The following is a 71,784-nucleotide window of genomic DNA, read 5'->3' as shown; positions in this document are numbered from 1 at the left end:
GCGTTTTGCAAAGGCAGCCTGAACTGACTCGCACAGTTGGCTTTCATTCTAATTAGATAACAATTTGTTGAGCTGATTTTAATTGAGCACTTATTACGTGTCAGGCGCTTTCTCATTTAACCTTACATGTCTAATCTCTCAGTTCTCATAACCACCTTCGGAGACTGGTCGAGCAGCTTGCTGAGGTTCCTGTGGCCTAGCAGTGCCAGGATTAGAACCGCAGCTTCACATTGTGGCCTCCTAGGATTGTGCAGGGTGTGCCTCTGTGACCCTTCACGATGACTCCGATGAGAGGCCATGTCTTTGACTCCAGATTCTGGAGCATATAAATTCTATATCTGGGGTGATGTCTCATATTTTCTCTCCAGTGGTACTTAGCAAGTGCTACGCGCACAGGCAGCAATTAAAAATCATTTTTGGTTGGCTAATTTTTCCCAAATAGATCTCCCAATCAAAGAGAGTGAATGTCTCCATGCACTCCGGTTCCCCAGGGGGCGTCCCCTGAGTAGTTTGCCTTTGGGGGTGGGGGTGGGGGTTGCTTTTGAGTGCCGAGGTGTAGGGCCTACCCGTGAACTGTGAGCTGAGGCACAGAAGCATCAGGTCTTTAGAATGGTCGGATAGTAAACCTTTGCACATCCGAACCTTCCATTCTTTTATTCTCTCAGTGAATAAAACTGAGTCTTTGTGAGAATGGTCCTTCTGGAAGCTTCTCTACGTGTCGTGTCGGTGATATAAGTAGTTCTTGTTTTCTTCCTCCTTCGCTTGCTTTCCTTCTCTCGTATAAACTAAATTTAAGAGATCAGAGAGTACATTAACCCATTTTTTTTTTTTTTGCCTCAGCCTTTGTTATTCAGAGAGAAATTTACTTCACTCCTCAGGACCCAGATGGCTTTGCTAATAATTAATTAACCCCTTTCCTCTCAGAAGTTGATGGGTTTGTGCTTCTGAAGAAAAAAAAGATGAGCCATGTGACATTTAACTTAGGTTCAGGGTGTTGGCGTTATAGCTTGTAAACTTCCAATACCACATGTCAACAAATGGCATATATTCCTTATCAGCATGTTTATAATTTGTACCCCACTACCTTTTAATAAAAATTACTGTAATATATATGACCTGTTACAATAAGGCTGTTAAAGTAAAAATTGAAAATAGGCAAACCCTATAGAGAGGGGGGAAAGCAAATATTCCAAATTCTTTAGCTGATGGGTTTGCTGTGATTGAGTGCCCAGACAGCCAAGGCAAAACTGGAAACGTAGCTGGTTACATAATTCTGCTTCTCTGGTAAAAAGCCGATTTAGGAGAGAGTTGTAATTCTCTAATGCCAGTTCCTAAATAGACTACATTGTGGGGCTCTTTCTCCAAGGGATATAAAACCACATAATTTACAACATGTACAGCCACCTCAGCTACAGTTTAAGAAGTGATTGAGGCTTTTGCTCATGCTGATAGTTTTGGCCTTATCTTTCTTTGTCTCTGGAGAACTCCTGTTCATCCTTTAGACGCTGACAAGGGTCACCTCCTCCAAGAAGTCTTCCATGATGCTCTCTTCCAGGCGGGGCTGAGTCTCTCCTCAGTGGAATCATAATGCTGCGGGCATATTTTTATCTCTCCGCCTCCGTCCTGCCTACATTGTCTCTCACAACTAGGCTAGATGTTCCTAGGACGCATGCTGAATATTTTGGTAGGTATATGGCTATTGCTTGTTGATCTAGGTTAGCAAAACATTTCTAGGTGGATGAAACCAGTTTCTGCCTGTGCAAGCCATCAGCTGATTTTCAGTGTCTGCTTGTCTCTGACACAGAAAGTTGTAGATGTCATTGTAATTGTTGGGAGTGCGGTTGTCAGATGTGGGCTCAGGAGACCTGGTTCTTCTACCAAGTGGAGGTGTGACTTGAGCATTTCACGGGCTCAGTGAGCATGTCGCACCAGGTCAGAGAGCACCGATGTGGAATTCACCTCCGGTCCCACGTTCCGCACCCACGGTGGGCAGCCCTCATCAGCCCCAGCCCTCCCCCGTGAGCAGGGTCAGGCTCCTTCGATCGTCGTTCCCAGAAGCCACTGTCAAACCACTGGAGTTGGTGTCAGAGAAGAAACCTCTTTAAATTCTGTGGTTATCTTTGGAATTTTCAGTTCTCGTGATTTTAGAAAAGTCTCTGGTTTTCCTCTGTCATCACTGTAATAGGCTGAAGAGTGGATCCCCAAAATTCATGTCCCCCCGGAACCTCAGAATGTGACTTCACTTGGAGATATGTTTCTTTGCAGACATAAGTGGTTAGGATGAGGTCATGACTCGTGTCCCTATGATAAGAGGGTGTAGACACACAAGGAAGGGTGCTTTGTGACCATAGAGGCAGAGATCGCAGTGATGCAGCTACAAGCCAAGGAGCCACCAGACCTAGGAGGAGGTAAGGAAGGGTATTCTCCAGAGCCTTCCGAGGTAGTGACACCTGTCAGCTCCTTGATTTCAGACTTCTGGCCTGTGAGAAAGTGTTTTTTGTTTTAATACACCAAGTGCGTGGTCATTTGTTACAGCAGCTCTAAGAAACCAGTATGCTAACCTCTTATTTTTATGTAAAAACCATCCCAGTGTGTTTACTTTCTCTAATGCTAGTACATCCCTCCTCATGTTAGAAAGATGTCTTTTTGCCATGCTGTTGTACGATGGAAAAAAACAGACATTTCTCTGACTGTTCATAAAAATGTAGACATTAATAAAAAGCCCCTTTTCCCAATTAATAGATGAAAGCATATGAATTACTTTATATTTTTGTGGGACATATGTTTAGTTCAGGCTCCCTGAGGTCTTATTCAAATTATCAAAAACCTGGCCTCTGCAGTGTAATTCACAGATGGTACTGGCTCTAGCCAAAAAAAGAAAAAGGCAGGGGGGGAAAAGCCCATCCTGTTCAAAACACAAAACTGCTCGAGTGCTCTGAGCAATAGGGTGTCGTGGGAACAGAGTTGGACTGGGCCTGCCCCCCATTTCTCCCATGCTGGACTTAGCAGGATACCCTCTTTCTAGGAGGGGGAGCCTTTCCACTGTCCTTTTTCTTGTCCTGTTCAGTGTGACCTGCGAGCTTTTGTCTGTTTTTTCCCTGCCTCAGATGCTACCCTGTCACGTGTTTCCCTAAGTTGCTTAATGATCTCACCACTCTGCAAAGCGGGTGATTATTGTCCCATTTCATAGACCAGAAAACCGAGACTGGGAGAGACACGTAGGGAACCTTTCACAGGTCACAGTTAGTAAGCAGCAGAGCAGAATCTGAAGCCCACATCTGCCTGCCTACCTCTGGGTGATTGTGGGAGGGGTTAGGGACGGCGGATTGAGCAAGCTGGGGTGGACATTTATGAGTTTGGCGAGGAAGCCGGAGGAATAGGAGAACGCTAGGGCACCGGGCAGGGTCCGAAAGCTGAGGAGGGAGCCGTGCTGAGAAGGGCTTAACTCTCAGGCCTGGAAGGCAGGATGCTTTGTCTACACTGGGGAGCTGTTGAAGGCCTGGAGCGTGGAGAGGAGTGGAATGTGACAGGAGTGGCCTTTGGGATAGTTACGCCTGGCAGCGGGAAGCAGAGTGGTGGTTTAGAGTCCAGGAGAGGCTGAGAGTTTGGCCGGGGTAACGAGGGCTGAGCTAAGCTGGCAGTGGGAGGAAAGGCCAAGGTGATATCAGACCTGTATTCCTGGGGGTGGAATCCACAGGCTGTGATGACAGCTGGGGCCGTGGGGTGAGCAGATGAGGGAGAAGACTGTGAGTCGAGGTATAGGAGAGGGTGGTGACATGCACTGTGACAAGCAGTAGGAGGAGAGGGTGTGTTTGGGGGGCGGGGAGACGGTGACGGATTCTGATCTGGCCACAGTGGACTCCACGCACTGAAGAGTCATCTAGACAGGATGAGCAGTTGACAGCCCGGTGTGTGGGCCACCGTGTGCGGGCCAGGCGCAGCCTCAGAGAGTCTAAAGGATCAAGCAAAGGGCCTGGGGCTGGCTTTACCTTCATTTACACAAAGGTCTCAAAGCCCTTCCCACACAGCACACACTGGGGACAGCTGGACTTGGCAGTCCTCTGCAGAGCCAGGATGCCGGGGGCGTGAAGTTAGTTGGGGGTGGCTTTTATGATCATGCCACCAGATGTTGTGGGGAGGCTTTTTATAAAATTAAGGACAAATCTATAATCCACGTGGTTTTGTAGGCGGAAGCCTTGGTCCGAGCCATAATCCTCTGGGAGTCGCTTCAGGAATACAGGGCGTCAGTAGTCTACAGTAGAGAATTATTATTCCCATTCGTCACTAGTATTTGCACACGACACTTCTGTTACCTTGCTGGTGTCTTTGCAACGATTCTTTGAGCAGGTGGCTTTTCTCCTGTGGTCACTGGGCTTGATTTTAGACTTAACCTACAGAGCCTTGGGCATCTCTGGGCTGGTTTTGCTTCTATTGCAGCTGGTGAGCCTCTTCACAGGCAATTCCGAAGATGATTCCCAGGACTGTCTGTGCTCCTTGGGCCAGCGACGTCATCGCCTCCAATTTTATAGGAAGAAGGGCCGGGGCACCTGGTGTGGGGCCTCAGCACTGAGTGAGGAGCAGGTGATCGCCCTACTTGTGGGCGGGGCCTGTAAGGGGCGTGGTTTGAGTGGGCACTCTGGGAAGGTCAGGTGCATGGCGGCGCGGATTTGGCAACGCCGAGTCCTTTCTGAGACCTTCTTCTTTTGACATGAACGTGGATGAGGAGGTGAGACTTGACTAAGTCCTTCGCTGTCTCTGGAAAGTAGGACCGTAATGAGGATGAGGCTGGGAAGAAAGTGATGTGGCCATTTGTGGGTGTCGGAGAAAGTGCCGTCCTGCATTCGAATTGAGTTTGCATTTAGAGATTCCTCTTTCCTCTTTTTGAGGGATTCACGATAAACTTATAGAGTTTATCGTGCTTTGGAGCAGAGGTTCTTAACTGGAGGTGATTTTGTCCCCTGAGGGGACACTGGGACATGTCTGGGGACTTGGTTGTCACAACTTGGAGGAAGGATCCTACTGGCATCTAGGAGGGACTCTGCTAAACTTCCTGTGACACTTGGGGCCAGCCCCACAGCAATGAGTGACCCTGCCTCAAATGCTAGTAGGGCAGAGCTTGAGAAACTGTGTGCTAGAGTTCCAGCAAAATCTTTTCATCCTCACCTGTCTGCTGGGGAGGCCTCAGAGGTCTTGCCACAGCCATCTGGTCCAGCCAGGGCAGGTCTCTGAGTGAAGATCAAGGCAGAGAGAGGCCCGTGTGGAGACTGGGGCCAGGCCACCAGCCCTGTGCTGTCAGCAAGCTCTGTCCATCTGAGTTTAGGTTCTTTAAATGTCAAGTGAGGAGAGCCGACCAGATCTCTTAAGACCCTTTCCAGCTCTCACTTCCTGAGATTCCAGAGCTGGCCTAGCCTCATAATAACCTGGGCATGATTCAAGTAATGTAGGAAAAGCGATTGGATGAGATACCATTTTCTTTGCCTTTCTTATTCGTTTTTATTTGCATTTTTTGTTTGTTTCTGAAAGGTAAAAAATGAATAATATTAAATACATATTTAAAGTGTCCCTTTATTTTAATAAATATGAGCCATGGCAAACATGAGAATGTTTCTTTTATTTCAAGAAGAAATGACTTTAGTATATCTGACACATTTCTGCTCAGTGATGAAAATTCGATATCTGATCACTTACAGCAGACAGCCGTGTGCCTTTTAAGTGTCTCTCCCAGGATACACCCAGGCTGCAGGGATCTCCCCAGACATCTCTGGCTCTGAGAGAAGGCGTCCTGGGAGTGTGCAAGAGCCCGCGATTCCAGGATGTCTGGGTATTCCCCAGCTGATGCAGCAGACGTTAAGTCATCCTGAATAGCTGTCTCAATTCCCACCCCTCGCCGCATACACGCACGCACATGCACTATCCTGGGAGCACTTGATGTTCTGTATCAGTGAATGGATAATGTATGTGCACAAGGTAGCAAAAGCTGTTTCTCCACTTGGATTAGAGCAGTCTTCCTCCATCTCCTGGACATCTTCCCTTTTCATTTGCTGAGGACTGCCATAAGTATCACAGATGGGGAGCTTGAACAACAATTTTCTTCTCCCAGTTTTGAGACTGGAAGTCTGAGGTCGAGGTGTTGGCAGGATTGGTTTCTTCCGAGGCCTTTCTTCTTGGCTTGTAGATGGCCGTCTTCTCCCTGTGTGTTCACAGTCTTCCCTCTGGGAGTGTCTGTGTCCAAATTTCCTGTACTTACAAGGACACTGTAGATTAGAACCTACCCTAGTGATGACCTCAGTTTAGCTTAATTACCTCTGTAAACACCTATCTCCAAATACAGTCACATTCTGAGGTGCTTGGGGTTAGGACATCAATATGTGAATTTGTGGGGGTGGGGGACCCAATTCAGCCCAGTACAGCTGTGAAGATGTGTGTTGTGCTGGTCCTCTCTGGGATAGACTTAACAGATGTGATAACATCACTCTGCTTTCTTTTCCCCCTCCTTTTCACATTTTAATTATGAAAAAATTCAGACCTATAGAAAAGTTGTAAGAATAGTACAGTGAACCCCTGTGTACCCTACTACCGGGTAGTAACTCTACTGCCTAGAATTAACAATTGTTAATGTGTTATATTGGCTTCATCTTTCCGTGTAGACTGTATGAACCAACAGTGTGATAGGCATTGTGTTGCTTCACCCTTTAAAACATCGGCACGAATCTCTTAGGAATAAAGACATTCTCTTATATAATCACAACACTATTATCACAGCAAGAAAATGTGAAATAAAATGTCTCACAGCATCAGATATGTAGTCCATAGTTAGATTTCTCCAGTTGTCCCGCAAAGTTGTTAATAACTTTTTTTTTTAAACCAGGATCTAGTGAAGGTATAGGTATTGCAACTGGGTTTTTATATCTCTTTAGTCTTTTCAGCCTGGAATGATTCCCCCCACCCCACACCTTTTTTTTTTTCCTGAAAAAATCAAGGCCCATTGTTTTAGGGGATGTCTCACCTCCTGATTTTGGCTTATTATTTCCTAGTGTTGTTGTTCAACTTGTCTGTGTGTCCCCTAGAAGTCAGATCCAAATGCTTGTTGTAGTCAAGCTTGTTTAAACAGTTGCCAGGTAATGCTGAGTGCTTCTTAAACCATCAGCTCTCAGCTCTCACCAGGTGGTCCCACTGCCAGTGATGCGAAGCTTGAACACTGGCCTAGGCTGGCGATGCCAGATCTCTGCACTGGATGGTATGTAATTCCCTTTGCAATCAACCCGCATTCTACGGGGAGATGATTTGGCATGATGTGCCTATCGATTGGTGATCCTTGCCCGAATTATTTCACTGGGGGTTTGCAAAATGGGGATTTTTCTAATTTCATCATTAGTTGGCATTACAGTTCCAACTGTAATGACCAAATTGTGGAGAAAAGGTTTGCTGTAGTAGTCACCTGTAATGGTGGCATGTAAATCTCTCTGTGACTGTCCCTATGGACTCATAGGTTTTTATTTAGTCAGTGTTTTATAATCAATTACAGTCATCGTTTTGATGTTCAAAGTATCCCACGTTTGGCCAGCGAGGCCCTTTTTAAACTGCCTTTTATGTCCTTGGAACATGCCCCTTTTAGTCTTCAAGTACTTCCTTGCTCTCTTGCCTAGAAATGTCCTAGGCTCGTCTTAGACATTCCATTTTCAGACGAGGTCATCCATTTCTCCAGAAAGCTCTGATTCTTGTTAGTGGAGAATGGTGTATATAAACCGAACCTGGACACTTAGGTGTGCTCATTGTGGCCAGGGTGTTATTTTTAGAGTTTTCAGTGGACAGAACTAAAGAAAAGTAGAATCATGAATTTATTGATATTTCTGAATCATATTTAACATCACTGGGTTTTTTTCCCCTGAAAATCTTTGATTTTTATAGCTCTTTGCTTGGCCTCCTATTTCTGTTAACGCTGCTAACACATTCACTTTTTGCTTTATTCTACCATATATAAAATAGTTTCAAAATTCTGTCATCTGTTACTATTAATAATATTCTGATTAAAGCATAGTATTTTTTTTTTTTGTAGTTCATTTCGTCCGTAGGATGTACATCCCACTAGAATGTACAGTCAATATTAAGTTCAGAAGCCATGTGAAAGAATTCTTTTCCCTGTGAGGTCATGTTGCCAACTGCATCATCTAGTTAGGTTATTTTGTTTGCTTTAACGTTTTATTTTAAATTTATGGCTTGCTCTTTTTTTCCTTTAAATAAACTTTATTGATGCATAATTTAATACATTTATAATAAATGTACCCATTGAAGGTGTTTTGATTAATATGTATAGACCTATGTAACCAAAAGCCGTAGTGGAGACCGGAATATTTTCGTCACTGCAGAATGTTTCCTTTATTCCTTTGAGTCCGTCTCCTCTCCCTTCAAACAACTGATAAATTTTCTCAGTAGATTAGTTTTACTTTTTCTAGAATTTCTACTACTGAAATCATAGCATAGTATACTTTTATTTCTAGCTTCTTTTACTCAGCGTCATGTTTTTGAGAATCATAAATATTATGTGCATTAATAATTCACTCCCTTTTACTGCTGAGTAGTAGTCCATTTTATGGAGATTGTCACCAGCTGATGGGTTTTGGGTGGTTTGCAGTTTTTAGGTATTATGAACAAAACTGCTCTTAAATATTCCTGTACAAGTCTTCATGTGGATATATGAATTCATTTCTCTTGGGTAAATATCTAGGAGTGGGATCGCTGGATCTCATGGTGAGTATGTGTTTCATCATATGATAAAATGCCGAACTGTTTTCCAAAGCAGTTGTGCTAATAATTTACATTCTTCCTGACATTTTGTGAGTGTTGTGGTAGTTTCACGTCCTGACCAGCACTTAGTATAGTCACTGTTTTTAATTTTAGCCATTCCAATGGTCATGTTGCCATAGACCATGATTTTAACTTGTAGTATTTTTTTTTGATTGCATCTTTGAAAAGTAAATTGTGTCTTAGTTCTGAAGTCAGAATTCTTTGAAAAAGGATATTTAGCGAGACCTCAAACTTATTTTTCCTAGTCCTTCTATCGAAGGTGTGGTTTAAATGATTGGACAATCTGTTGAGCGCCTGTGTCTGTGTAAACTGGGTCATGAACAAAATGGTAATAGTTCCTCCCTTCACAGAGTTAACATATTCACGGGGGGAAGTGGACATGAGTCAGCTTCACAAATAAATGTAAAATCATAACTGTGCTGCGGGTTGTGTAGGAAAGATAAAGGAGAGGACTGAGGCCATGATAGTATCTGGATTTCATCATAGTTTCCCAAGAAAAAGACATGGTTTACGTGCTCCCTCCCTTAATCCTTGTTGTGAAATTTCCAAAGCGCTATTAGTCTGAGACCTGTATTAACAGGTTCCGCCCTTGGAAAGTCACCAACACGCCACCGTTGGAACCCAGGTCTATGCAAAAGCTGTGATAAGCCTTCACATGATCATTTGGCTTTCGATGAAGACATGCAGTTTGTTCCTCACAGAGCCCTGCTTGAAACGCACTTTGCATCTTTGAAAAATATTTTGGCAATACACGGTATACATTTAATTTGTTAAACCACCCCTTTTTATTTTGTTTTTAACATAGATACTGATACTAGATTTTAATCATTCCTCAGTGATTAAAAAATATCAATGCAAGTTATTTAATCAGTGTTTTGTTTCGTTTTTTAAATCACATCTTATAGGTTTGTTGGAGATTCCCCACCTCCTTCTACCCATGAGACTGTCATAGTGTTTAGATTTGAGACTGGTTTATGTTTTAATTTCCTGAAGGTCACCCTGACCTAGTACGAAACACCAGTGGTCTTCAGGATGAGGCTGACTGTTAAGTCTTAAATTCTTAGAAATTTTGGTTCAGCGTTGTTACTGTTATAATAACCGAATTCACACCACGTTGTTATGATCTACTCTGAAGCGTTTAAGATAAGATGCAGTTTCAGTCAGCTCTTCTAAAACTGAAAACTTCACTGATGCTGTTGTCCTACTTGCAGTTTTTATGCACCGTTAACACGACTCTGAAACGTAATAGTAATCATTGATGACGCACTTATAAAGGAATTCTACCGAGGCTAGTTTTAGTAACAACATACTTCTCGAATACCGTAATTGAGTATTCATGTTTGAAGTCTTACTTCACTTTTTGATAAGACAAATTCTGCTCTTTCCCGATATGCAAGGTAGTAAATTATTTTGGAAATATTGGCACCCCAACCCACCCCCTACCTGATCTCTGTCCTCTGTGACTTAGAGGAATCACAAGGGAGTTATGCACATATTGTGGCATGCAGATTCCAAGGGTGAAGAAATTCTAGGGTGATCAGTTTGGTTTTTATTTCGCAGTAACTGAGGAGCGTTTAATGAAGGGCCTTTCTGAGCAGCTCGCATCTCCACAGGGCCCGTATGAAGTGTCTGTTTGAGGTGGGTGCTTCCAGGGGCTACCACGTGGATTCACCATGGCTAAGATGGTCTGAGTAAGCTTACCGTCCAAGAGTGCCCCGCAGGCTATGAGTTGTCTTTGGGGGTACCACATGGGGGAAGAAAGTGCTACTGAAGGAGATGTATTGTCGTCTTGTAGTTTTGAGGAACAGCGGCACAGTTGGAAGACTCAGAGTACATTTCTTTCTATTGTTTTGAAAGGTGGATAACTGTGTCTCATATACACACTTGTAAGTACTTATCACGTACTTGGGTAAAAACATTTCTAGTCGGCTAGGTTTTCTCACGGAAGCAACACTTTTGATGGAAAGGTGGAGGCAGCTCGAGATGGAGGTTTGAATCCTGATGCCGCTTCTGGCTGATTATGACCAGGGCAGGCCCTCCAGTCTTTTTGGAGCTTGCTTTCTTGGCTCTAAATGGACTTCATCTTCTCAGATTCTTTCATCGAGTTGTTTAGGGCCACCTGAGATATTTGATTGCCCTTTGAAATTTGCTATACAAATAGGAAGGTGATATTTTATCTGCAGGTGGTTATGTGCCAGCAACACAAATATGATGTGATAACAGTAATTGTCACTTTTAACTGTTTTTCATCCACATGAATGATTAAAGAAAGTGTGTGTATCAGAAAGCATTTGTGTGCACGCTCCCACGTAAGGATGGACCTGAGTCCATCCTTGGGAGCGTAAGGATGGACTCAGGTAGACGATCCCTGAGTCATTCGTGATTTGATTTGGAAAAACATGGCTTTTTTGCTGCTGGCTGCCTACCTGATGGTGTTTGTCTCACTCTCATCTCGATGCTGACGGTTCCTGAGTCAAACTACTTTTCACCTTAGGCAAGTAACTCAATCCATCTGAACGACAAGGTCCTTATCTGTAGGGTCAGAATACTTACCTGCCTCCTAGATTTGTTGGTAGAATTAAATGAAATAATGCAGGTAAAATGCCTGGGGTGGCGCTTGGCACATGGTCAGCTCTCAGTTACTGTTAATGATTATCGTGTCACTACTGTTACGACCAAAAGGTTGGTGTGTACCTTGAGTTTCAGGTTGGACCGACATTTAGGCCTGGTGACTCAGCGATATGCTGAGTTAAATTTCTCGTGTATAAAATTTCCATGGATAATTAAGGGCTGGCTGTGTGTGGAGACCTTAGGTAGTCGTGGTGGCCGGGTCTGAGAGTGTGGTTGGTACAAATCCAGGTGCATCCAGGTGCGTTCCTGGACAACATGCCCAGCTTTCCTATCCCTCCCCTCCTGTGGGGGGGAGGGGAGGATCGGAATACCGGCTGCGAGTCCTTACTGAGCCCCAGCTCAGGAAGGTGTGGTGGCCACAGAGTACTTTCCACTGTTAGATAGACGCGCGGGTGAAGTGTCTGTTAAGCGGGAGATGTTCCCACTATGCGTCACAGCCAGGTAAACTGATCACCCTTGGCAGACTCCCACTGACGGTCGTCTGGTTTGCTATCATGTCACTTTGTGTAATTGTCCGTTATTAATCAGGCCGATGAGCTTCTGGTTGACTCCTTGGAGGACTGTTCTTTGTGTTCTGTGCCTCAGGTTGTAGTGAGTTCTCAGGTAAGCTGAGAAGTGTCCAGAAAGAGATGTGTTGTCCCAGGTGCCCCTGTGAGCATGTAACAGTCTTCTGGGCCATGTGCTCGAGGCCTAGGTGAATTCCCATCGTGACCTATAGCTCCCTTGTGACACTGGGCTTTCCCGGTGACACGCATCATGTTATCACCCAAACTCAGCAGTCTGAGAGATAGATGAGCAGATGCTGAGGCAGGCAACGCCGCCTTTTGCAGGAACACAATTCGAGAGGAAGATTTGATGAGATTGAGGACCAGTTCTTTTGGTGATTTTCTTTTTAAATACTCTGCAGTGAGCCACAGGGAGACTCTGTGAGGCTGAGAAGGGAAGGTTTAGACTGTGGGGCCATGGCTCCCGACAGCTGCTGGGTCAAGTGGCTCAGGCTTCCCTGAGATTGTCATGTGATCTCATGTAGTTCCCAGGGTTCACGTCAGCTTGTCTTTTGGGGTAGACTCTGTTCACTTAAATTTTTCCTTAGTCCTCTTAGCATTAATCACAGGACTAGTTCCTTCTCTGGCTCCATCTCCACCTCCCCCTCTCCCTTCTCCCTTCTCTTTGTTTGCCCGGAGCTTGATAAGGCCTGTGGTGAGTTCCGGATTAGCCACCTCTTACTACAGTTTTTCGTGACACACTATCCCTCGGCTGTGCTCTCTGCGCCCGTGGGCTCTGTCCTTAACTTGACGAGCGTCTGCCAGAATTGAAAAGGCATCCATAGCACAATATCATTTCCTCATTGTCGCTTCTCCCACTCTAGTCCCGTCAGGGATGGTTTCGGATTTATCTTTGTAGCAGACGCCACAACATCAGGGGTCCAGGCTGTTGCTCAAACACCGTTTGTTGAAAGGGTCTCCTTTGCGCTTGGGACACGTGTGCTAGAATTTAGAAGCACCGTGAAGGCAATTTCTCCTTCAGAGGGGGCCGAGTTGGTTATAGCAAGATGATGTAGCGAAAAGCGGGATTCGAAACTAGGACCGTCCAGCAAAGGCCCCGTGTGGGTGAGTTAGGTGACGGGTTGGTCCCATGGCCAGTGGCCACTTCTTACAAAATGAAACCCAGCAACCCCAGTATGCATGGTTCACTGAGAGGAGGGAGGGTCTTTATGATTTTTTTTTTTTTAAATAAAAGCTTATAACTCTCAGCCAGTACACACACACCCTGTAACTAACTTTTACCTGGCCAGGTACATTCAACAACTTTTAGTAACGGAAATAAGGTGATCAATTACATGTGCCAATTAGATAAGATCATAGTGGAACATTTAAAAATAGATGAGTAACTACTGACAACCAGAAGATAAAGTGGCACTTACGTGGGCCAGTTGTAATCCAACCAAGGGTGTCTCTATTTGTCAGACCCATATGTGTCTTTACTACCCGCCATAAAACATGATCGCATTATCATTTGCGGCATTTGAATCACTTAAAAGAAAGTGGAGGTACAGGACGGAGCGTGAGCTCAGCCCGGAACGAGAGCTGACGTCGACTTTCTCTTCTCCACTTCACGTAGCATGTTTGTAAAAGTCCTATTCTGGGTCGTGAACTTTTTAAGCAACTGAGTTTTTGTTTCTAACAACATAGGAAGTAGTGAATTTTACCTCCTCTCGTATCTACTCGCTTAAAGTCAGTTTGCCTTTTGAACTAAAAAAAAAAGAAAGCATGTAAAAGGCCATTTAATATAGGTCTTTGATTCTACCATGTGTCCTCTTTGTCATTTGTCATGCAGTTTGAACTTCTACATTGTAAGGTGATCCAAACAACTGTTTTTAAACAGGGATTCTATCCACGTTTTGGACAACTTTCTTACAGCATTTGTACATTCTTCTTTTGTAGTAGGGGATCTAAATAAAACCTTTTAGATTTGCGTATCTACGTTTCTGTAATAAAGTTATTAGCAGTTACATGGTCATAAAGAATTTGTGCTGGGGGCCTGATGCCATACGATATCTCGAATTCTTGAATTCGTTTGAGCAGCAGGTCAACTCTTTGAAGTCGCAGAGCACGGCTCATATTAGGAGGATATAAAACAGCCAGCTTTTTATACTTCTGGGTGCTTTCCAGGTGCTTAAAATTTTCTTAAACGTCTCTGTGTCTGGACTCTTTCTCAGCCTGCATAGATAATACTGTAAGGTTTCAGATAGGAGGAGATAGTTAACCCTTACTTGGTAAAGGCCCCCCAAAAACAGAATGGTGAAACTGATTTGGGAGAATCCCACGATTTACTTGGGTAAGAGCAGTGTTTTCATAGATGTCGTTCTTCGGCTTCCTGACTCGGAGTATAAGGGAATGTGTGTGCGTCCGTGTGTTCCTTTCTTTAGTAGAACCTAGAACTTACCCGCACAGAGCTTGGTGATACTTATAAGTAAACATATTTTGGGTGTTTTGGCGATCATTTTAATATCAATTGTTCTTAGTGCTCTAGCTGTTAACTGCCCTTTGGCGGTTGGGAGACAATAGTCTAGAAAGTACAAAAAACTCAACCCAAACACACGCTTAGCTAGCTCTGCCAGCTTTCATGAGTTGACACGCTTCAGATTTGCCCCCCTCCTCCCATTCCCCCATGGAAATGACATCTGTGGGCGGCGGAGGGCAAGACGCAGAAACGAGGTTGCATCAAATAGCGAGAGATGAGAGATTCCTGCACAGGCAAAGCTCTGGTAACCTATAAACTGGTCTCCCTTCGCATTCCCAACCCCACCCAACGTCACCAACAGGTTCCTCCTAGAGATAATTTGGTTGTAGGCAATCTTGGGGCTATTTCGGTTTTATTTAGGTGTTCATGCAAGGAAATTATTGATTCTTCGTGCATTGAATAAGACGCAGTTCACGCATGCATGCACACAAACCCACACCCACACACATGACCTGTCTGGCCACCACGTGCCTGAGGCAGTTCCTGCCCCGCCTGTGTCCCCTTGCTGCCACATCCACGGATGCTCAGTGAACGGAAATAGCCGAGGTGTGTTTCTGAACGAGCTGTGGTGCTGTATAATCGTCACAGAGCTCAGGTACCTGAATATCGTACAGGAGACATGTTAGTCATGCATGATTTCCATCTTTGTAGCCTTTGGAACACATCTGTGGAATGATAGCAAGACAGTTGCGAGAGTGGAGGCGATTTCCATATCTGGTGTTCGGAGGACTTGTTGTTAGAAATCTTCAGTGGCTGTGATTATCAGGGGCTCTGTGTCCAGCTCCAGATGCCAACAAGCTGGCTGGGGGCCGGCGCTCGCCGCCTGCAGGACCCCTGCCCAGCACTGGTGTTAGACTGAGGCACACGGCGCCAGGGTCTTGAGAGACAAAGTCCTCTCTGGACTAGGGGTGTAATTTCTCTTTTCTATCCCTTTTCCTACTTCTGCGGGGAAAAACCCCAAACTTCCAAAACTATTAAGAGAGCAAAATGGGACGTTTGGAAAACTAATGATAGGGAGATCCAAGTGCCCGAAGCGACTTCTTATTAAATCTTTTTTTTTTTTTTTTGGAGTATTTGTTTGTTTTATGTGAAGCGAACATCGATATATCTAGAAAAGAATTCCTTGTAATCAGTTTTGTTTTTTCTCTCTCTCCTCTCTTTTATGTACTTGGCTAGTTCCTTAGGTCATTTTCTTAATATTTTTAAAAGTTAAAAATTTCCCCTCATGTCTTTAGACTATAAATTACAGAATTTTAGGACAGAAACAGCCTTTGAGAACCGGTCGCCCACTAAGTCTTTCATTGTGGTATGACATCACGGTCACTCGTTAGAAGGACTTTTTATTGTTCTCTCTGTTTTTTGTTTGTTTCCCTGGTATCACCCACCTTCTCTCGTGACTTCCTTTGACAGAGAGGAGAATTACATTCATTGCCTGACTTTTAGATGCTGGGCGCGGTGTTAGGTGCGTTCTCGACGTCACGGTTTAGCCTAACGTGATGTGGAGAAGATGGTGCACAGGGGAAGAAACGGCCAGTGTGAGGGGACGTGCGGTTGATTCCTGGTGACGGTGCGGGGTAGCAGTGCAGACGAGACACGTATGGGTCTGTCTGTCGCTTGGAAGCATTTGTAGGGGTGCGTTCTAGAGTGTTCCCTGGGGAGGCCCTGGCATTGCTCTGGGCACATTCGCCTCTCACCGAAGGCCCGGGGAGCAAGAACTTAAGGGTGCGTGACTCTGGAGGTGGGCGAAGGGAGAAGAGGGTGCAGTGGGAACAGCCTCGAGAAGGCTGTGTGTTCCAGGTGGGGGCTGGAGGGCCGCCTCGAGCTGGGGATGGGGGCATCGTATGAGTCCACAGGAGGAAGTGGCCCATGTTTGTACGTGTGCGTGTGCGCGTGTGCTTGCACTCGTGTGTGAGGTTTTAATACCTTCCTCCCCACAGCACTCATTTCTTCCCCCCTCTGTCGTCCTATAGCCTTTCGGCCAGCTTACGCAGTCACTTATAGTTGCTTATTGTTAGGCTGGAGGTTCTGCACCCTAAAAAATGGACCCATCCTTGTGTCACGGTGGCCTGCCCAGCATCTCATACTCTGTTAGCTCTCTGTAAGTGTCGTTGAATGACCTGCTTCGGTTTGTCTGGGGGCTGGTGACAGTTTAGTGGAAATGGGAGAACCTGGGCCCTGGACTGCCCCTCCTCCCACCCCATCACACCCCTCCCCCAGCCCCCACTCTTCCTTCCTGACTCTCTTTCTCCTTAACCCAGCTTAGACCCGAGGAGCCTGAACAGGAACCAGTCCGCAAGAAAGGAGGAGCCAGCCTCAGGGAGCAGCGTGGCGGGGTGGGGCAGAAACAAGGTGGGACCAGCATGTAGGATGCTGCAGCAAGGCGGCCCCTGGGAGCTAAGTAGGTATCTATAGTGAAACAAACCTAGCTGCTCCCAGGAGAAGACTAAGCCTGCCTTCCAGATCCTGGGAAAACCTGTGTATCGTCCAGAAAGGCAAACCTGGGACCACCTGTCTATAAATAAAGCTGCAAGTGCCTTTTGGTGCCGAATGAGGGGACCTTATCAGATCCAGTTTCCAGTGTGAACCCACAGACCCTCAAGAGAGCAGAACAGTGGCCTCCGAGGCCTAGCCCTCCCTGCTAGGGGGACCCGTCTCCAAGGCTGGCTCCTTCTGTCCATTCCAGCTTGTCCACCCCATCCTGTTCTCTCCCTGGGCTCCTCTTCACCCTGTGGCCTTTTCACTAAAGGAAGGAGGTGGCAGGTTGTAAGCCCTTAAGGCCAGGGACCACAGGGTCCTGGGAACCCAGGGGACCCTGATGCCAGAAATGACTCCAAGCAAGCTCTTCCTCAAAGTCCCTTATCCCCCTCCCGTCATCCCTCAAGTGACCAAGTCTTGCTTCGTTCTGTTGCTATCCTTCCATCTCCTTCTCCGTCAGTGCATCTGATACAAAATGCTTCCTTTGGACCATGGAAAGTACCCGTCAGGCAACGGAAAACAAATAGCCACGTGTGGTTCTCTCCCTCTCTCTTTCTCTCGCTAATGAAATTTACATCATTTCGCAATTCGACAAATACCTGTTCCATCAGGTCACGGCCTGGATTTTTTGGAGCTTGGTGTCAAGGAAAGCTGGCTATTTAATATTTTTATCATCAAATTAAGGACAGCGGTATTTGTTGAACTTTTATCATGTGCCAAGCAGTATCATCCCATTTAACCCTTGCAGCAGTCACATGAAGCAGGTGTTATTACGTCCCTCCCATGTTATAGGTGAGGAAACTGGAGCTCAGAGCAGTAAGGGTCTTGCCCAAGGTCACACAGCTGGGAAATGGAAACAAGGTTTGGTCTCGGGTCTCTCTGTGTCCAACGTCTGTGCCAACCAAGGACGGGCCACCCTTTGAAAACTCAATAATGTGCTTCTCGTCGACTTTACAGATGCGTGGTACTAGCCCCAAACAGAAAACTGGCAGTGTTGGGAAGCTAGCAAGGAGGTGGAGAAATGTGGGCTTACGTATATAATTAATCTATGGTAGCAGTCTCAAAGCAAAGAGTTATGAGCCTGTGGAGTGATTTAGTCTGACCCCTGAAGTCACGGATGAGGGAAAAGACTCAAGAGGAAGAGTGAGCTGCACACGCACAGTGGTTTCTGAAGGCAGTGATGTTAGGTAGAGCTCGACAAATAACATAGTCTTATTACCGATGGGCTTACTTATTCCAGTCTGTGTCCACGCCTCCTCCCTCCCCCCAGTCCTTCGTGTGTCCCTCTTTCCTGCCTTGGTGCACTTGACTTGGCTCATCAGCACCCCCTTCCTAACCTCACAGGATGCAGTCCACCTTTCCTAGCCCCCAAAGACCCCTTACCCGGTTTTAAGTTCTCAAAACTATAGAAGCGCTGGGTCTGAACCTTGGGTTCAAGTGCGGGAGCTGTAGGGCAGAGGTGGGGAACGATGGACGGACCGTGGTTTTGTAAGTAAAGTTTTGTGGAAGCGCAGCCACATCTGTTCATTTACATCTGCGATTGCTTTTGTGCTGCAGCAGAGACCATGTGGCCCACAGTCTAAAATATTCACTCTGACCCTTTAAGAAAAAGTTTACGAAGCCCCGCTGTAGAACGGCCAGTTGACGTTAAACGTCTAAAGCCAAACCACCTCAGATCTACCTTTTTCCATTCATGAGCTTTTGCTGTAAAGGTCTGGGTCACTGACGGAAGGGCGGGGTGGTGTGTGTCCAGCAGGTTTCCAGGTTCCTCGATCAGTAGTTCTTGATACATAAACATCTCAAAGATCGTGTGTTCCAGTGAGCACTGGAGTTTCCCCTTCTCACAATCTTTGACTGGGTTTGTTGCACAAACCAAACCGTTATTTTTTGTTTACCTGCCACTTCGGATCCATCGCCAGGTACAGTTGGTTTTCCAAAGTGCATCCTGACGCTGCCCTCCTTTCCCCACTGCTGCCACCGGGTCACCTCAGGCCTGGACTACAGTGTCAGCTCAAAACTGGGCTTTGTACCTATGTCCTCATGCTGCTTGCAGTCCATTTATTCCTCACCCGGTGGCAAGTTTCTTCTAACTCATTACTCTGTTTTCTTCATAGAAGGCATTACAGTCTGTCACGATCTTGCATATTTTTTTCTTTACTTATTTACTGTCTTCTTCCCCCTCTAGAATCCAAGCTTCAAGAGAGCAGTCCCCTTTTGTACTGTTTCGCGTTCACTAATGTACCCCCCGTGGTGCCTGGCATGTCCTGGGTACCACATGGATGAGGGGATGGACGAGGGTGGATATGATGTTGGAAACACCCTCAGAAATGGCATATCAGAAACATCAAGAGGGGTCGTTTCAAATTCTCCAAGAACACATTTCCAGCTCTCTCCTCCATTGTGATGTGGGTCCTGCCTCATTATCCCCCTCCCCCAAGTTCAGCCCCTCCCCCGCACTGGATGGCCCCTATTACTGCTGGAAATGGGCCTATCCCTCAGAAGTGATGAGAAGAACAAAAGAAATGTAAACCGTTGTCCCAGACCAGTGTTTACCACACTTTCCGGACCCAGACTTCTAGTAAGAAGTGTTGTGTTACCTTTGTGATCCAGTATACGCCTGTATACACACACACACATACACACACACATTTCACAAAATACCACTTGCTACAGGTATTTTCTAGTCTATTCTCTGTGGTTCTATTCTGTTCCATTAAAACAATGCTAGTTGTGACCCAGTATACTGATTTCATGACGCACGCGTGTATCGTAGCCCACAGTTAGTAAACAATGTTTAAAATGTGATGCTTATCCTCCAGCACTCACAACTTAGTGAAGAGACCCAAAAACGTAGAGACGTCAGGTGCAGTCAGGAGCTGTGAGAGCTGGGAGAGATTCAGGAGCTGCCAGAGACGGCCCCGGGGTCTAGACAGCTCAGGGAAAAAAAAGTTATCTGTAGAAGTTCGAGTTAAGATTTAATTTAGTTGTATTCTTATCTCACTCTCTTTTTTTTAACCTTGCTCACTAATCAGTTTTTTCCTACAATGCAATATAGGCTCTTGTCTTTTTTTTTTTCTTTTATGTACTGATTTTTTTTTTTTTTATTGCTAACAGGGAGTTGTCTGTTATTCCTGAGGTGCTTTTTAATTAACAGCAAAGAAAAAAAGCTTGGCCCCCTCCATACCTTTTTACTCATTTTCCCCTCTCCTTTTCACATTAGTTTTCTCAAACTGTGTGTGTATGAAAGATCTCCATTCATAGGCACGTTTTTGATCTTAAAAAATATATTTTTTTAAGATGAAAATGTATGAAAGAATGAAGATTTTTCTTCCCTTTTTGTTTTGAATTTCTTAATATTTAATGGTACATGGACCTCACAGTTATTATAGTAAACAAAAAATCTATATTCTTTAAAGAAAATGCAGATATTTTTAAAAGCTCTGTTAAACATAATATATAACTATAATCAAATTAGACCCTTCTTTCCTGTGTTAGGAGCATTAAATGCAATTTTTCCTGGCTTAGGAAAGTCAAGTATCTTCTTCTCTGTGTATTTCCATTTTAAAAGTTTTCAAGTCAGTTTTTTTTTCTCCTCACTATTCTGAATTGTTACAGGAAACGAAGCAGAATGCTTGCAAATAAAACGCAGTGCCAGCTGCTTTCATGCTCTGACCACGCTCTGCCTAGCCTAGCCTTCTCCGCTGTCGGATTATTGCAGGGATTAAAGAGATTGATAATGTTTTCATGGGTGTGTCTTGAAGATTTTTATATTTTCGTTGATTCACTTTTGCTCTTTGGAAATTGTTAAGTACAAGATACTGAAACCCAATGGCAGTTCCAGACCTCTCTCACTGGAAAATGCAGGACTGATCAGGGTCGGAACCGTTGTGACCCAAAGCTTGGGCGGACGTCTGCAGTGAATGACTCTCGTGAATATGTGCTGACCGAGTTTGCAGTTAAACTTTAGCTTGATGATCTCTGTGCCGAAGAAAACTGGGCAAAAGAAAACCTCTAGCAGCTAGGCTGTAAGTCAGAATTGGCTTCCTGAGCAAAGGAGAATTTACAGTAAAGAGGACACGGAGTGAGGAGGACACAGGCAGATGTGGGGGTGATGGAAATAAAGGGGAGTCTGAAAACAGAAAAGCTTCTTCAAGTCTAAGCCAGGACCAACAGCCCACGAGTAGAGTTTACTTCCCTCCTGGCTCACCACGGCAGCTTGCCAAAGGCCCCTCCCGGCGGGACTGTTGGAATTCCATGCCTGTTTTATGATGGACGGCTTTGGGGAAATCAGATTTGATTTAATAAAAGGCATTTTACAGCCAGCTTTGCTCCCTTTCTAATGTCAGAAAGGAGATGTTCATGACACCGCCTGTCGTTTATTGAGTACCTGTGGAGGCTGTCACTGTGCCATCGTTGGGCCTGGCACCAATCTCTGAGGGGTCTTTATTTTGCCAATGAGCAAGCCAAGACTTTCTGCGAGACTGTGATTTTCCCAGGCTGCACAGGAAATGTCTTGCTCCAGAACTTTTTGTTCTTACTGTAACTCCACCTGCCTCTTGCACCCAGATCACTTACCTTGTGAAATGTCCCCTTCAATCCTGTGGTTTTCCACTTAGTTTGTAAATAGTACTGTAATATAATAAATAAGGTACTTAGGTCAGGGTTGGGAGAAACCACAGTCTTGGCCTATTATTGTTTCTCTGTGAGGATCAATTGTCCTTTTTTTTTCTTTGTCATATTTTTTACTCCCTGTAAGATTAACCGACCCTACCCCAAAAGCCACCTTGATGAAAACAAAAGTCTTTAGGTTCCCAGGCCTTAGATAAGCTCTTCGCAGAAGTGTTCAGGTTGTATGGGGCCCTAGCCCTCCGGGTAGCTTGGTTTGGGCCCTGTGTTTAAGTGGATCAGAGAGGCAGGTCCCACTGGGCTCCACAGGGAGCTCTGATGTGGTCAGGCCTGGACTCCCGTTGCTAAAGAGTTATGAACTTCTGTGGGTGTTTGTGCTTTGTTTTACAGCAGTGATCCCCAACTTTTTCTGCACCAGAGATGGTGCTCCTATAAGAATCTAATGCCTGATGATCTGAGGTGGAGCTGAGGCGGTGATGCCAGTGCTGGGGAGCAGCTGCAGATGCAGATGAAGCTTCATTCGCCCAACGCTCACCTCCTGCTGTTCGGCCTGGTTCCTAAACGGGCCACAGAGACTGGTACCAGTCTGCAGCCCAGGGGTTGAGGACCCCTGTTTTGCATTATCCAGATTTGGCAGTTATGGTCTACTTTTTCCTCCCTTACACCTCTCCACCCATAGCTTTTGGCTTTCTTCTGAAAAGCATGCTGAGTGTTTTTTCCCAAAGCAAAGAACGGAGGGTCCTCGGCAGATCATTTGGTGGCCTGCCTGCTTTACTCAGAAAGTCTCATCAGTTCTCCCAAACTATTCTGGGCTTGAAAATGGATACATGAAAGGAAAGCTATATGCGGATATTGAGTTTTCTGAAGTTGGTATCTTTCACATCTTTAAACAGTGCGGTGATTAAACTGGGAACTTTGGTGTTTAGCTGAGGCAGGTCAGCCTGACTGGGACTTGTGTTTGGGGTCAGGCCTGTGCCTGGGAATGGGTGACTGGGGTGTGGGGGCCCCAGCCCCCTGACCTTGGTTTTGAACAATTCCCTGTTCTCAGTGCACCACAAAGAGTTAATTCCAGTTACACAGCTTGCTGATGTTATTGATAGTAAAGAATTATACTGTGTTCTGTAAATAAGTTTGTTAAGTAAATTTTTTGGTGAACCGATAACTATAATACACATTTTTAAAAGCTTCTTTAAAGATTTTAGGAATCACTTATTTTTAGTACTTTCTTTCTATGAGATTTTCATTCCCCCCTATAATAGTTAAGCAATTTTCTTGTTTGCTTTCTAAATCTTTCTGTAAAAGAGTAGTTCTGAAAATAGGAATCTGTTGGCTGGAAGCATGGGTGGGCACAGGTTTATGTAATTTGATTTCTCTCTAAATCAGTAAATATTTTACATATGACCTTATCAAACAGCTTGGGCACGTTCTGTCACTTGAAAGTGGTCAAAGCAGGACTGACCATCAGCTTTCTGCAGTTCCACTGGGTTTCACAGGAAGGACTTAACTTTTTTTTTTTTAAACAAAATGCTGTCCACATACCAAAAAGCTTCCAGCTGAAAGTGGGCTTCAGCAAGTCTTCCTCATTCCATGGAACCGGGTTTATAAAATTTGCATTTTACATTTGACATCTAAAGATTCAACTCATTTAGGCTTGTAGCTGAGTACTCTGAACTGAGGAATCCAAAAAATAAATACTGAATTTTGGCATAGGTTTACCACCGCTGCCTGAGTTCTTTTGTTTCTTTGGGGAAGGTAATTACAGAATTCTATTTGAAGCTTGAATGTTATACTTTTGTAAGTAAGAAAAAAGAAGTGGAAAACTTTTCTGATTTTTATAAAGTAGTACCAGTGTAATATGGATTAAAAATGGAACTCTTGGATTTTTAAAGCAGTGATGGAGTATTTCCTTTCATTGTTTGAAATCTGACAAATTAATTTTTAGAAGAGAGTACATGTTCTTCAAAGTTGACACTGAAAAATAATAAATCTAAGTTTTTTGGTCATTAGGATATGAAAATTGCAACATTATTGTATTAGCATCACCTAGTAATAACATGTTCCTTTTATCTGTCAGACTTAATACGAAAAAAGCTAAAGTGCATTTTATGGTATTTTGTTGTCCAAGTACAATATTTATTACAAGATTTAAGGCTGGCAAACAACAAATAATTGAGTCTTTTAACAGTAAGTAACTATGATAATAACTGTATATCTACTCAATGAAAAATACTTGATGTTTCTGTATTAATCACTTTTGTTTTTTAATTTTCTTTGCAGAGTATTGGGAAAGGGTCATTGTGGTGCATAGACCCAGAGTATAGACAAAATCTAATTCAGGCTTTGAAAAAGACACCTTATCACCCGTACCCACACGTGTTCAGTACACCTCCCGCCTCTCCTCAGCCATATCAAAGGTAAGCAGTTTGGACTTCCTTTTTTTTGTGTGTCTACTGAAGTTGCCTTATTTTGACAGAGACAGGCACTGAAACTAATTTAATAGGCTGTATGATTTTAAAAATAACTAGGTAAGTGAGAAGGAAGTTAAGTATTATTTGAGGTATATTCATTGTTAGATTTCTTACAAACTTACCACGTTTGCTGCTTCGGAAGCATGTGGTTCCAGAAGACTTCATGGAGGGCATAAGCGTTGACAAAGAAAAGCTGACAGCTTTAGCATCTCAGTGTGTCACCATCTGTTGGAATAAAAGTACAGAAATGAGTCTCGTAAGCGATTCTGTCTTCCCGTCATCTGTCCAGGAGTCTACAGGTGTGCCCTGAAAAACTCACCCAGTTGTTGTCATTCTGGTCACCATGTGCACGGTGCTCCTGAGTGATCATTTTGTTGTGGTTACTTGGTGTTTGCCTTTTCAAGGAGAACAGAGAACAGTGGAGACTTTTATTTCCCCTCAAATGCCCATTGGTTTTGAGGCAGGGAGGTCTTGGGTCATGCGTACCATTTTTACAAAGACGTAAATGGAGGGGAGGATGTGTAGCTTGTCACTTTTTAAAAAGTGTTATTAATGTTAGAGATCCCCCAAATATAGTCACATAGCACAGAACCAAATTTTAAAATTGATCTTATCTTACACAGTACTTGGCTTTGGCATATATCCCTCAACCTTCCAAAAAAATTTTCTTTTAACATATAGAAATGTTTCTATTGTAACCACCGAGTTAAGAGAAATTAACCTTGGATTATGAGCTTATGTCAACGAGGAATGGCATGAATTCATAGGTTTCAGTAGTTTTATAGGCCTCTGCTTTGCAGAGTCTTTCTCTAGTCCTGTGTTCTACAGAAAGGGGCGCAATTTGATCCTTTGCAACAGCATTAATGAAGTTCTTGTGCATCTCAGTTGAGAAGCATTCCATCACAGGCCCCAGACAATCAGTCTTCAGCAAAAGACGGGAAGGAACAGCTGGGCTCTCTGAGAAGACTGCTGTATGTCTGCCTTCGCTAGGCGATTAGCGTGATGGTAGCCATGGCAACTGGAGCGTCTCCATAGCAACGCGTAGCCGAGACAGGTGCAGTTGCATCACAAGACTGTTTGTTGCCTGGCAAAAGGACAGGCCATTAGTACTGAGATATACGCTGTTGCCTTAGAAACAAATCACCCTACATAGCAACTACAGTTGGCTTGAAAGATTTTGGGGGAAAAAGAAAGGTTGTAGCAGCTTTTGTCTCTGTTCATAAAAATCAGTGGAAGCATACTTTATTGGAAATGACAACTTGAGGTCATAATAGCTGTAGGAGATAAGATGGGATTTTCCAAAGTAACCCAGCCAACATTGTAGAAATATCCAGAAGGATAGAGCCATATGCTTGGTTTTCTTCTTGTGGCTGTGGCCATTCCTCAAATGGAAGGGACTAGGACTGGAGTGGAGCACTGCTGGTATATACAGAGTTGGTGGGGGAGGAGAAGCTACTGGTTATTGGAATATTTCCCAGATCCTCTTGTTCCTTTGTCATTCTACTCCCCCACCCTGCAGACCCCGCAGAACACCGTTTACTTTCCTCCCCAGTTCGTACCTCGGAAGTATTTCATATCCTTTTGCTTCTGGGAAGTTAATGTAAGTTTATTCGCCAGGTCATCTCATTGGTTCATTTTAGACCAGTATTTTGTTGCCAAGCGTGACCCCAAGGGAAATGCAGTCGTTATTTAATAATTTGAAGAATTATAGCAGAGCAGGGGAATGCACACTCAGGCGAGAGTCTTTCTGAGCTGTCCTAAGCTTAATGACTACATTTGATTTTTTAATATAGGCATAAAAATGCAGACAAATCTGACTTTTTGTAATGAAAATAATTTCCAAATGAATACTTCAGATCCTGTTCCTTTTTTCCCAGTTGACTGAGGGGAAAAATGTTTCCGTATTTACCCATGCGGGTGCTCAGATTTCACCTCCGTAAAGGTCACTGGATGTGGAGTGAGGTGACATATCAGATTCTAGCCTGCCTCTTCCATATCTTAACTCTGTGAGAACAAGTCACTTTGTCTTTCCCGGGGACTGTAATCCTTTCACCTAAAGGCTACAGGTACCAAGTTCTGGCTGATTGTACAGTATTTGTATGGTTTATAATGTTATGATGTTCAGCTCCCATTCTAAGCCGTCGGTCCACTTGCTAACACTACTTGGGGAAGTATGAAGTGAGACGAAGCGAGAAAGCGAATCATTAGATGGGGACCAGAAATGCTGACTCGACGTTATCTGGATGGATCCCTTGTGATGTAGGGAATCACCTGTCAGCGCCTTGCAGGGTTGCTGTGTGGGGCACCAGGGAAGTGCTTGGCTTTCATGGAGCTGGTACTTAGCATGTTAAAGATGGCGATTATACGCGATGGGTGGTTATTGCTAGTACTTGCAGGTGTGCTTGGCAAGGAGCGCTCTGAGCCAAGCTGCAGGTGGCTGAAAACTGCAGAGGAAATGGGGCATCTGAAAACCCTGTCCTCGTCCAGTAAAATACTAAGTATTGTGGCTTATAGACGCATGCCTCTGTTTTCCAGTGTACTCTTTGGATGTTTGTTAGAATGTTACCCTATACCTGCTTCTTTGGATACCACATTCGTTTTTAATTGAAATGCAGAGCTCAGTGACATTAGCCTTTTATTATATTGCCATAGCAAAGCAACTGTTGAGTGACTTAAAACAACAGAAATTAATTTTCTCCCATTTCTGGAGGCTAGAAGTCCAAGATCAAGGAGTCTGCAGAGTTGGTTCCTTCTGAGGCTGTCACCTAGCTCTTACCTAGCTTCTGGTGATTTGCTGGCATTTGGAGGCATTCCTTGGCTTATGGAGGCATCACCCCAATCTTCACATGGTGTTCGCCTGGTGTGCCATCTGTGTCTAAATGTCTCCTTTTTGTAAAGATACTAATCATATTGGACTAAATGGCCCACCCTACTCTAGTACGACCTCATTTTAACTAATACATCTCCAATGACTATTTCAAATAAGGTCAAATCTCAGGTACTGGTGGCCAGGAGTTTAACATGAATTGGAGGGGGAGGGCACAGTTTTTTCTGTAACGGTCCTTTTTTTCTTAAGTAAGGCACTTTTGCTGATAAATATGGAGAAGAAAGTGAGGAAGTATTCAAAATACAAAATGATGGGGTATGTCAAAGTGACACCAGAGCTAACCTGGAATTGCTCCCAATGGCCAAAGCCCAGGCTATTTGAACAACAATAAATAACAAAAGTATTGGGTTATAACCCAAAATAAATAAAAAATAAATATCCATGAGGTCACACTGTTATAAGTAAATGATTGAATAAACGGGTGTAGAGACAAATTTCCCATACAGAAGAATTTCAAAACGATTTATGTAGATACTTCTCCACTCTAGGAGATGAGGCTTAACTCCCCACTCCCTGAGTGGCTGCACTCAGTGACGTACTTCTAAAGACTAGAGTATGGAAAAGAAAGTTTATAGTGGAAGAACCTGGCAATTACTAACTACCTCGACCAGGTAATCAAAACTAAATAACATCCTCCATGTGGAGTTGACAGCACGTACCTTTGATATGGTGTCATGAAATTGACACTTCACCCCTGTCATCTCCCCCACCCTCCCAAATCCATAACTCCAGTGTCTCAGGGGAAAAACATTAGACAGTAGTTTTGTCTTCAAGGGGGGACGTTCTACAGAATACCTGACCAGCACTTTTCAAAGCTGTCAAGGTCATCAAAAACAAGAAAAGTCTGAGAAACTGTTACAGACAGAGGAGGCTTGGGAGACATGATGGGCTAAATGGGTAATATGAGATCCTGGATGAGTTCCTGGAACAGAAAAAGGACATTAGGGAAAAACTAGTGAAATATGAATAAACTGCGCAGTTTAGTTAATAGTAATGTACCAAGGTTGGTTCCTTAGTTGTGACAAATGTACTATAGTAATGTAAGATTTTAGTACTATAGTAATGTAGTTTTGAGCAAAGGGTAAATGGGGATACTCAGTGCGCTCTTTGTAACTGCTGTTTAAAAAAAAGCAGACTAGTTGAGTTTTCTATTTTATCAAATTTAAATATTCAAGTCATTTTTGGTGTAATGGAAAGTAAAATCATTGCATCGCTGAGCAGTTGTCTGACCTCGTTTAGTGTCCGTCTCTATCTTCGTTATAATACATCTGCAGGGCTGATTGCAAGGAGCTCTCTTGCTTTTACCTAATTCCCTGTAGGATCTGCTGAGCTGCACAAGGGGCATCACTATATGGATATTACAGTTCTTGGAGCTTTATTTTTGTGACATGGCACTCAGTTGTGCTTTGTAGACTCCCCGTGGCCGCAAAGAGACTCGGGCTGACCGTGCCCAATCCACTTCCTATAGGACTCAACCTTTGCCAGCCTGGCCTTCAGACTCTTGAAAGAGGAGAGAGGATGGTAAATTTGGTCTCTTGTCCATACCCCTTCAGAAAAGTCCTGTTATTTGTCTTAATGGTTATCTTGCATGAGTCCATCCCTCCTCGATGTGGAATTTCTCATTAAAGGGTATGCATATTTTAATGCTTTTGATACGGAGATTGGCAAATTGCCTTCCAATATTATACCCTGTTCCAATCCATACTCCCACCAACATTTTAGGAAGTTCTCATTTTCTAACCTTTCTCCATGTCTGATGGCTAAATAAACAGACGGTTGTTTCCCCAGTGGGTGATTTTTTTGCATGTGTGATTTTGATACTGTATAGTGAGGGCATTTAAACCTTACAGTATTAGATTAATGCCCTGTAAATAGCAGATGTCCCATAATTGTGTTTATGACATCAGATTGTTTTCAAAAAATTATGTGTATGGATCCTGTGTAATATCTTTTCTGGTATAGGCACCAGTCCAAAGTCACTTTTGCAGAAAAAGCATTTTAATCATCTCTCACCATAGGTGGGAATAGATTTTACGATTAATTAAGCAGTATGGTTTATAGAGAGTTTTCTGGATGATCAGTTTTCAGAAAAGGGAGGTTTAATAAAATATACCTGATTTGAAAGCCAGAACAATTTTGCGCTTCTTTGGTAAATCCAGAAAAATCTCAGCGTCTTACGAGCCTCTGGTCTGTGTGATGGGTCACCCACGGTTGTGCTTAGATGAACATAAACCCTGTTTGAGGGGACTTTTGTTCCCCAGTGCGTCTTCCATTTGTTGTTTCATTATCTTCCCCCTAAAAATAATGACAGCATATTTTATATTTTGTGTATTGTAGCCCTTACATATACAAAGCTAGAAGAATTCACAAGACTATTAATTGGATGTTCTAGGTCTAAAGATTTATTTCTTGTATAACTTTAAAGTTTGCAGAGTAAGACATTTTAAGAAAGTTTCTGTTGCTCTTGCTTATTATTATTTTTTTTTAACTTATCATTTAGCTCTTTACATTTTTGTTTCTTTGGAGCAATCTAATGGGCCACCAAAAAAATACAGCCTTTCCAAAGATTCAGCCTTTCACATATTGAGAGTCTTAACGAAAATGGCTGATTTTGGTGCTGATTTGGCCAAAGGTTTTATTTTATCCTGCTTGCTGCCATGTTCATGTGCTTTGAGCTTATTCTTTATGATTTCTTTTAAATGCCTACATAGCAGGGTATTTAATATTGCTAAGGATGTAGAAATTGTACAAAGTGGTCAGTATATATTCGAATTAATGAAATCATCAGCGATTCCTCACTGGGTAAGTAAGTCGTGGCTGAAGGAGTGAGCTGGTAATGTCAGATGGGAGATTGTATTGGGAGGAGGTAGGGAAGGTGAGGCGTTTGGGGAGCTCATCCTTTTAGACAATTAGAAGATTAGAAAATCCTCAGAATGTTAAGCTTGTTAATATAACGATGTTAATTCCCCCACTGAAATGCTGGATTTGCACACAGCGAGGAATTCTTTGCTTGGATAGCATCCAGTAATTTTTTAACTTATAAGACATCTTTCATTCCAGTTACTCAGAGTGGTGTTATGCGTTTAATAGTTGGCAGAAGAACTGGAAGCCACAATAAAATCAGTTTTAACTTGCGCCGAAGAAGTTAAATTGTGAGATTGTTGTGTCACTCACTGCAAGTTTTCATTTAGTCAAGCCTGAAAAAAGAAAGAATGTGAGGATTTCGATTAGTTGCATTATTATTACACCTTATATTTACTTATAAACAACATATTCGATGGAACCATAGTTTTTAAAATTCTCCTCGTATTCGATACTCTTTTGTAAGTTTAATTGAAAAGGGTGAGATATTAGGTATTTTGAAAGAGTGTGCTTAAACTGCAGCTTTCTGTTAGAGTAATTTTTTAAAGAATGCTAACGTAAAAAATCCATATAAAGCCTACACTGTGCTACATATGTAGAGGGAATGTGCTACATTAATGTGGTAAAATGGATATGGGATTGGGCGGCATGATTTTCTAATAATAGTCCTTGCAGATTTAAACTTAATTTTGTTAAAAGATTGGAGAAGACATAATAGAAAAGGCTTAAAATTATAGGAGGCCACTCATATATAAAAACAATGGTCATTCACAGTGTGAGGTTTAAAATTCCATTCATTGAAAAAGCATTTTAAGAGAAAGAATAAAAATCCACTAGTTGGCTGTAATTTTATTTGCATATCAAATCATATTATCTGTTGACTTCCGTTATATTTTCTGAGTTGGTCTCACAGTATTTTTGATCTCAGCATTTTGTCTTCAGTATAGTGTTCATTGTACATTTCATTCTCATTTAATCCTGCATTATTTTATTTAAATGGAAAACAGCCCCTGTTATCTTTGAGGACTTAGGTAGTAGGCATATATAGCATGAATATTTTGCCCAGTTATCCAATTTTGTTGTTTTCACACTCACTTTGAAAGTTGAATGTTTAAGCAGCTGGGCTGATTATATCTGTTTTACTCCGGTGCTGAGTAAAACTCATGGCTGAGAGAGCCGCTCCAGACTCTCGGGGTACCCTCAGCCCCTGGTTTGTACTCTGATTGCAGAAACGTTAGGATCTCTTCACATCTACTACTGATAGGTTTCTGTTGCTCTGACTCCCGAGACGATGGACAATAAGGAGCGTGTGTGTCCCTGTTTCCTGGTTAGAAAGTTGAAGTGTTGATGGACTCAGTAGGAATCTGGGGTCTTCGCCTGTTTGCTTCTCCAGATAGCCAGTGGAGGAACTGGCAGATGCCTGGTCAGAGCCTCTTAGATGTTGTCAGAGCTGGGGAAATGTCTGCAAGCTGGGGCTGACCTGTGTTGTGCAGTACCAAACGCCTCACCCTCTCGGGGCGGAGGTATTGATCTACGCGTTAGAAGTATGAAAGAACTGTCAAAAATGCATGGAATCAACGATATGCAGTGTGAAAACAACAGGCAGCCTGTTTTTTGTTTTGCAGTGGTGTAAATAGGCATTTTTTAAAAATCACAACAGAAACGAAAAACCTATCACTGCCATGTCTAAGCTTCCATTTCTTCAACTTCTGGTTACATGAAATGCTTTTGGATTTTACAGATTAAAAGGTGAGGTGTGTGCGTTAACTACAGATGTAATACAGTTAGATTGGACAGTGGAACCCATCATTCATAAAGATTTGAGGAAGATAGAATGGGGGGTAGCATTAGTTTATTATAAGCATGACGGCAGTGAATTAGATTGGTCAAAAGGTAATCTAAGGTAATATTAATAAAAGATAAGTATTTGAACGAGTGATTGGTCTCAGTTATTCCCACTTTCAGTGTGGATCAGTCTTCACTAGGAAATTTCTATACAGATGGGAGGGACACTTTGAGATAATGAGAAAAGCTATCAGGCTGACTAGGGGATCTGTGTGTCACTCCTGAAGAGCTGGGAAAGTGTAACTTGGAGAAGAACATCTTCAGAAGGTCAGCCTGGAAGCCATCAGCTACCCATTTAGATCTAATGGGTAGAAGGAAAGAAAGATTTGAGCTTAGTTAAACAAAGGTCTAACAGAACAGCATCAAATACTATGCCAGAGACATAACAGGAGCTGGGTAAGTGCTTGGGTTAATGGGTGAATAAGCTACTCTTGAGGATGCTGGTCAAGTCCAGACAACCGGCTGCCAAGATCCTTCGAAGGTATTTCATTTTTGCGGAGAGAATTGCAAGGTTCGATCTCTTCCAACTCTTGAGATCTTCTAAGTCTGTTGAGTTGCAACAACAGTAGAATGATGGGCTGTCACTCTGTAAACGGTGTTTGTCGTTCTCCAAGCCCATGGTGTAGGTTGGAAATGAAACATTAGGGAAAATACGCATGGCTTTGTCGCTCAGAAATGAAAGGTCAGATTCTTCTCTCGAAATTGTTAAGTCCAGATTTCAAGACTGTGACGGGACTAATTTAGTTACTCTTCATTTTGTGCCATCCAGCTTTTTGATTCATGCCCTGTAATTACCTCTCTTGTTTTAGTGACACTTCTCTGAATTTCCTTCCGTGTGAATAAAATTATCACTGCCGTGTTTTGCCAAGCAGAAGATCATTTCCAAAAGCTGTCCATCAGATCACCCAGACCCTCCCCCTATTGTTTATCCACTGAATTAATGAGAGCAATACCCACCCTTTGTATAAATCTCCATGGGAGAGCCAAACGGGTGTCCCGGTTCTGTAGAATCACATGTTTTTGGCCAGAGTCTCTGATCGCATTTTTAACCTTTTGTTTTTCTTAACGTGAGGTTCATGTCACATTAGTTGTCAAACCATCTTTGAGACCCTGCCATATATATGAAAGTTTTGGAGTGTGAGAATCATCAGAAATTCCACATTAATTGCTAACTTCTGATTTTTAAGTCATCTGGAAGAAAACATCTAGAAACCATTTAGGTACATTTTTAAATCCTTATCTTTTTAGATTGAGTTGCTTAATCACAATAGTCCAAGTTGAGACGTGTTCACTGTGTGTTTAACTACTTTTGAATGGAAAGTTTGGGGTCAAAGTCTGTTTACCAGCTTGCTTATTGCACTCATATCTTTCTAACAAACTTAATCCGCACCCCCCCCACCACCGCACACTCCCCATCTAGTTTCACAAGAATAAAAGTGAATGGGGAAAAAAAAACTATTCAGAAGAAGAATATTAAAGAATTTTAGCAGCTTTCTCTACCTTGTTCCCTCTTCCCTGTGCAACTGTAGGGCTTCTGGTGAAAGGATTTCTTTTTCTTTTTTAATACTCTAAGGAAAGCAGTTTCTTAGGATTTTTCTGCGTTAGAAATTGATATACACCCCCTTTTCTTTTCTGCTGGTAGAGAAACAGGCACATAGAGAGACACCCCTCCTCCCTTAAACTTTCCAGCGGAGTCGCCCACTGGAGGTGGGTGTTCCGGCTGCTTTGGTGAGTTCCTCAGACCCACAGGCCCCCTGCCCAGCCTTATGTCTGCCCATACTTGCTGTGGAGGGGGACCCCAGCTGGTCCTGCAGGCAGACGGATGGATACAGCAGCTGTGAAATCCTCAGGAGGAAGAGGCAAATCTGGGGAAACGGTAAGGAAGCATGACAAAGTTCTGAAGCTCTCAAGCTCTCAGTACGGTGCTGACTTCCCCAGCTCTCCCCGCCTCCCTCTCTGTCACAGTCCTGCCCCGTTGTGGACCAGAAGTCAGACAAGGTGCTCTACCCTGCACCTATCTCTGAGGTGCTTCTGTGACTTCAGGCAGGTCCTTGTCCCTCCCTGGGCCTCGGTTCGACATGCGTAAGAGGGTACACGATGGAGCAAGACCTGAGAACCCCACACTTGCTGACAAAGACTGGGACTGGAGGGTCCCCAGGCTCCCGTCCAGCTCCTGCAGGTCGTCTACCATTAAACCATCAGGCCCAAAGCAAATCCCAGTAAGTTTCAGAAAGACACAGGTTAGAACCTCACCTGGGCCTTGGACTCTGTGACCTTGGACAAATATCTGACCCCTCTTGAGCCTCTGCTTTGTCATTTGTATTATGGTATACCTATCTCAAAGGAGAGCTACAGGCGTTAAATTAAGTAAAAGGGTGTAATGAATGCTTAGCACTTGTGCCCGGCCCACAGGAAATCAGCGTGTTTTAATTTCTCTTTCCTCACCCTCGCCAGACTTTCTTTTGGTAATTGTGAAGTTGTGTTTTTGTACACGCCACTTACAATTTGGCCCTTGCATATATGGGTTTGCATTGTAAAGTATCATTTTATACTTTATATTCTGTATTTTCCACTAGGTTTAAAGTCCATGAAAACCAGAGTTCTTGAGTTCTCATTCCCAGTGCTGTAAACAGAACTTGCATGCAGGTGTTATTCAAAAAATATTTATCAATGATTCCTCCTGGAAAGCATAGCACAGATTATGAGAATAGAGCAAAACATTTTCTTCTAGTTGCCTAGAGATGCCAGCGCAATTGACTACCTTCCTCCCCTTTACTGTCACAAGGCAAGGGACGGAGGGAGGAGGAGGGAGGTGCTCTGCTCCACATCCCTTCCCTCTAAAGATATTTTAGCGATTTTGCGGTGTCGGTGTTTCTGGCCTTCCATCTCCTCCATCTGTCTGCCAAGGCCCTGCCATACCTCCGGGTATCACAAACTTGGACCGGGTCATTCTCGAAGCCTTAAGAGACCCATCAGGCTACTCTGGGATGGAAAGGTTATAAATTCCAGGCTGTTGACTCCAAGGCACCAAATACTGTCAGGACTACACACATTTTGCAGCTGCCATAGAAAATGCAAATGTGCTCAAGGTGGTGCCGGCCAGGAATTGCTCCCGCTTTGTCTCATTCATTATTCCTGTGAAAAGAAGCCTCCCTCCGCTCCTTACTGAAAAGAAGCCTCCTCTGTACACTTACTGCAGAACAGAGCACTTGAAAGGTAAGTCGCTCTGGCCCTCCCTGCCCTCATCATAATGGGAAAAGTTTTCACCACAGGCCGGCCAAAACAGTCAATTGTGTTCATCCTCTCCCCGATACATAATCCGTGTTTAAATCTCTTGGCAGTAACTCATTAGTTTTTTTTGCGCCCACCCCCCCCAACATTCTTTTCTTCTTTGATGGGAACAAAGCCCAGCTCCTCCCTAAGTCTTGCTTCTCTCTCCCAGGAAATCTTACTGTTTCACTTTCATCCCTGAAGAAGAAAGTCCCCCCAAATGTTATCCTTCCCTACCTGCTAAAAGACGAAGATCTCGATTCTTTGTACTTCAGAATCTGTGTTCAGAACTCACAAATACGTCGTGCCCCAAGCCCTGTGATGTGCGACGATAATCTGGTGATAATACCAAGGCCTGTCTAGCTGAGGACCCCTCACTACGGCCGCTCCTCCTCCCAGCTCTTGAAGGGACCTTTCTTAAGAAAGGAAGGATGGGACATATGGTAACTCCGGGGGAATTTTATTCTTATTAAAGCCCTTTGAAGTTCCCTTTTCTAACGCCACCCCCTCCCACCCTCACCTCTTAGATGTGGCATATTCTGTCATCGGGATTGTTGAAATCAGTGTTACAGGAAAACCAACCTGAATTTCTATGAAACAGCTCTTTGATGCAGAGTCAAACAAAGATCTATTTCCACACAATATTTGAGACTTCTAAGAAATAAACTATGAATATAAGCCCTTTAGCACTAAAGGATGAGAAAGAATTTTAAATTCAGTTAGTCTCTCCTGTTTTGGACCCTAAACCGTTCTGAATTTTGGGTGGGAGGCAGAATACCAAGCGCTTATTGAACACTTACTATGGTGTAAAAGACATCACATATGCAGTGTCTTAATTCTTACAAGAATCCGATGAGGTTGGTTTTATCACTGTTTCACGTTTGTGAGAGCCCAGGCTAAGAGAGGTTGTCATGTGCCTGCCAGTGGCAGGTCGCACAGCTGGCGAACGGCTAAGCCGGGATCTGAGCCAGCAGGGTCTCACTGTTCAGACTCCGGGGACTGAGCTCTTCCCATGTCATTTGGCACCTTGTGGTCACTGCCTTCAGTGGAAATATTCTTCGGTATCTAATAGTTGAAGGGATGAGCCTGGAAAAGGAAGTGTGGCATGTCACTTTTTAAAAGGCAGGTTTCGTAGCATCATAAGGGTAGGACGGATGGAGGTGAGACCAATTAGGAGGACATTATAGTAGATCAAGCCAGCGGAGGTAGGAAGATCTGAAACTGGGGATGGAGAGGAGGAGACAAAGACAATTGGAGGGAGGTGATCTTTAGGACTTGGTGGGGGGAGGGTGGGGAGGGGAGCAGAAGAGAAGACTGACTTATTATTGGAACAGAAGAAAGGTAGCACTGTGGGGGGCACATGGCCGGCTAGTATTGATAGATCGTGTGTGTGTGTGTGTGTGTGGTGACAGTAGTATTATTATTAATGTAATATTATTAATAATATGTGTCGTGCATGTAAATCTTCTGTTTTAGACAAAATATAAAAGTAAATGTGGAATGGGGAGAATCATATTTTCTCAGACTTGTGATTTGAGTTTTATGATTTGGGAGATTATTTACACTGACTGTTTAATAAGAAAAAGAAATTCTAAGTTCACAATATTAGAGACCTGGCTTTGTCCAAGAATTTCACTCTTAGAGTAATTAGGGTTTTGTTTTGTTTTGTTTTTTTCTTCTGGGCCTGCTAAAATACTGTCATCCTTGGGAATAAATGGTCATACTTCAACTTTCTTTCTAATCATTGCTATGTGTAATATTTTTTTAAAATACATATATATAGGGAGGGCCGATAAGGGCTTAACCAACTTTTGAGTTTGAGTATGCTTTTCTGTCATTGTTGTTAATGTATTTTGTTAATATTATTTTTAAAAAACTCTAACCATTGGCCCGAACCTTCAATATGTATACACGCAGTATAATATTTGTGAAAGGAAAATGAATCAATGTAATTAGCATCCTTTATTTGATGCCGAAGTCATAAAATGAATTAAAAACAAAAAATATTGTTAAGGAATCAGCACTGAAAGTTCTTCCAGAAATACCTGGCTAATTCCAGTTGATCCAGGTGTATAAAAATTATTTAGACTCTAAATAACTATCGAAATACTGCTGTGAAATTTCATGTTTGCTATGGCAAGACTTAGGTTGTAGGACATGGTAAGCACACCTGGCATGTTGTTTTGCAAGTGCCAAGTTGAATGGACCACTTGGGTAACAAAATGCAACACAATGTGTGAGGATGTTTTCAGCAATCTAAAAAGGTGTAGGAATGATGCTAAGTTTGAGAAAATCAACTGAATTTAACATGCTAGACCATTGAGCTGTTTTTTGATTAGTCTTGGAAATTTTGATTTTAATAAAGTCTCTACATCAGCAGCATTAAGGGGGAAAAAGGTAAGGTATCAGAATCACTAGAGGGACTTTTAAAAAAAACTGTAGAATGTCGGTGGTGGAAGAGGCTGTGTATTAGGGAGACTGTCCATTCAATTTGCTCTGAATTTAAAACTGTTTTCAAAAATACAGTCTATTATTTTCTTTTAAATTTATATTAATTTATATTAATTTAAAATTTATATATAGTCATATATGTGTTTATCGTATACATAAGATACAGTATTTAAAATCACTGCCTTAATTGAGTCACAGTTAGTGTGGTGGGGGGTGGTATTTGCCTCTCTGTGGTATGCAACAGGAAAATCATTTTGAGAAATGCTGTCCTGTAGCGTACAATGTTGTAGCAGGAAAGAACCTTAAGTACCCAGTTTAGTGATCCCCAAATGACTACTAAGTGAAGTTTTAAGAGATGTTAGGACTTTGCTTTTGAGTATGCATGAAGTTCTCCATGGTCAATAAGTGTGGGAAATGTAGCTCATTAACTTCCTCCTAGTGAGCTAATTCAGATGGTTCCCACACTTCTTATTCAAGGCCCTTTTGGGGGGCCGTACTTACCAACATATTCCAAGAAGACCAACTTGGGAAAAAGTAATCTAAAATAAGGGTGTTTCAAAGTGCGGTTGTCAAATCAATTTAAGGATTGCAACCTTCCATTTTTTTTTAAATGAAAAATAACAAGAGACTAGAACATACCAGAGTTTATTGCACATAAGGGGGTAAATGTTATTTTGTGAAACTTTTGTTTTAATTATGTATGTGGGTTTGTATGAACTCAGTCATAATGAAAAATCTATTTTTAACTATAGATGATGTTCCCCAAAATTTTGGAGAACACCGGTCTAATTCACTTCCTCAATTTTGTAAGTGAAAATTCTGAAATGGGTCTCAGGACCACGTGGGGAGTTAGCGACAGAATCTGAGTCCACACTTCATTCTCTATCACCTACACAATCGCTGCACCAAATTCACAAATCAGCTTAATATTTAAAAAGCAGCAACTGGTGGAAACAACCTAAACGCCCATGAACAGATGAATGGATAAACGAAATTGGGTTTATACGTATAGGGGAATATTATTCAGTCTTTAAAAAGGTGAATTCTGATACATGTTGCATCATGGATGAGCCTTGAAGATATATGCTCAATGACATAGCCAGAAACAAAAGGGACAGGTATTGTATGATTCCATTTACTGAGGCTCCCCGAGTAGGCAAACTCATGGAGACAAAGTAGATGACAGGTTACCAGGGGCTAAGGAGAGAGGAGAACCCAGAGTTAGTGTTTGATGGATACGGAGTCTCTGTTTGGGATGACGAAAAAGTTCTGGAAATAGATGCTGGGGATGGTTGCACAACAGAATGAGTGTACTCAGTGCCACTGATCCATTCACTTAAAAATGCCTAAAATGGCAAGTTTTAGGTTATGTGTATTTTATCACATAATTCAAAAAAAAAAAGAATCCAGCTGCAGAGGAACAACAGTAATAGTAAAAGCAACACTATTTCTTTTAGACCTCATTTCACGTTCTAACATCCACTCATCCACACAACCCTTCAGATTGTCCCTTGAACAGGCCCGACCCAGGCGCCGAGGATCCTGAGGCCAACACGACAGGCTCCCTGCTCTCAGGAGTCCCTGGAGCAGTGTGTGGCCACGTCTGGCCTTGATTCCAGAATCTTTGGCGGGTGGTGGCTGCCAGCATTTCCACAGGTGATGGGTTTTATGGCCGCGAAGTCACACTTAGCATATGACCTTTCCTGTGCTAATAGCTCTGATTTTCCAACTGCAACACTTGGATAAACCAACAACTTGCTTTTGAAAGGCCAAGCAGAAACATACTGCATTGTTTTTCTCTTGGTTTCACCTCTTCATCAGTTGGTCTTTTGCCCTGACCCACAGACAAAATAGCCTTTTCTCGCTTTACCCTTCCCTCTTTCTTCACAGGACGGCCAGGCTCGTTGTAAATGGCAATTTAAGTGAAACCTACCACCCACAGGGTGGTTGTAGTGGTTCCCTCTGTCTCCATTCTCTGCCCCTGCCTCCCACGTCTGGGTATGAGAATCAGAAGAATCTGGTGAAGCAGAAATGAGGGCAGCAGCAGCGGCTGGATAGCGGAAAATGGATATGTGTTTCTTCCTTGGAGCCGACTGAGGTTTTTGAAACTCTCGATGCAAGACAATTTCTGCCCACAAAAGTTATGGCTGAAGGAGTCACCCGTTGGCAGTTGGAGGACTTTGAAGGTTTCTTACTGTCAGGCAGGCACCCTTATGCTTCCGACCCCTCCACAGGGATTGACAGACAGCAGTTCTGTGCTTGTAGCTACCCTTTTGGCATCTCTGTGGGTCTCAAGTCAGCATCTACAATAAAGGAACCAGGAGAAAATGCCTCTAACGCAGTCAGCGAAGATGTTTAACTTGGTTTACTGGGAGCTAAGAAGCACCTCAGAAATAGTTTATGTTTATGTTACACTGAAATTTGCCACGAATGACTCAGCAGCAGGGTGACTGGCCTGAATCTTCCTGAATTGGGGCAGTGCATCCAAATATTGACCTCCAAACTTTTAGCGTGACCTTGCGAGTTTGAAGTTTAACTCAGGGTTTCTCCACCTTGGCGCTGTTGCCGTTTGGAGCCAGATAATTCTCGTTGTGGGGGCTGTCCCGTGCATCGTAGAATGCCAGCAGCAGCCCCCCAACCTGCTATTATCAAAAATTATTATCAATGTCTCCAGACATTGTCAAATCGTGTGTGTGTGTGTGGCAGAGGCGGGCGGGGGCAGTGGTCATCTCTGGCCAAGGATCATTGACAAGCTCCAAATACCTTCTTCTGTGTTCTGGGTTTCAGGCATTGGGGATTTTGTCAGCTGTCATTCTGGAAATAATGGAAAAAGGCTTGAGTTTGTTCGTTTGTTTAAGTCCCTGCTTTATTAGTACAGAAGTCAGATCTTTAAAGTACGGGTAAAGCATCATTGACTGGGAGAAAGTAATACCTCGCACTGGTGTCAGAATGTAGTAGGCTCGTTCCGTGATGAGTATTTACTGATGATTTCAGGTGGAGTGTGTCTGCTGGAGATTTACATTATGGTGATGGTCTGGGGCCTCTCTCAGTTCTGCTCTGCTGCTTCTCCCAGATATCATGGTGGGGTCCAGCGTGGTTATTGAGTGAACAGGAACCAGCAAGCTGAAACCGATGGAGCCTGCATCAGAAGCATCTGAGTATACCTCTCCTCTTTACCTGCCATGCCAGTCACATGGCCAGATGATATGAGCAAGTTATTTAATTTCTTCCCTCGAATCTTTCTCACATCTCCATAGAGGATGATACCTACTCTTCGTCTTATTAAATGGCCATGATATGGCCAGTTCATCTGTCGAGCTCACCTCATGGTGTGGTATCAGCCGTTTGAGACCATGGAATTCTTTGTCATTTTATGGCCTGTTTCAGATCTTCAGATGGGTTCCCAAGGTCCATCTTCCAAAAAGCGAAATATCCATGTTCTTCCTCTATGTTGAATTAGCTAGAATGTTTCTTTATTCATTCATCCAGTGTTGCTGGAGCTCCTGTGTGTCCTGCTTTGTATAAGTCACTTGTATAAATCACTTAGATGACTAAGCCAGGTTTCCTGTCACACTCTAGTTAGAAAAATGGGTTTATAAATTGATGTAATATGAGAATTGCTTTCTGTCACCTTTACAGAGTATTGTGCTTTACCCTTCCTGCCTATTTAGAAGCTCTTCCCAAGCGCTGAAGAACTGGAACGTGGTGGCGACTCGTTTGGAAAGCGTTGGCATGCTGTCTGGGGAGCACTGTTCTGGAAGTGGGATACCCTGGGTTTTTATGTTGACACTGGCCCTCATTAGCTGTGCGCCGTTACCCAAATCACTTCATCCTTCTCGGTCTCGCTTTCTAGGTTTATGAAATGATGTGTATGAGCTAGATCATCTCTAAGATCTCTTCTGACTCCTGCAGTCTATGCTTGTTATACTAATTACATTGTAATTATTAAATACTATTATATTTGGAGCCAGAAACCTCACAATTAGCCAGTCTTTGCAGAGAATTTATTGTAAGTTTTTTTAAATGGGTTCCCTGCTCCCTTGTGCCTGGTGGGGACACTTGGATGACTCTGGTAAGGCCAGAGGCTTTCGACACTCTGAGTCCCGTTTAAGGGGTAAACCAGTAGTCTGAAAGGTTGAAACAGATGTCTGGCCCTGGAAACTCCATTAGATACCAACTCGAAATAGACCCATCAACTTCAGGGAGCTTTTTCCCACAGGGATTTTTGAGAAGGGGTGCCTTCTACCTGTATCTCTCTGTCTACCTACAGAATTATGTAACCTCATTAGCTCAAGGTTATCTTTTTCTTCCATCTGAAGCTGTAGGTAAGTTTGCTATTTAGTTTAAACCTCATGACATCTGTCACTTCTGGATGCTGTATGCTCTATCCCCAGCGTCCCAGGGCTGGAAACCTCACGGCTGAGGGCCACGCTCATGGCAAGAGATGCCCAGTCAGGGATAAGATCTGTAGTCACAATGCATGTCATGTAATAATGAGGGAGAAATATTCAGAGCATTCTTCTCTCTTCAGACAACTTAGCCTACTTATTAACATTCCAGTTGTGGTCTTGCAGGTAAATCTCACCTTCTCTGAGAAACCATCATGTGATTTCTCATTGCATGTTAGAATAAATCTCTTGAATCATCTGGATGAAACTTGGCAGCTACTGCCTTAGAGTGTGCTCCTGTGTGAACACATGCTATTTCTCTTACAAGATTGTAATCATCTCCTAGAGCCCTGATTGTATTTAATCACCTGGAAAGACCCCACGGCCCCGGTCAGCCTGTGCGTGCATGCGTGTATATTAGATAACTGATAGATTCTGGTGGAATGGATGGATGGATCGCAGTGTCAGGCATTGGGAAGCACTCAATAAATAGTTGTAGAATTGGACTGAATGGTGAGTGCTTAAATATTTTACCGTTCTCTAGTCTTCCTTCTTTATGCCATTTACTATGGGTTAGAAAATAAGATGGAGTTGTGAGCACACACTAAAGCGTGTAAGTGCTTACTGGTTAGCTAGAGAGCCAGCCTAGAGCTTTTAGCTTTTTTACAGCTTCAAGTCTTTTTAAAAAGCAGTGTTTACTATTTCTGGCCATTATGTACACTAATACAAAAATTTAATTAGATCCTTTCTTTTCGATTAATTATTATAGCCCTGTTTGTTTGCTCTCTTGACAGAGCCTGCATTATGGGAACAAGAGAGATCCATTTTTTATCACAAAATTCATTAGTTTTGACTAAAGTCCCGTGCACCTGTGAGTGTATGCGCCACTCTTGGTGACTTCTGAGGCGGTCGGGGGATTGTGGATTGTGGAATGGACGAGTATTCAGTAGCCTAAGAGAAAGGATTTTTCTGAATCAGGAGTAGTTTTGCTGTGGTCATTGTCCTCGGAGCAGCACACGAAGCAAAGATAAAATTCTGTACAACACCAAAGATTGAAAATATACACGTGTCTTACTAATTCCTCATTGTTTCTTTTTTTTAAGTATCTAGACAGTTGAAATTAGGTATAGAATACTCATGGGGCTCTGGCATCGGAAAAGTACTTTGTTTGATAGCACCTATGAAAGGTGTGTGTTCCAGGAAGACAAGGGACCTGCAGCTTTGTTCTTTCTTTACCTGCAGGGTCCACACAGTGCCTGGCACAGGGTAGGTAGGTGTTAAGTATTCATTGAATGAGTAACTATTCATGTGTTGAATAGTTCAGTAACTATTCATGTGATAAATAGCTTGTTTTGCTTTTTGATCGTTGATTAAAGTGTTTTCCGGATTAAAGGCTCTCTGTGACCATGGCTCTAGGTCTCCACGAGTAATGTCTTGGATGGGGCTACTTTTCGTTATTGGGAGATACTGCCACACCTGTCTTCGTGAGCTGCAGCTACAGTATCTGGCTTGATGGGGCGGGGGGCTGGGCCTGGTTCCCAAGAGGCGCAGTTCACACGGCCCCTAAGGACAGAGCATGAGCTTGCAAGTCACACATACCTACGCAAGTAACGCCACCTCCCACTAGCCCTGTGACACTGAGGCAAGTAGCATAACCTCTCCTGCTGTCTGTTCATGGTCTATAAAGCTGGGCAGGTAACACCTGCCATCCAGAGTGTGTGGTGGGTATTAAAGATGATAGCAGGTGATGTCCTGTCTACTGAGATAGTCAATAAATACATCCATTTACAGTTTCTTTACCTTCCAGAGGTATGTCACTTTTATGTCTCCTCTATACTGAATGGTTTACCTTTTACTCTTGCATGAAATGGGAAAGATGTGAGAAAGGGCCCGGTAACCTCAGTTCCTTGGTGCTTCAGGGAATCTTTGTTATGATGCAGAGTCGGCAGCTAGAGTGCGAATGCAGGAAGGACTCATCCTATGTGGTCGTGGTGACAGTGGCAGTGGTGGTGGTGGTGAGCTTGACTGAGGAGCTGAAGTTTTAATTTCATTTAATTTTCATGTAACCGATCACATGTGGCAAGTGACCAGCGCATTGGACAGTGTGACTCTAGGGCCTGGCTATGACATCACCCCAGACCTACGAGGTCAGAATCTGTTTTGGAAACCAGATCCCCACCCAGGTGGTTCTTGTGCACACTGGAGTTTAAGAAGCCCTGGGCTGGCTGGCGTTCGAACCGCTCAGCCTTCTCCGTAGACTGGAGCAGGATGGTCCATGGTGGTGCTGGTGCAGGATGGCACCTGGGAGCTGCAGGGCCGTTGTTGTCATCTTTGCCTGCCTGGCTGTTGGCACAACCTGATGTGGTTTTCAGGGGATCCATGCGCGCAGGTGTCTCTGCATCCCTGTGGTTATGACATCGAAGAAAAAAAAGTTATGTAGCTTTTAGCGCAGTATTTAATATAATTTTGTTTATTCCTCTTCGTAAACTTTCTTACTCTGTTATTTCCATGTTTTCTGCCCAAAAGGTTGCTCTCTTTTGATGTTCCCTTTCATCACGTTATGGTTTTGTTTTTCTTTCCTTTCCTACTGTTTTGCCTTAAACTGGGAAAGATGTGTGTGTGTGCACACACATGCACACGCACACGCACACGCACACACGTGCTTTTTAGAAGTTTCAAACCAAATTGGTACGTTCAGGTTGTGGTTTTCCTAATGCTTTCACTCTGGCTAGTGATAAATATTTCAAAAGGGTAAACAGCATTTTCTTTTTAAGTGAAATTAGAGGACTGCCTCCCACCCCTCTGAAAGTATTAATAATTTCTCTTCTGTAATGATGCTAATGTAACCGATTGAAACAACAACAGAAACCATCACAGGTTTCTTTGACATCATCCATTGGGCAGGTCACTCTGGCTGCTGTGGGTGATGCTCGGGTCTTGTTGATGTTGGCCGCAATTGGGAATCTATGTTTACTCTCCTGAAGACTTTTCATTTTGCCCCCTTTCAAGTCTTGAATGGTTCATAGACATCATGTGATGATGGCTCTGTTGCCAGATGTTGTCTCTGTGATGTCTGTAGTGGGTCGAAAACCTCATAGCCTATATCAGGTGCTACCAAGGGCACTAGGAGGAAACTGACGCATCGTGCCAGGAAGGGCACCACCCCAGCGCCCCGTGCCTCTCTGATGCATCTCTAAAACAAACCCAAGTTTGTTTCACGGCACCAGTACATGATGGAGCCAGAATCTGAGCCCTGGCATTTGGGTTCCAGAGTGTGCATGCTTTGTCACTTCAGCCTGCCTTTGCTCTCTGCCGGGAACTGGCTCTTTCCAACATCCATTCTGCTCGTTCCTTCCCATTGCTGCTGTCAACGCTTTAGATTCTTAAGGTCTTTTCTCAGATGTCACCTTCTCAAAGGCGCTTTCCGTAGCTGCTCTGTGAAGACTAGAGCACACACGGGCATGCACACCCCGCATCACTCTCTGTTCCCACTGCCCTTCTTTGTTTTTTTCCCTTAGCTCTTATTATCACCTGCCTCTCATATATTTGTATGTATGTCCCCTGAGAGCAGTGACTTTGTTTTGTTCACTGCTGTATCATCTGGATCAAGAACACTGCCCAGCCCATAATAGCACTAGATAAATATTTTTTAATGAACCAACAAATGAATGAATGAATGGCTTTCTAACTTGGATAGCTGCTGTCACCTCCCAGTTGGTCTCTTTCTTGCCTCTTTCCTGGCGTGCTCCCCGCAGTGGCCTGAGTAACCCTTCTGAAGTTTGCACTTGTCCCTGACAGTTCCTTCCAGAATCTCCCTGTTTTTATGGCAACTGACTGCCTCTTAGTCCCCTTCTCCTCAGCCTTCCCTCATTTCCTTTGTTTTTTTCGCTGTGCCTCACTATACCTCTTTTCTCTGTCCTTCCTCTGCAGACCAGGGCACTGCGTCCTCAGATGAGCCCCAGCTTCGTCTGTCTGGCTTTATACTTCACAGCCATCTCTTCCTCAGTCGACTCTAAGCTTTATGAGGGCAGGGACCATCTCTCTTTTGCTCCCCTTCACTCCCCCACTTCACGCTTCACACCCCGCCAGAGCAGACACTTAATAACTATGTATTGGAGGGTGAATGAAGCCACTTAATTCTGTGGGTTGATCCACACAGAATTTGTTGGAAGCAAGTCTCACTTCTCTAGAATTAAGTGTTTCTTTGGCGCCACGAGGTCTTACTATTCAAGCTGTGAGACTTAAAGACAAAATGCTTCCTGCTAATTATTAACAGTTACCCTGTACGAACAGAGCCATTATGGGGCCCTGAACCCTGGCACGCTGCCTCCTGTCCGGTAGCGAACAGTGCCGGAGGTGGGGTGTGGGGTAGGGAAGCAAAGGCAGCTACAGATCTGGCACCCATTAGCCCTCAGATTACTCAAAGAGGATTGCAGCCTTGGGGGGGCCAAAAGAGTAAGGAATGGGTAAAAGGATTTGAAATGAGATTATGGGACCTAAAAGCGCCTTGCTTTTTTGTTCAGGAAATAATGTGCCGGTTCTCTTCAAGGCAGCGAGACAATCCGGTTTAGGGCCTGGAGTGGTGGATCCATGTCCTGGGGCGCGTCTGAAGAATGAGTTGATCTGTAGTTGTACTTATTAGGCTTCTTTTTTTATTTTTATTTTTTTTTAAAAAGAAGAAGACAGACAGAAATGGGAAGAAACAAGAAGAGCTCCTAAAAGTGCTCAAAACAAACAAAACTGACACATGATCTATTAAGAGCATACAAAGACAGGCTCCCTTTAAAGCAGGGGTCCCTAGTCCTTGGGCCTCGTACATACCTTCTGTGGCCTGTTAGGAACCAGGCCACACAGCAGGAGGTTAGCGGGTAGCGAAGCTTCATCTGTACCTGCAGCCGCTCCCCAGCGCTGGCATCACCGCCTCAGCTCCACCTCAGATCATCAGGCATCAGATTCACCGGTCATCAGGCATAGAAGCACCGGTCTCTGGTGCCAAAAAGGTTGAGGACCACTGCCTTAAAGAACATCTTACTTGGTCAGTATGTCTTCAAGCCCAAGTCTAGAAGGTGAACGGGTATTTTGAATTCTGAGGATGGTTATTTTCCCCCTGGACACCAGCTCCCTCCATGGAGGATCATTTGTAAACACTCTACAGGTTTGGCTGGGGCCGAGTTAGAATCAAGCTGGTGTTCTGCCGTTGGTGGTGGGTTTTATAGCCGTCATAACAATTCTCTAAATGCTTTAACGTCTTTTTCACTTCTCATGCTTCCTGGAGGGATATTTTGTTTGGCTCTTAGCCCAGGTACCTCTTACAACCCTAAATCTCTTCCTCACACTGTCGGCTTCACTGCCTTATCTGAAGTTTTTGTTGATACAAAGTGGCTTTTTGCCCATTTAGAGAGCGGGCCTTCCTCTTCCTCCAAGTATGATGATGGAGACTCACAAGGGTTCTGTTGCAGCTGATAATACCTGGGTCTGACCCCGCCATGATGGTGGCGTGGTTCGCTCTCTCAGTGAGGTATGCAAAAGAATACCAACTCAGAAGCAGGGTATCCCATCTCCAGCAAGAGGAGCACTTGGTGGGTGATTCCAAGGACAACATTTGACATTCTTCCTATTACAGACCCCTGAGTTAACACAAAGTTTGGGAAACACAGGTCCTCTGGTTACAAAATTTACCTCCATACCTTGAGTTTGAACTCCCATTGTTAAAAATTTATTGTGTATTTATAGGACTGTTTTCTGCCTTATTTCTGTCAGAGTAGGCTGAACGAATACTTGATGTGTTGGAGGACACTGTGTTTTGCCCTTGCGTGTTCAGTTTGTAATTATGTTAATGTAAAGTATGTGCCTACTCTTGAGAGGCCGCAGGAAGCGACTGTTTTAAATAAATCCCTGATAGAAGCGTTTGACTTGCCCATTTCTCTTGAAAGTGAAATAATCTCTATCCTCCCATTCCCCTGTCACCTGCCAGTGTTTTTTTTTTTTTATTTGAATATGGGGGCTAGTTGGGTTTCAGTTAATTAAAGTTTTAATTGTGTTTGATTCTGCAGCAGGCCTAATGTTTATTTACCTTAATAATGAAATGCAAAGTGTCACCATCTTCGAGCTTTTACTGTCTTACTGGACAGTGAGGGTAGTAGAAGCAGTCTCAAAACCTGCTAGTCCTGCCTGGTAATTTGTATTTGCTGTTATATGCATAATTCGTCATTTGTTTTTGATATATTCATAGCTGAAAAAAGTGCTGATTGAGGCTTCATAATCTGAGCATTACGAATTGCTCTACTGTCTAAAATTTGAGCACTGTGTGTTGTATATAAAACATCACCTGTACAAAATTTAAATACTTGTCCTTCTGTGCAGAATACAGTTAACAGAGCAGGTGCAGACCGCTCTCCTTAGAAAATCCTGCTGGCGAGGTTGGCCCTCGGCTACGAGTATCGGGATACGGATTTCAAGATTCCCACCATTCCCAGAACTGGTCATCAGAATGGTCCGCTTGTAGACAACTCTTAATATGTGACGTCACGACTCATTGCCGGAGGAGTTAGAAGCACTTTCTGTGTGACTCCACTGGGAGCGACTCTTGGACGCTTGTGCCTGGTTTCCTTGGGGCTTCGCCCCTGTGCCTTTTCCCTTCGCTGATTGTACCTTGTGCCCTTTTGCTGTGAGCATGTCTGTGCTACGTGCTAAGTCCCGTGAGTTTTCCTCTAATTTCCTCAAATCTCAGACAGTGAATCGCCCCACCTGGGGCTTGTCTTGGGGGTCTCGGCACCCCTCCCAAACCTGTTCCGCCTTTCGAATGTTTCTGTCTTGGCAGGTCTTTCCCTTCGACCCTGTATCAGCAGTCAGAAACATCGGAATCGTCTTGCATTCTTCCCTTGATTTCGGCCCCAGATCTTGTCAATTGTGCCTCAGAAGGGTCTTGAGTCCAGCCTACCTGTCACCCTTGCCACTGGCCCGGTCTTGGCGATCACTGCCTCGTCCTGGACTTAACGCAGCAGCTTCCCTGTCCCTTTTTTCCGCCTTCGTTTTCTATTCCAGACTGTTTTTCATATCACCTTATTCCAAAACCGCCGTTGAGTTACTGCTGCCAATGAAATAAAACGCGAATGCCTCGAGTCAGCCTTCCAGGGCCCTTGTACAGCTCCACCTGGCGGTGGTGTGCCAAAGTGGTTAGATTTGTATTGTCACCTCCACCACTCACTTGCTTGCCAGAGGCAAGCTATAGCCTCTCTGTACATCGGTGTCCTTATCTATTCGTGAAGGTAAAATCGGTACCGTCCTCATAGGATTGGGTCAAGAATTAAATGAGTTCATGTTTAAAACACTTAGAACAGTGCCTGGCATGTAAGATGTGTTTGTTCAGTAACTGTTAGCTGTGTTTATTTTTTATAATTATCCCTTGGTATTCTTCCCTCTGGGCTGTGAGCTACCCTCTGACATTGTGTGTGGCTATGGCTCTTTAATAATCAATTGCTGGATGAATGAGAAAGGGAAGGGGAGGCAGGGAGCGTTGGTTAAGACATGGTTTGTACTCTCAAGAAGCTTATTAGTTGGAGGATATAAGATGCACGAATAGATTAAACTAAGATTATGAGAGGAATATGGTTCCACTGTTGGATTCGGAGAAGGCGGGATGAGAAAGAAAGCAGACCAAATTGTTTAAGCAGAGTTACCAAACTCATGCCTCACCACCATTTCAGATCCCACGGAGAGAGGCGGAGAAGTATAAGGATTTGGTGTGTGCTTCTAAGAAATAATGAGAAGGGTGAAGTCTTCCTACGGGACCCGTAGACGCTACCCCCGCTGCAACTTGTCTTTCCCTGGGGTGACATTTTGAGTAACTTCACGGGCTGTATGCACTTCCAGGAGCACGATCACTCTATGACAACTCCCAAATGGTTCCCCCTGGGGTGTCTAGAGTCCCTCCCTGCGCTCTGAGGTAGCAGGGACCCTTGGGGAGAGGAAAATGCATGCCACAGCCAGTGCTGCCTCCTGGAACCCTTGCCTCCCAGAGCATGTCTGAGGAGATGGGCTGGCTGTCACATCTCGGCTCACTGGGTTGGCAGAGTGGGTTCGTGCAGGTAAGTTGCTGTTCAGTGTCATGCAGCTGTGGCCACGTGGAGACAGTTTGTCCTGTGAGCTCATTCCGTAACCGCTAGAGGCCAGATTGCACAGTGTCATCAGGATTGCCGTAACCGCTTCACTTCTTGTGCATGAGGCAGCCGCCGCTAGTCACCGTAGAAAGCTTTATCTTGAGGCTATGTCGCCATCTTGGGATAGGTTTGTTGTGCAGGTTTTATTGTGTAGAGCTTTGTATCATTTAGCTTCTGCTGCATAACAAACACTCCGAACTAAGTGGCTTAAAAGAACCATCATTTCTTTACTCGTCATTCTGTGTATTGGCAGTTTGAGTTGGGCTCAGCTCGGGTGGCTCATCTCTGTTTCTTGTGGTGTGATCTGGGCTTTCTGTGTACTTGGACCTCAGCTGGGAGGGCTGGGACAGCTCTCAAACGGGCCTCACATCCTTTAGCAAACTGTTCCAAGCATATTCACGTGGTGGCAGAAGGGTTCCCAGCAACAAGAGAAAACAAGCCGTGTTACGCAAGCACTTTTCCAGTTTCTGCTCGTGTCCAAAGGTCCCGTTGGCCGCAGCAAGCCACGAGGCCAAGCCAGAGTTGTCGTTGGCAGGGCCCCGCTGAGGGTGTGGATACAGGGCAGCGTGAGTGTTGTAGGGGGTTAATGCGGTGGTCTACATCAAGGAGTTTATCTGGGGTCTTGCCAGGGATGAAGGCAGCAATGCTGTTGGCACTCTTTGCCTTTCTACTTGAGACAGTCGCCTGGCATAAGTGGTCAGTGGATTAGGCACTCTGCTTACTGGTCCACATGGGCCTCCTTAGCACTGCTTCTCTCTGTGACCAGCGACTCTACAAAGGCTTAAGCCATCTGACTCACAGATGAATGGGCACTCCTAGTCCCAGAGGACTCACCAGAGAGTGTGGCCGGATCAGCACAAATCCCATGTTAATGCTAGAAAAGGAACTCCCAGCTGACACTAAACACGGCCCACGCCGAGAGGTCTGACAAAATGGTTTCTAAAATCCCCTGCAGTCTTCTGCACCTGGCCTGCATCCTCCCTCTCTTCTTGAGCATCTCCAAGGAAATGCCAGCAGCTGTCCTTTGTGCACCTCACAGTGCTGTGGAGGACACCAAAGACTGCAGAGCAATGGAGAAGGGTCTGGGGACGTGAGAAATGGAGACTTTCCTAGGACACCGGACACACAGATTGTTTAGCTGGGTTTGCTGCTAGGTGACTTTGATCTCTTGACTTTGCTGCTAGGCGGGCTGAGGGACTAGATGACATCCACTTTCATCCCAGTTCTAATAATCTGATTTTAAGACGTGTATCTTTTTAGGGTTATGCTGATGTTAGAGGTTGTATTAGCAAATATTATCAAAATATTGCCCCTTGACACACCAACAGACAAGAGTCGAGGGAATGATTTTGAGATCAGATAGGTGTTTTCACGTAGAGCTGGAATGAGGAGAGAGAAGGTGGAGGTCTTCAGGGCCTAGAATGATGCTGGGCCCTGGGCATCAAAGACACGTTAATCACCCCGTCCTTGTTTGGCTGAGCCAGGTGAGGGGTATGCAGGGCTGATCAGGTATTAGAGAAATTTTACCAAGTGCATTTGGGGGAAATAATTCAAAGAGATGACTAGGCTTCTGAGGTATGATTATTGGGGAGATGACTTCTGCTGCAAACAGGGAAAAAGAATTAATTTGAACAAGAATGAAATTTCCGTTCTTTTAGTCTGAGATTATGACTGTGTCGGTTGAGCAGATTCCACTGTTATGGTCACTGGAAGTCAAAAGCCCTCCATAGTGGGAACTGTGAAGGTTCCAGGCAGGCTAATTTCAGTATCATTGACTGAACGGTGGCTGGAGTGACTGTGTGTGCGTGTGCGTGTGCGCACGTGTGTGTGTGTGCGCGCGTGTGTGTGTGTGTGTGTGCATAGCCTAGTATGGAAAACTGACAAGCGAGTCTACACTCAACCCCGCCCGGCCCTCACTACTCGTTCTGTTATGGTCTGAGTCAGGAGCCAGAACCATTTCCACCTCACAACACGCGGGAATGTCCCCTGAGGCTTTGTAAAGGCACCCCATAAATTTAAGAAAAATATTATTGAACAAACTAATTGCAAAGCTGGAAGGTTTTTTTTTTTTTTTTTAAAGCATCTTTATGTGGTAATTTTTACAGAATTAACTCTGGACATATTCTAATCAGCCACAGGACAATGACCGTTGATGTCTTTTAAGCTCTTTTGGTGGCAGTGAGATAAGAAATGAAAGGAAGCTGACAAAAGTGACCAGAGTTAAATTTATACGGTATTAAAAACAATACACACTAACTGCTAAAAAACCCAAAACCTAAGTTAGATTATCAGCATCGTGTAATAGAAGTACATTATCTTTTTGTAGCATAGTTCTGTTTTTCTAGAATTAAAATAGCTTTGTTGTGATTTTTATTAAGTAAATACATACTTACGTAGAATGGTCAAATAACAAACCAGTATAGAGAATTCCACCCTTATTTCTATGCTATTAACACTTATGAAAAAAAATTTAATGTTGGTAAAAATTAAATGTATTTTGGTAAAATACATATAACGTAAAATTTATTATTTGATTTTTTAAGTATAGAGTTCAATGGCATTACATACATTCGCATTTTATGTAACTGATCTCCAGAACTTTTTCATCTTGCAAAGCTGACCCTGTGTGCCCATTGAACAAGTCTGTATTTCATAGTAACCCCCTGACCCTGGCAGCCGTCACTCTACTTTCCGTTGGCATGAATTTGACTCCTCTAGGGACCTCACGTAAGTGGAATCATACCGTATTTGGTTTTGTGTGTTTCCGTGTCTAGTTTTTACCTTAGCGTGATGTCTTAGAGGTTCATCTATGTTGTTCTGTGGATCAGAATTTCCTTCTGTGTAATCTATTGTGTGTATGTTTATATATGTAAACATACATACATACGATATAGGTAAAAGGCAGTGTGTGCCATTTATCCCTCCATGAACCACCTGAGTTGCTTGCACCTCTTGGCTGTTGTGAATAATGCCACTAGAGACATGGGTATCGGACCTCTTTTAACATGTCCCTTCACCCACACAATCCTCCTTTATAAATGAGATCATACCGTGTGTGCTCCTTTGTAATGTGCATTTTTCCTCAACACTCGCCATCTGTATCTTCTTTTGTTATTAATATTGACATCAGTACTCTTTTTTTATTATGTTCGTAATGTATGTGCCCTCGTATGGATTTATCTGTTTGTGCTTGGATATTTACCTTGTTTTTCATTCCTTGTTATTGTAGTTGTGCCTCAGTAAACATGCCGAGACTCATATCGTTGCCTCCTTGCCTAGAAATAAAAATCATAATAGTTGGGTCTTAGGCTGGATTCTATAGAAGCTGAGCCTGAGGCAGGGATTTGGGTATGATTTACTAAGGGGATGTTCTCAGGAGAAGAGGAGGGATGCAGGCAGGATGGGGAGGGGGCTGAGCCCAAAGTCTAGCCTAGGTCTTACTGGATCTAATCACACTGACAGGGTTGTCCCTCTTGGGTCAAGGGGGCCTGTCAGCTATTTATGTTGTTACTCACAAGCCTCACTGGGGGAGCTCTCACAGAAGCTGGGGGGATGGGATGGGTGCAGTCCCCGGTACTGAGGCTGTGGATGGGACATCACCATCAATGCTATAATGTCTGTATTACATTCTGTATGCCTTCAGCGAAGCTTAGTACATAAGTGCATTTTAATAGCCCTGTGGTCGAGGTGCTCGTGTAGCCCCACTTTACAGATGAAGAACTGAAATCGAGAGAAGTAGCTTTCCTAATGTCCCACAGCTAGGAAGGAGTGGTTGAAACTGGAAGGCAAGCTCAGTTCGGTCCTGTACTACAGCCCGGGCTGTTTATTAGTAGGCTTAGAACTCAACCGTGAACTCCTGGAAGCGGAATTGCTGGGCCAAAGAGATAGACATTTTAGATAGACACATATATCCTAGTTTCTCTCCTCACCCCTTCCCCAAGTTGCTAATTTATATTTCTGCCAACACTTGGACTGTTCTCCTGCCGCCCCTGAGTCTTGTCAGTCTTTAAATATTTGCTAATCCAAACGGTAGAGAGTTTTTGCCTTCATTTTCTTTTCTTTCGTTATCACTGATACCAACACCCTTCCCCATGTTTATTGGCCAGCCGTATTCTTTTCTCAAGGTCCAGGTTTTGGTTAAGGCTTATTATTGTTCTTTTTAATGGTCCTTTGCACCAGTGTTTGAATTTTCCAGATCTCTTCCAGGGATTTGGTTTGTTGCATTTATAGAACACTTGTTTCACACCAATGCTTCATTCTTTTTTTGGACTTTCAACTGAGTTCTCTGTCTAGTCTTATGCTAGCAACATACTTTTTAAATTACTGTACAGCTTATTTTAAAATATATAAACTTGTAGGATTTCTCTTGTCAGCTAGTTGTGAACTAAAGGTTGCCAAGTCTAGGACATTTATAGACCATCCAGCCCCAAATAAGAATAAGTAAAACTCTTTTATTAGCAGTTAATAATGCTACTCAAGTACTGGTAGCTTTTTTTTTTTTTTAAGTGAAGACGCCATTTCTCTTTTCAGCCCTGTCTGTTATATGTCCATTTGCATGGCACCCACTTTTCTTAAAGGTAATGGGAGAAGTAACCTTGAGTTTAGTCTCCATTTGAATTATCGGCCTGTCAATTAGTACTGAATTTGAGAGAAAATTTGACTCATAGGGCGGCATAGGTACAAATGAAAATCTCTTTTGCTTTATCTAACTAGAAAGTCCAAGAGTGGGTCTGACTTCAGCCAAAACTTGTTCCATGGCTCAAAGTCATCAGTTTCTCCCTCTCCATCTATCAGCATTGCTTCTCTGTGTTGGCTCTTAGGCAGGCTTTCACCTCATGGAGGTCAAGTCCAGTGATAAAAGAGAGGATCTCCTACCCTTAAATTTGAGCTTGGCTGCCATTGGCCTAAAGACTGGTAACTGTTAACAGAGGACTGTGTATATACCATACAATGTCTGCTCTCAGACAATATTGAAATTAACTTAGAAATCAATAACAGAAAGATAATTGGAAAATGCCAAAATACACGTAGATTAAACCTCATACTTATAAATAACATATAGATCAATGAAAAAAATCTCAGGAGAAATTTTAAAATATTTTAAACTAAATGAAAATGTAAATACACCTTATCCAAATTTGTGGGATGCAGCAAAAGCAATGATTAGAGGGAAATTTATAGCATCAAACGCATGTTAGAGAAGATCTAAATCAATAATCTTAAGTTTCCACTTTAGAAAACTAGAAAAGGTAGAGCACATTAAGTCCAAAGTAAGCAGAAGAAGTAAGAATTAGAGCAAAAATCAATGAAATCGAAAACAGGAAATTAATAGAGAAAAATCAATAAAACCATAGTCTTTGAAAAGATCAATGAAATCAGTAAGCCTCTAGCCAAGCTAAAGTAAAAAGGGAAGAAGACTCGAATTACTAATATTAGAAATGAAAGAGAAGACATCACTGCAGATTCTGTGTGGACATTAAAAGGATAATGAAGGAATACTGTGAACAACTCTATGTCCACAGGTTTGATAACTTAGGTAAAATATAAAATTGTCTTATTCCTTGTAAGTCACAGTTTGCAAAAACTCATACAAGAAGAAATAGACTATCCAGATAGGCCTATATCTATTAAAGAAATTGAATCAATTAATAACCTTCCAAAGCAGAAAGTACCAGGCTCACCAGTGAATTCTACCAAATAATTAAGAAATTATATCAATTTTCTACAATCTCTTTCAGAGGATAGAAGCAGAGGGAGGTACTTTGTAACTCATTCTGAGGCCAGCATTGACCTAATACCAAAACCAGACACAGATATTATGAGAAAACAACAGACCTGTATCACTCATGAACATAGATGCAATACTCTTCAACAACGTATTAGCACTTCAAATCTAACAAATATATAAAAAGAATAATACACCATGATCAAGTGGGATTTATCTCAGGTATCCCAGGCTGGCTCAGCATTTGAAAAATCAGTGTAATCCATCACATCAGCAGGCTTAACACAATACACACACACACAATACACACACACACACACACACACACACACACGGCATTTAACACAAGAAAGATAAAAGGTTTTTGGAGCCATCAGGAAAATCCCAGTCACATGCATGGGACCCTAATGCAGGCAGGCCTTAAAGGAACCAGCGCCTGGGGAATACCCCAGGCCCCACTGAGCTCTCTCAGGGTTTCAGGTACCTGCTCCTCAGTCCTCCGCTGCCTGTGGCTCCAGACATCTCTCCAGAAGCCAGATTCCTCTGCTCTCCCTTCAACTTCCTCAGCTTCAGCCCGCCCATGAGGTCCACCACGGCCCCAGCTGCCTCCTGGCCTCCTTGATGGCTTCTGCTTTTACAGTCTCTTCTTTGGAGTTTTTTTGTATATTTCCAGACTTGAGGGCTCTGAATGGCTCAGCACTTCCTTTCCAGGTAGGCCAAGTAGGTTAAATGCCATCTGGAACATCTCTCCTTTGTGATCTGCCAAGGTCAAGGTCCTCTTCTGGCCCAGTCAGCTGTAGCCGTTGACTTGGGCTCTTATGGTATCGAGCATGGCTGCCGGGCCTGGGCATGCCCTAGAGGGGCATTTTCCTGAGGGTGTCGGCCAGCAGTACTGGGGGACCAGCAGTTGCCATCAGGTATCGAGTTCACCAGATATCCTCAGTCACCAGATAGTGCTTTTCCTACCTCAGCCTGAAAATACTAGGATTATTTTCAGAGAAGCAACTGTGTTCATCTGCTGAGGACAATGTAGGACATCCTGAGGAATTCTAGAAGATTCAAGGTCATTTTAGGAGAGTTAATTCCAGCCAGCAGGATCAGGGGGATGAAGTACCCTTTTTAAAAACTTTATTTTGATGTTAGTTACTCTTCATCCAAAATTGCCACGGCCTTAAATACTGCCAGAATTAAAGATCTTTTCTCTTTCTTATATCAGGAGCAGAGTGTCCAAAAGTTGCTTATATCTGGCACACACTTGGGTTTCGATCAATGGAGATCGCTTTAGGATTTATTGTAAGTGATCCTGGAAGGTTTGAAAAACGGCATTTGACAGTAGAGTTGAGAAGGATGGTCAGATGAATGATCACGGTTATGCAAAATCCACGGGCTGTAATATAATGCAAAACATGTGCCCCGAAGTACAAGTAGAAGCAGAAGTGCGGGCTGCCAGGGAGCTTCAAGGAAATACCGGGGTTCGGTAAACGGAGAACCCTCAGGAGAGGGAAGCCAAAGCAGAGACTGTTGACTGTTTCAGAATTCAGCGAGAGCACATCCAGATTTTAATCTGGATCAGCACTTTTCCTAAAGAAAGTTCATGGACGTACAGCATAATCTAGTGGGCGGGCTTATTTACACACAAAATATAATTGATTCCATATTCCTCTCAGACCTAAAAACAATACTCATGTTTGTTTTTAATAATAAAATCAGTCCAGTTTAGAAAACGGTGTCCGTTTACGTAGATGAGTTCCTCAGATTGTTCTGCTAAATAACGAGAGGAGAAACAATCGAAGATAAACATTTTCAAGAGAATTTGTGTGTGTTTGGCGGGGAAGGGAGGGTTGGTTAGCTGAAATCAGAACGATTCCAAGTAATGATGATTAAATGTATACTAATGAAATTAACATTCCACAGGGGCCGTTTTCTGGAAACTGGGGTTGTGTGTTCACTAAGCAGCTCAGACTTGTGGCCACTCGGTGGGAAATGACTTCTTCATTTTCATTTTGGTCACATTTAAACTTAATGCAAAAATCGTTTTCTTTTTCAAGTACTAAAACATCACTGGTCTTTATTCCAATTCAGAGATCTGCAAACTTTTGTTGTAAAAGGCCAAGTACTAAAAATGTAGCACAAAATAGATATGTCCATAAACAAAGGAGCATGTATCCCAATAAAATTTTATTTATAAACATCGGAATTGGATTTCATAGAATTTTCACGTGTCATGAGATATTCTTTATATATATTTTTCAATTTCAACCACTTAAAAATATAAAAGCCATTCTTAGCGCTGGGTCAGTATAGTTTGACCAACCTCTATCTAGTTCCTACTCTACCTTTGTAGTTGGTGTCTTGTCTTTCGGAAGAGAATATACTTATACTTTGCATAGGTATATACTTTGTTCCTTTGAAAGGAGCCAGCCTCCCCTCTGGGGGACGAAGCAGGGTACCCAGACTTTTAGAACTTTGATTATTCAGGATTTTGCCACCAGCACCATAGTTCTGCTGGCAGGGAGGCCAGCCTCATGGACTCTGAAAAACCTCTGAACTCATTTTCCACCAAGAGAATTCTGAATGACTGCTGAAATAGAGAGACTGAGAATGCAGGCGAAGATAGAAACTCGATAGGCTGTTGAGCTTTTCGTCCAGATATTTCCGTACGAGTTGTGAAAATGGTGGTAGTAGCCTCATAATTTCTTTGCAAATGTGTACATTTTAAACTGCTCAGGTGTCTCTGGCGCTTCTTTTCATCCTTATTCTTAGAGAAGTAGGCAAAATACACGCTTCTTAAAAAATGTAAGCACATGGTTTTGTTTAGTACAATATTTAGGGAATTTACAAAAGTTGCAAAAACATCCAGTTTTCCTGAGACTATCTGCATAACGTAGGATAATGAAACAGAGAGAGATATGCATCGTATTTGGTTAAATCAGTTTACTAGGAATTGTTCTTATTAGGATGCTCTCCCAAAATTCTTAATAAATATAAAGCTTTATGTATTTGTCCCATTTTGTAATTAGTCTAGATTTAGCAGTGGCTCTTCCTGATTTGGGAAGAAGCATGCTTGACTGTTGCCAGGCAATAGCTAATCAGGGTATTAACTGCCAGCACACTGTTGGCCATAAGTGTAAATTCTTTTGTCTAGTTAACAAAAAAATGAGTGTTAAAGATACCACAGTATATAAAGTCTATTCTCTTGTTCAAATATATATAACTTAGGTGATAAATTCCTATACTACTATGATCTCGATGTGCTGCTAACATTTAGAGAACCCGTTCATTCTTGTGTACGAGTGGATTTAGAGAACCCGTTCATTCTTGTGTACGAGTCCCAAGCAGTCTACTCATGGTACCAAAGCTCATAGGACGGGACAATGATGTACTAGAGCTTGTGATGTTTTCTCAAGGTCTGCAAAGTAAACAAACCAAAGTTTTTGTTCAGGTACGGATTGTGGAATGTATGTGAACTTTGAGCATAAGTGTCCCAAGCAAGGACTCTGGTTCATGAACTGGAGCCACCAACTCACCACCGTTGACCTCAGTCTCCATCTCCTGGTGGCCGGAGTGATAGGGACTATGGTGGGTCCTGCTGCCGCCAGGCCCTTGTCCCTCTCCAGCTCCAGCTCAGCCAGGCTCAGCGCAAGTTTTCTGAGACAAATCCTCATAAAACTAATTCTCACCTCATAAACAAACACGGTGTGAGTCATTCTTTGGACACGTATAATTAATTAATAAGAAAGAAAAACTTGTGTTTATTTGGTTGGCCCCCTTTTTTTTTTTTTAAACAGAACTACACCATATCCCAGACCTGACCATGGTCAGCACTCTCCCTCCCGGTTCCGTGTTTCTAAATGACATTGCTGGTTGTCTGTGAGGGTGGCACACTCCAGCGGGCACTTTGCATATGTCTTCTCACTAACCCTTCTGCAGAAGGTCAATGAGACAAGCAGGTCCCCTGGGCCAGAAGGGGAAGAACAGGAAATAAAGCCATGCTTTTCTGTCTTCCAAGCCTGTGCTCTGCTGTCCCCTCAGTTTGGGTCTGGTTGTCATCCAGGGAGGTCCGGTTGCCCGGTGAACCAATATAAGGCATTAAGGGGGTGGCCGCAATGTCGAATATATTTTATCCTTTGTTTCCTTGATTTCTAAAAATGGCTCTTAGATGTTTTTAACAAGATAGAAAAAAACCAGTCCCCCACGTTTATAAGCCCCTTCTTCTATTTTACCATTTTCCTTGCCGTCTCCCCTGCCCCTACCTCAAGCAGAGTCAGACATCCCATGTCACAGGAAGCATCTCTCTCCTGTCTTCCCCACAGTTGGGCTCACTGCGTTTCCCCTTAAAGTTGGACATTTTGGATTTTCCCTGCCAACCTCACTGTTCATTCTGGGGCTCCAACTCAGCAGAAAGTATTGTCACCAGAGGCAGCAAACCCATTTCTATCCCTCTTCAGTGTGTGTGTGTGTTTTTTTGTTTTTTTTTTTTTTTTTTTTTACTATGAGCTGAACTCCTTTAGCATCATGTAAACACGTTCGAGTATGTTAACAGCTGCCTCTCTTTTAAAGTTGAACAGGCTCAGAACTGAAAGGGGAGCTGCTTTCAGGTTCTGCTCGAGTTTGCATGTGATAGCATCAAAGCTATTTTTAGTGGAGTGATCACCGGCAAGAAGCCGAAAACGGCTGCTTTCAACTATAAACAGTGGAAAGAAAGGATCATTTATGCACTACTGCAGCTCTTGAGCCCATTTGTATGGGAGACAAAGGGGTGTGTAAATCTCTTCTCCAAAGTTATGCAGGCATCTCGTGCCTGTTCAGCGCCCCCATCACCTCTGCAGAGGGGAGTAATGTTAATTTAGCGCTTGGCTGCCTGGGCTCCAAGTTAAACTAGATGCGCTGATAATAGTGAATTATAGGACTGTCCTTCTGGGTGTCTGTTCTGAAAAGAAGGGAATGTATATGTGCTCAGAAACATCCAGTAAACTTTTATTTCCTGTAGATCACAGAGCTCAAGAGACAACAAGAAACGAGCGGTGGGTTCTGTAAACATTGTGGTACAGTGGGAAGAGCATGAGTCACTAATAGCTGTAGGACCCTCGTGACTTCACCTTTCAGAGTTGTGTTCTTAGCTGCAAATGGATGACCATGATACAAGCTCTGTGTAGTTTATTAGGCCAGTTGCTTCAACAGATATTTATTGAACACCTACTCCGTGCCAGCCACTGAGACCTCTAGCCTGGTAGGACAGCTGTGGTCCTCCAGGAGGTCACAGCGTAGCCACATACACAAGTAGTGTGATGCATATAAAGGGGGCAGCACAGGAGAGGCAGGATCTGCTCTGGGCGTGGAGGGAGGTGGGAAGAAGACAGGAAGAGCAGAATTTTCGAAAATGCTTACAAGTTTGCAAAGAAGGCAATAGTAGAAGGAGGGCGGTTCAAGCAGGGCAGCTGAGCGAGCGAAGGCAGAGGGAAGAGGCATTCTGGTGGGTCGGGGCCATGAACAACTTGGGCAAGGGGTGGCAGGACATGAAGCCAGAGCGTGTTGAGCCATTGTTTAGAGCTGAGGAATTTGGAAGAGGCACAGGCCAGCGGGAGCCAGGGAGTGGTTTTGAACACATGATTGACCACATTATACAGAATTCAAGTGGAGCCACTGCTAGAGAAAGTCTGTGCATCTCCATACGTGAAGTGCTAGGTTTAATGCAAGCACTCTAACGAAGCCCTAAACATAAAGTATCTTGCCAAGAAAGGCTTTGGCTGGGACAGCAGTCCTGACACCGCATGGCACGTGACTTTGTTGGGCATTGCCTTTAAGCGGGGTGGCGGAAGGCACAGAGGTAGTAAGCTGGAGGGGCCTTTTCAAGCCCCGTTTGGTGCTGAGCTCTGCAAGCGAGTGGGAGGCTGACTTGTGTCCTTCAGGTGCTCTCTGCCTGCCAGTTCCGTTAGAAGGGTGTGAGCCTAAGAAGCTGCATGTGGTCATTGTCTCGTGAAGGTGGGCAGAATGACCAGGCACCAGGAAGCACCCCCTGTACGTGGGAGTCGAGTTCCCCTAAAGGTTTCAGGAAGTTAAGGTTTTTCTGAAAATCCTTGAAGTTTCAATTACGTAGTAACTCTTAGACGCCATAGAAATTCAAAGACCAGGGATGCGCAGAACAAAACAAAGCAGAACAGAAACCTCACACACAGCTACACTTACTGTTTATACCCAGGGAGAAATGTTCTGAAAAGTCACCACCTAACTACCAAATTTTTGTGTATCCATATTAATAACTATGGCCAAGGAGTAACATCACTTTTCTGAAATGATGTTCTCTTTGAATTTAATTCTGTCAAGGAGGTTTAGCAACGTTATTTGCTTCACTTTCCTTTAAGGAGAGCAGTAAATGTTTCTCCAAGTTTTCTAAAAGAATCAACGGTATTAGGTTTTAGGTGTTTAAGAGTCAGTTGTGTAGGCCCTGGCGCCCATGATGTGGGAAGAAGGCCAGCACGCTTAGGTTGCCAGCCATTTCTTTGCTTTTCCCAAGCAGGGCTTAGGGTGTCCACGGGGCAGTTTGGGAATAGGAGAAAGTCACGAGCGAGTAGTGACTTGGTACAGATTGTGTGTTGGGGGTGGGGGGACGGCATGGACAGGATGGAGGAGAGGGGCACCTTTGAGGACCAGCTCTTTACGCTCAGTCAGAAGTATCAGGACGAAGACACGGTGTAGGTGCCAGTGCCGATCACAATATTTGTCGCCTTGGCAGACTTAAGGGTTTACTTTTTAGGAATGGAAAATTTCTTTTTTGTCACTTCAAAGCCAACCACAAATAGATCCGGTAAACCGTAGGAAAAGCATCTTATAAAAAATAAACTGCGCTGTTCCATATAACTTTAGCGTTTATTCGATGCCTGGGTTTGGTACCCCTGTTGTAACACTTAGACAGAGGTGTCCAGCTCTGTGTCATCGGCTTTCCAAAATCAGCACTTATGTCTCATCTTCGTGGTGGAGTGTGGGATGGGACTGACTCTCAAATGGAGGAAATAAATAATCAAGATAAATCACAGTTTTTCCACAAATAGGTCATTTTCCTGGCTGTGACTGGTTTTCAGCTTACAGGAAGTTCCAAGAATCAGACTTGTCAAAAACTTGGATTAAATGTTTACATCTCTTGATCTCTGGCAGCCTGAAAGATAAAGAGGTCATAGTGACTTTTGTCTCTGTTACTAAGGTTTTTCTCTAAAAGTCCTGTTTTAATGAAATAATAAGAAGTGATGTTATTTGCATTATCTGTATTGGATGATGTATGGTTGTTTGTCACAGCCTTAGGGGCCTAAGTGATGTATTTTCTTGGGACAGAAGATAGGAGTGTACCGGCCCTTCCTTCTTCCTGGTGATGGGGGGTGGCCCAAGGATTTATGAAACCTGTGCCATTGAGATCAAGGTGAAATACTTTTACTGAGGAGGTGTTTCCTCCTAAAGTTTAAGATTTGGGGATAAAGCTTTCCTCCTGGCACTTGTCTCCAGCTGACACTGTCTAAAGTCCCCAACTGGTTCCACGTGTTAAACTGAAGATATTTTGCACTATTGTTAAGATCTCCGCAAAAACTCTGCCAGGGGGAGGAGAGAGAGAAGAGCCGTTGTTCCTTAATCTTGAAGCCCCTTTCCCCAGCGCAGCCAGAGGGAATGCCCTTGGAGTGGTCCCTCTGCTGCCTTTGGCTGCTCCGTCTCAGAGACCCGTCTCAGCATCAGGCAAGCTTCTCCTCGAGGGGACTTAGCACCTGCTTTTGTGGGGCAGTGATTCTGAGATGGAAGTTCCGTGGGGAGGCCCCCAGGTTTCAGCTCCTCAGGAATGTGCCGAAGAGTCTACCGAAGGGCTGCTCCCCGCGTGGTGGTGACGGCCAGCGTTCACTGAGCACCTTACGGGGTACCTTATGGGGTACCAGGCCCTGGGCTGAGCACCCAGTGAGGTGGCTGACACCTTTAGTTTCCCTGGCAGGCAGCTAGAGAACTGGCAGGACAGTTGGTATTGAAGTCTATATGTCAAAGGTGGCACTGTTGTGCTTCCAAGAAAGGACAGAGGAGTGTCACATCAGGGTTGGCCTCGTGGAAGAAAGAAGATTGTTAATGGTTTCAGCCCAACAAGAGGGTGGTTGTCCAGAAGGTGCTAGAGCCCAGTTTCACTCATGGCACAGTAATCGAAGGACCAAGGCTAGTGGTCTCCCAGCTGTGTTCTGAGCTGCATGCCGTTCCCTGTACAGCCCTGAATCTTTTCTTTTGTCTATTTACCCATCCGTATTCCTGCCTCTTGGAGAACAGGATAGGCTCCTCATTGCTGTGTCCCCACAGCAGGTGTAAAAACATGTTTATTCCATAAGTGAACGAGTGAGAGAGAAGAGGGTGGGCAAACCCACTGCCTGTTTTTAGAGCCTTGGGACAGGAGCAGAAGCACCACCTGCCGTAAGTAGCGTCTGGCCAGCCATTAGGGAATGTCTGTTTGCTTACTTGTTTACGTAGCCATTCATCTATCACTTATTTTAAATTCATAGTAAAATACGCATGAATTTATCATCTTAACCATTTTTCAGTCTACGGTTCTCTGTGGCATTAAGTACAGTCACACTGTCGTGCAGTTATTACTGCTGTCCATCTCCAGGATGTTTTTTTTCATCTTGCAGAATTGAAACCCTAGACCCATTCAGCAACTCCTCACGTTCCCCTCCCTCTGCCCCTGGCTGCTACCACCCACTTGCTGTCTTTTATGAATTGACCACTCAGGGTGCCTCTTGTAAGTGGAATCATAATGTATTTGTCTTTCTGTGACTGGCTTATTTCACTTAGCCTAATGTCCTTAAGGGTCACCCATGTGGCGCGGGTTAGAATTCCCTCCTTCTTCTAAGGCTGGATAATATTCCACTGTCTGTATATACCACATCTTCTATGTCCATTCACCCGTCATCCGACACTTGGGTTGCTTCCGCTTTTTGCCTTTTGTGACTAATGCTGCCCTGAATATGGGTGTGCAACTATCTCTGAATTCTCGCTTTCCGTTCTTTTGGGTATAAACCCGGAAGAGGAACTATTAGATTATATACGGTAATTCTACATGCAATTTTTTTTTTGAGGATCCGCCATGCTGTTTTCTACAGAGATGGTGCTTTTTAAGGGATGGCTCAGTTGCTTAACTCTTCATAAGTGTGTCTGTCTTGCCTTTCCTCTGCGCATTTCACAAATGCAGCCCTCCTCCCTTCTGCTCCACTTTGTCTTCCGGGCTGGACTGGTTAGAATCTGGGCCCGTGGCCTTGGACAGGCTGGCGGGCCACACTTGCACAGGCAGCCTAAATTCCAGCACCCTCGCCTGCTCTCTCCCAACCCCTACCTTTGGAGAAGTTAACTTTATCCCACTGGCCCCTGGGCACATGTCTTTTGGGAAGTCCCAGGTTGTCCCAGAGATTAAGCTGGAACCCAGTGGCCCTAGACTTTGTAGCTCTTGGAACAGCTGCTCAGCTTTCCTCAATTCCACCATTTTAATTGTGATTAGTAGGTTCATTTGCATCTAAAAGGAGCAGTTTTCTTATCAGCATCATTGAGTTGGGATCCAGTGCGCTCCATTTATATAGAGTGGCCCATTTTAATCGGGCCCATTAAGCAGTAAAAGTAAATGTGGGTGTTTTACAAATGCAAATATATCATGCAAATAATGTACTTTATGCTGAATGATGCCTTGGTTTTCATATGTAAAATTAGAAACTGTGTAGCACAAAGATAATGATAAACACCTTTGCATCTGTTCTTAAGATGTATCGTGAGCTGTGTGCATCTAAAATTGAAGCAGAGATTTCAAGCAGGATTTCTTCAGTATGCCCAAACATGCATTCCATATTATCAAAAATATACATGTGCTTATCTAGTTATTTATATATTCGTAAGTAATCAAGAAATCACAGAAAAGAGTAATCCAAATTACCTAACCTATTACTTACCATCAATGATGAGGTTTACAATTTTGTTTCCATTTTAAAAGATTTTTCCGTTTCTAATTGGAGATGATAATGGAAGAAGAAATGTTGCTGTATAGGCTAGTTCCATTCTAATTATGTTTAGAAGAGATTTTTTTTTAATCTTTAGTGTTTGAAAGAATTCTGTTTTATGATATGCAGGTAGCATTTCTGCTATTTTATAGAATCATTTAGTAGGATAACGACAGCCCTCTTCTGTGTTCAGTGAACTCAGCCAAGTTCTAGGAGGGAGACCACCTTTAGTTTCTACCCACAGGGGTTTCTGCTGAGAAGACATTAGATCAAGAAATAGCACAGAGTATGATCAATTCCCAAATTGGCTGTACAGACAGAATTACTAGACAAATCCAGAGTGGAGAGAAGTCCGAGGTGGCAGTGACCAGAAATGTCCCCAGGATCTGGTATTTGAGTTGAAGCATAAAGGAGGGTTCGAACTTGAATAGGCACAGAGAACATGGCAGCAGGTCATTTTGGGAAGAGGGGAACCGAAATGGCTTGAATGGGCCCTAGAAATATACGGAGTACCTGTATGTCCTGGAGACCTTTGTCAGGTGGCATATTGGGAAAGAATGTCAGGGCTTCTGAGGGGCAGAGAGTGGTTTTTACACTCTTGTATTTACCCACCTCTTCAAAATTTCATGTGTATGTGGAAGCTCAATACATAAGACACATGAAAATGAAATTCTTTATGGACATTGGGGCAGGACCCCATCTAGATGCCATCCTCCCCCCCCGCCCGCTCCCCACCGACCTCCACTGTTGGCAGCACTATGGGCGCCTGCTGGGAGTTTCCAGAAATGGTTTGCAGAGCAAGCGGAGAGAGCATGTGAAGATACTGTTCTTCGAGAAGCTGCCCAGGTGTTAGGCAGAGGGCTGGGGTGAGCTGAGGCTGGAGGTGGGGGAGACCTGTTAGGATGCTGCTAGTGGGAGCATCTGCATAGGAGTTGACCCAGTGGAGTAGACACACAAAGAGAGGGAAGGTACCAGACACCTGAGAAAGAAAGGGTTGGCAGGAATGGGTGACAGCAGACGGGTGTGGCAGTGGAAGGTATTAGAAACTCTAGAATTTTGAACTTCAGTGTTTTATAGATGATCACCAAAAACTGAGTCAGTTTCCTCTTCTTTGTTTTTTATGAAGAATGCTGAGTTAAATTATAGACTTTTAGTTTCTCAGCAAATGTCTGCTAGTTGCCAGCCGAGTTCCAACCACTTGCAGTAGGTGATAGAAGTTTAGGGAAAGAAAGGCACAGGTGTCTCCACGTTGCAGGGAGTGAGGGTGACAGCCATGGACACCGTCATGGGTTGAATTGTCCCTCCAAAATTTATACGTTTATGTCCTAATACCGAAGACCTCCAATATGACCTTATTTGGAAATTAAGTCATTGCAAATGTAATTCAGATGAGGTCAAACTGCAATAGGGTGGCCCCCTAAGCCAGTATAAAAAAGAGAAATCGGACACAGACGAGCACACACATGGAGACAGCATGTAAACATGAAGGCAGAGATTCGGGTGATGCATATATAAGCCAAGGCATGCTAAAGCTAAAGCTTGCCATCAACCACCAGGAACTAGGAGGCAGGCATGCAACATGCCCTCGCCCACCGCCCTTAGAACTGACCTTGATCTCAGACTTCTAGCCTCCAAAATGGTGAGACAGCTAATTTCTGTTTAAGCCACTCATCTGTGGTACTTAAGATGCTGAGAGCAGTGGCTTGGGCAGAGGAGGCAGCAGTGGGAAGCTGGACCCCTGGTCTGAGAAGATTGAGGGGAGTGGGTGACAGCCGAGTGCTGTGTCAGGACACAGCCGGAGATGCCTGCCAGAGACTGGGGACAAGTTCAGTTGGCGACACAGAATTGCAAAAGTTAGGTTTTCCACGCGTCCACAAACTCTCCTGGGAAAGGAATCTTGCATGAAAAAGAAGAGGGAGCTAACACTCTAGGAATGCCCCTCATTATGGGGTCAAGGCTGGACAAAGAGCTAGCAGAATATTTAGAACAGAGTGGGAGGAGAACCGTGCTAGGAGGGTAGTTTGAGGCTAAAATTGGAAAGGATTTTAAGAGATAATGTCAAAAATTATAGTGAGTTTATATAACCAGAAAATAAAAGCAAGCTTCTCGTGTGAGCCTGTGTGGGAGGGCATAGAGGGAGAGGGGCAGCGGTGCGATCAAGGGCCACTAGCCCTAAATGGCTAAGTGACTGAAAGGCCTCTGGTGACTGATATGAGAGGATTGTGGCCAGTCCAGGAAGACTGTGACATGAGTAAGTAGACGTCAGGCACTCAGTGCCCAGCTCATGGGCTTTGTGAGTACATAGCAGAATTTTGGGAGCTGAGCGCAGGACACCAGTAGATATTTCGCTATGGATAAGATGAGATGCTATTGTAAGTCATCAGAAGGGAGAGGCAAGTGGAGACCACAGGTAATGGAGGGAGGAGCGATTCCAGAGGAAAGGAGGGCAATCAGGGAGTTACTCTGGCCAAGGAGAAGGTTCAGATGCAGATAGAAATAATGGAGGGTGAATTGTTTATGTGGAATGGCTTGGTTTTGGAAGAGAGGAGGCGACATCGGCTGATGTAATATGGGTTTGAGACTTGGCGACTGGGAGATGATTGAGGCCAGTTTAGTTGGGTTGCTGCCCACAAGGTCAGTGGTTCTCACTTGGGAGAAATTTTATCTCCCAGTGGGCATGTGGCAATGTCAGAGACATTTTTAGTTGCTACAGCTGGGGGAGGAGTTGCTATTGAATTCTAGTGGGTAGAAGCCAGGGTGACTGCCGAATACCCTCCGATGCACAGGACGGCCCCTATGACAAAGGATGACCCAGCTCCAAACGTCAGTAGTGCCGAGGCTAGGGAACCCCATTGTCTTAGGTCAGCAGTTCTCAAACCTGTCCGAGGAGGAAGCCGTAACAGCATGCTTTGTGGAGCATCGTGAAGCACCGACATATTTAAATATACCTAGCGACTCCAGAGCAGCCGCCTGTCGGAGTCTCACAGCCATCTCAGCCCTCGGCACATCCAGGGCCTTGGCCGTGACGGGCACACAGGAGCTGTTTCAGGCTGATCCAGGTGGAGTCAGGGTGAGTCTCTAGGTTTCACATTGGGCTAAGTTAACAAAACGATTCTGGACGTTTCTTACCACGATGCATGTTTTGCCCTCATAGTGCTCTTGCCAGGCTGTCAGTTGTGGGCTTTGTGGTCCTGGATGGTTGTTGTGTGATCGCCTTCCCAGCAGTTGCCGACCTCTGAAAATTGGCGAGAGGCCAGCTCTGATCGTACAACCCGGAAAGGTCACTGCGGGCTGCGGACTTGCCAGTTTGGACCTACGAGGGATTCTATGCAGAGTTACTGGGTTTTTTGTTTTGGTTTGTTTCGAGTTTTTTTAAGCTTTCTCATCTGGGAAGCTGCTTCTCGCCTGTTGATTTTAGAAACTGTTCACTGCTACGTTGGACTGAGGAAGGAGTACAATGAGATGGTCTCAAAGCATCCTTAAAGAAAAGAGGAAGCTGGAGGTGCCGTTACCTCATCCGTCACAGGAATAAAGGAAGGAGCCATACCGGGAGAGTCCACACCTCAGGCTATAGGAGGAAGTGCTGGCACCCAGCATGTCACTTAACAAGAAAACTGAGCTGTGGTTTTCTTGTAACCAAGACAACCACTGGGATGGTTGCAGGTTGCAGAGCGTCCTTTTTACATACATCGGCTCATTTCACCTTCACACACTAGCTCCTGTCACGGCCGTCAGTTTGCAGGCGTGGAACTGAGACTTTGACATGTTAAAAGACTTTCAACATGTGTTTTGCACAGACAAATTCCCTGAATCCACATCTTGTGCTGTCCCCAGTACACTTGGATGGGACCAGGCAGGCACTGAAATGGTTTCAAATGTCAACACACTCCAGTTTTATTACTCAGGTTTATTAAAAATGTCGAGAATGTTCCCCAGGATTTTGAACTCTCAACTGTGCTCTTCATGGATGCTTCTCAAACTGAACAATATTCTGTGAAACTTGAGACTGCCTCACACATGTCTCCAACAGACTGTTCTGGTCCCTGAATTCAGGGACTTGCAGCCTTCACCCAAGGAGTCTGGTTTAGTGTGAAGTGTAGGTCATATTTGTTCCTCTGTTATTTCCTAGTGATTAATCCAGTTAGAATTAAAACAATTGAATTCAAGTTTTTTGTTTGTTTGTTTGTTTGTTTTCAAGAATTCCCCTCTGCTACATCTACTTTGACTGTTTTATTTCTGGAAAAACACAGTCTGATGGTGGGTGTCACAGTTCCGAAGGGATTGCCGTCACACTCTGTTTGCAGTGTTAAGAATATGACAGGACTGCTCTGTCGCCTGAAGTACAGTGGGCAAGCCGTGGCCTCTGGAAGGACTAGTTTAGGACAGACCGATCTCGCTTCATCCTTTTCCCTTTGCTTTCAAGTGAGCTGTGGACCATTCTGGCAGAGATGCTGACCGCAGGGGCTGTTCAGAAACAGCACGTCATTTGGTCCTTCAGTGCCCAAAACTCTTTAGACTTGGATTTGCTTCTTCTAGAGTCTTTCCTATGTTAATTCTTTCTTTCATTTTACATTTACAAATGTACAAATGTAGTAAAGTACGCATGACGTAAAGTATACCATCTTAACTGTTGTGTGACCAGTAGTGTGAAGTACATTCACATTGCTGGGCAGCCAGTCTCCAGAATGCTTTTCGCTGTGCAGAACTGACGCTCCGAGCCCATTAAACACTAACTCCCTCCTTCCCGCTCCCCGTCACCCCTGGAAACCACCACTCCACTCTCTATGAATCTGACTCCTTTTTTTATTTTTTTTAATTTATTTATGCCTACAGCACTTGGTCTTCCTATGTGGTCTCCCATCCAAGTACTAACCAGGCCCGACCCTGCCTAGCTTCTGAGATCAGACATCGGGCTTGTTCAGGGTGGCATGGCTGTAGACCATGGACTGTGGCTCCACTGGGGCGCGAACCCAGGACCTCTGCGTGTAAAGCAGACGTGCTAAGCGCTACACTATGAAACCACGTCTTAAATCTGACTCCTGCAGGGACCTCCTATGAATGGAATTACATAGTATTTGTCCTTTTGTGTCTGGATAATTTTACTTAGCATAATGTCTTCAAGGTTCATTCATGTTGTAGTATCTCGTTCTCTCTTATAGATATACCAGTTCACATTTGGCTGCTGAGTTCTTAACAAAAAGTTCATTTCTTGATTTGCTTTTCATTAGACTGTTACAAAAAGTCCAGGCTGCTTGGTAGAGATGCGTGGGTCTTGGTCACCATCCAGCCAGTTCTCACAATGATGAAAGCTCAGGAGTATAGAGAAAACACGGGATCCCCTTGGTGGTTCGAAGTCCTGCAGCCGGGAGAGCAAGGCCCAGAGAGTGGCGGACGCCTGTGAGTCCAGCAGGCGCAGGGTGTGCTGTTCGCGATGATGCCGCTCATCTCTGGGGATTTGCTGGCTCAGCGCTGGTCTTAATGACCAGCTGGATCAATGTTCTCAAATGCCAGTTCACAAACTGCCTTTCTGCGAGGCGAGGCCCTCTTAACCTGTTGGTTGGCTTCCTTTGTTATGAAGCGGGTTTAGCTGGTAGTTGCTGAAGGTCATGGAATTTTGTGAGAGCATTATTGAAATGAGACATTTGTGGCGACCGTGCTGCATTGTTTCTGCTAGTAGGAGCCCACATGCCCGCGTTTCACATTTGTAGCTTGGGGTTTTGCCTCGGGGGGATTCTTAGTGAAATACCATCCTCAGCCTTCTTCCACAGAGGATAGCTAGGAGTTTAGTGCTGGGAGGAAAAAGCTGAAAGATGAGAAACGAAGTCGAGGCCATCGTGATACATGTGTCAGAACAGAGGGCTGGCACCAAAAGCTCTGGTCTGGTCTTGGGCTGATCACTAACCAGCCATGTGATGGCTGAGCGAGTCCGTCGTCCCTCAGAGTCTCCATTTCCTCATCCGTACAGTGGGGAGGGTGGGTCCTGCCCTGCTCACCCCCAGGATTGGAGGGTCCCAGGGGAAAGTGTCATTGCTGTTCTCCGTAATTAGTCATTGGCTGTCCCAGCATCGAGCAGGGTGAGCGGAGCGGAGCAGCGTGGGGCACCGTCGTGTGGTGATGAAAACCCACTTCGGCAGGTCGAAGGGGGCCCTAGTGGCCGCTTCTCACAGCAG

The 71,784-nt window shown here is 44.0% G+C and overlaps 1 protein-coding gene, 1 long non-coding RNA gene and 1 pseudogene across 4 annotated transcripts in view; 1 reads left to right on the top strand and 2 right to left on the bottom strand.

Annotated features, from left to right (window-relative positions):
* The window catches only part of LOC120619596 (forkhead box protein N3), a 190,161-nt gene extending 164,296 nt beyond the window's left edge, over positions 1-25,865 (top strand). For 2 of the 3 annotated variants that reach the window (XM_039883992.1, XM_039883993.1), the window contains one exon: positions 23,839-25,865. In XM_039883992.1, coding sequence (XP_039739926.1) covers positions 23,839-23,979 — 141 coding nt within the window. In that variant the 3' untranslated portion in view covers positions 23,980-25,865. The remainder of the gene's footprint in view (positions 1-23,838) is intronic. The other variant, XM_039883991.1, reaches the window with a different exon arrangement.
* Positions 25,866-51,955: 26,090 nt separating this feature from the next.
* Positions 51,956-56,650, bottom strand: LOC120619598 (uncharacterized). The gene is made up of 3 exons (XR_005657569.1): positions 56,101-56,650; positions 53,094-53,166; positions 51,956-52,092 (listed from the first exon to the last, which is right to left on the bottom strand). It is a non-coding gene; the product is annotated as an uncharacterized LOC120619598 (long non-coding RNA).
* Positions 56,651-70,438: 13,788 nt separating this feature from the next.
* On the bottom strand, positions 70,439-70,554 carry LOC120619938 (uncharacterized; annotated as a pseudogene).
* Positions 70,555-71,784: the final 1,230 nt, after the last annotated feature.

This window comes from Pteropus medius, unplaced genomic scaffold (genome assembly GCF_902729225.1).
Source record: "Pteropus medius unplaced genomic scaffold, Ma_sr-lr_union100, whole genome shotgun sequence".
Classification (NCBI taxonomy): Eukaryota; Metazoa; Chordata; class Mammalia; order Chiroptera; family Pteropodidae; genus Pteropus; species Pteropus medius.
This window is presented reverse-complemented; position numbering and strand designations above follow the sequence as displayed.